Genomic DNA, 72,089 nt, shown 5'->3' on the forward strand with positions numbered 1-72,089 from the left:
CCCTGTACGGTGACATCACTGTGTGTATTATCCCTGTACTGTGACATCGCTGTATGTATTATCCCTGTACTGTGACATCACTGTGTGTATTTTCCCTGTACTGTGACATCTCTGTGTATTATCCCCGTACTGTGACATCGCTGTGTGCATTATCCCTGTACTGTGACATCACTGTGTGTATTATCTCTGTACCGTGACATCACTGTGTGTATTATCCCTGTACTGTGACATCACTGTGTGTATTATCCCTGCACTGTGACATCACTGTGTGTATTATCCCTGTACTGCAACATCACTGTGTGTATTATCCCTGTACTGTGACATCACTGTGTGTATTATCCCCGTACCGTGACATCGCTGTGTGTATTATCCCCGTACCGTGACATCGCTGTGTGTATTATCCCCGTACCGTGACATCGCTGTGTGTATTATCCCCGTACCGTGACATCGCTGTGTGTATTATCCCCGTACTGTGACATCACTGTGTGTATTACCCCTGTACTGTGACATCACTGTGTGTATTATCCTGTACTGTGACATCACTGTGTGTATTATCCCTGTATACTGTGACATCACTGTGTGTATTATCCTGTACTGTGACATCACTGTGTGTATTATCCCTGTACTGTGACATCACTGTGTGTATTATCCCTGTATACTGTGACATCACTGTGTGTATTATCCTGTACTGTGACATCACTGTGTGTATTATCCATGTACTGTGACATCACTGTATTATCCCTGTACTGTGACATCACTGTGTGTATTATCCCTGTACTGTGACATCACTGTGTGTATTATCCCTGTACTGTGACATCACTGTGTGTATTATCCCTGTACTGTGACATCACTGTGTGTATTATCCCTGTACTGTGACATGACTGTGTGTTACTTCTGACCTTATTCCAAATGACCAGCTCAGCTCTGCTACATCTATGAACAATACAATGTTTCTGTCTCTGTTCTGTGACTGTGTAACCAAATATCAACAAAGCAGTTGTCCTTTGCCACCTCCGATCCCATGCTGCCCCCAGGCTCATATCTCTGTGCCAGGATTGATTACTCGTGTCTGATGACATTAGCACAGGCAGCGGCCGCTGACCACACACAGACCAATGGCTTGCGTCTCCTGGTGGCCTTTTCCTCAGTTCTTCTTCTTCCTTAATTAGGAGACAAGACAAGATGAACGTCCGCTCCCCCGATGCTGCTCCGCAGCCAGAATACTGATCACCCTTTGTCCGCCAGTGACCTAATTAGTTAATAAAGTAATTGAATATTAAAAAGGATGTTGCAAGTGATTAAAATGTAAGGGGGCGCTCCGAACATTATTAAATCCATAAATCATGTATCAGCCTGTTCATTTACATACGCCGGCTGCCATGTAATGTTCCCGCTCCTCTCCAATTAGTCTGGAGCACAATGTGTGGAGAGGGGCTGACGAAAAATACATCGCAAGCGGCGGCCGGAGCGCAGGTACAACATCCGCAGCTCCCAACGCAAGAAATGAGGACGATTTGTAGGATTTTAGTCAAAGCGAAGCTTGAAAATTCACTTACCACAGCTCTACTAGGAGGTCCTAAGGAAAGCTGTAATACTCTGTGTACAGAGCTCCCCCTAGTGGTGGCTTTGTGTAACCAGAGTTTATCACCGAGCTGTGGAGAAGCAAGAAATACCAACAAATAAACGTAATCTGCACCCGAGAGTCCGAAATAGCTTTATTCTCCAAAAATATACATCTTATATATAACAACTGGTCCAGTGCAGTTCACCGTGAACCAAAATGTGGAATATGGAAGAAATATGATCATGTAGTATCACTGCTCCACAGTATAAGTCAGCGCCATAGTGCAAATCAAGCAGATGATCGATGGGTGTGAAGGAGGGTGTATGTTGCAAATTACTGTATACCCATAAGCGACCACTAGGGGGAGCTGTAGCACTAGCAGTATACAGAAGGCTCCCTCTAGTGGTGGCTGCAGGAAGCTAGAATATTGACATTCAGTTCTGTGTTAATGCAGGAGGATTTCCATCAATTCTCATTATTGGTTTATCACTATTCAACACCCATATGGCACCCATCGTTCGTGCACCCCTTAAAGCGAATAAGAGCTTTGCTGCAGTACCCAGACACAGCCACTGTACCGTAGACAGAGACTTCTACTTTCAGATTAGTGAGCGCTAAGCCACCGATAGTGGTGGTGCATGGTACTGCAGCTGTGTCCTCAATGATGCAGGCAGTGCACAATACTATGAAGATAGAGTCGCATTCTCATTGAAAAAGGGTTATAGGTCGTACACATAGCTGACTGGCGGGGGGGGGAACCCAAACTTTCAGCAACCTCAGTCTCAGACCCCCCACGGAGATCCCAATTCATTGGAGATTCCTACTGAAGAGCAAATTCACCATCCAGCTGCTGTTCCTATCGTGTTCTAGTAACGAGGTAGATGAAGGGGCAGACACATTTGGCTACAAGGGATGGATATTTAAGTACTGGATACTCCCAAAAATATAATTTTGAGGAGCACACATGACCAGCACCCCCAGGGTGACTACAGGGGGGTGACAAGGAAGTGAAAAGGTGGGGGGGAGGGTTTGCAGCCACATGGGTAGTGATGAGGGGGATGGAGGAGTGACCACAGGAGGAGTGACGGGGGGGGGGGGGGGGGGCACGAAGGGGTGACAGGTGGCGATGCTGTAACTAATCTTCAGGTGTGAATATACCCAAAGTTGGGTTTAGAACATCATTCTGAATACTTATGGGGGGTCCTGGAAGAGGTTTGCACATCCCCAGCTTCATTGTGTCCTGCTATAAATGTATCTTGCAGAGCAGTGGCGCCCCCTCAGGTTACGTTGCGCTATAAGAAATTGCTCCAATCACTCCATTAAATACACCCGGCAAAATGGCTGCCTTTTCGGTCCACATACCCGAACGTCTCGGATAATCCTGGACCCGATAAACGGTGATGTGACTGCGTCCTCCTCAGGAGCCGTATATTTCCACATCTATAAGATGTGACACTAGTGACCTCACTTCTATGGGATCCCCTGACACCCGGGTCATTCGGGGACGTGCACCAATAAGACGCTTTCTCCTCGGATGAACACCTGCTTCATGTGCCGGGTGAACACCTGCTGATAGTCCACCTTCTCCTTCCGCCGCCTCGTCCGCTGTCGGGTTGTCCTGTCTCCCTTCTGTCTGTGGTCCGGCTCACCGGCGCCCTCTCCTGGCTGCTGAGCGGCTTTCCTGGGATCTCTGCTGCTGGACCTCGTCCTGTCCTTGTCCTGACCCGGATCGGGGGGAGGCAGCGCCAGACTCTGTGATGGTTCTGTAGAGGACTGGGCTCCCGACTCCTGGAGTTTCAGCCGATCAAATAACTGGAAAATACGGAATAAAAACTCAATATAAGATTCTTCTACCCCAATAACCTGTCGGAAATGTCAGATTTAACCCCTTGTAGGTTTACACAATGACATTTTTGGCTACATGTAACTTATCGATTAGATTTTTTTTTTGACTCTTGGCTAGAAATTAGAACAAAAAAAAACAAAAAAAACTGTTATTGTCTTTTCACATATCAAATTCTGCCTTGTTTTCTGTGCTGAAAAAAAACAATTTGTCTTTAGTTTTAGGGGAGATATCATTAATCCGACACATAATAGAATTTTTGGGGAGGTTTTCCAGCTTTGTGATAATAATATCACTTTATACATAAAATGTTTCTTTGTCGCCTTTTCGAGACACAACAAATTTTCATTTTCATGCAAGGACTTGTTTTTTGTGGAGCGAGTTGTACTTTTTATTGGTTCTACTTGATGCTACGTATGACCCACAAACGCATGGGGGAGAGCCATGGGATGAAGTGGGAGATCCTGTCCTCAGCCTGCTATGGCTCATAGATGGAAGACTCCATAGTACGATGGTGATAATAGGATACACTGACATCACTAATGACAAAGTGCCGGCCTATCCCAGTGACACCCCCATATATGAGCCCCCCTGTATATATAGTATAAACCTCATTACCCGGGTCAGCGTCAGCTGCGGCTCATTGTAGAAGGCTTTTCCGAGGACGGGCTTCCGGTACGTCTCATCCACATCCACCATTGCCTAATAAGTAATAGGAAATAAGAAGCAGATAATATAATATTATAGATCCCGGGGGGATTCCCGCCGCTCCCCCTGCACTCACCATGTTCCAGCATTTGTCAAAGGCGACAATGAATCCGGAGCAGACCCCGCGCAGACCCTTGAACGTGCGGATGTGGACGTTGACCTTCAGACGTTCCTGTATACAACGATAGAGACGTCCCACTGGGCTGCCCTCATGTACTGCAGAAGAAGACAGGAGGGATTATAGGCCCGGACCCCAAACCTTCATTCACATTGTGTCTCCTGCCATAGTGTGTAAGGTAGACAGAACCGCCAAGGCGGCGCTACACTAGCACTTTAAAATAAGTAGTAATGTGTATGGCACCTATAGAAGGTATGTATCGTGCAAGATCAGACCATAAAGTCCATCCTGGCATCTGTTACCATTAGAGACGAGTGGACCCAAATTTTAGGTTTGGGTCCAGGTGCGTGACCTGGACAAGGCTGGTAGGCCGGGGCGTCATTATGCCGGGTTGGCTGCGAGTTCAGCAAAATAAGGCCCCTATATACTAGCAATGGCTGACCTTGGCCTAGTGAGGAAAGCCCTGGCCAACCACAGCCACTGCTAGTCTGAAGGAGCAGCTGCACGGCTGCCATTAGGGCAATACGTTTGGGTCATGATGGACGTACCCGAACCTGAAGCCCGGGCCCGCTCATCTCTAGTTACCATGGAGTCACATAGGTCTGTAAAGCAGCTGTATACAGAGAACATGAACACCAGGATCTGACCCTGGCACCTCCAACTCCAAGGATGAGGGGCTGCAGATCTGATTTACGACTGGTTATCATTGGGGGACCCTGTTTTTGGACCCTTTACTGCATGTCTGCAGTAAATCCCTGTTCTCCAATTGGTCATACTTATTTAGATTTTTTTATTTTACCTCCTATCCTCAGGATAGGGGGTCCGACTGCTGGGACTCCCACCGATCATGAGAAAAGATTGCAGTGATCCACAGAACAGGTGACCCCTTCTCTTATTGATGGAGCAGTAGGTTGTATGCTCAACGCATTCAATACTATGGGAGCGTCAGAAATTGCAGTGATTGCGATTGTCCTAGATACCGGAGCGCTGTGCTCAGCAATTTTCAATACTCCCATAGTATTGAATAGAGTGACACGATACACAGTCCACCCATTAGTGAGCACGGGACCATCAATCTCACGACTGGTTTGGATCCAAAACAATCACATTGTTATATCTCTATATAATCAAACTTATATTTAACACCCAATGTTAAAGGTTTTCTCCATTATCCCTATCCACGCCATAGGGGGTGACAGACTGATTCCCATTTGAGGACCCCTAATTCTAAGAATGAATGGACCACATAATCTTCTAGGCTTCCCCTTCAAGCAGCTGGGAATGGGACCCCTGTTCCTGCTAATATTGGGGGTCCCAGCAGCATAGTCGTAGTGGATCTCTCCCTTTTTTAGGTGAAATCCTCTGCACCAGAATCATGAGGACAGTCTGTGGCGGCCCCCCAGGGATAACAGGCGGATGAAGTGGGTGCTGTCTGCACCTCCCCTTAAACTGGGCAGCCTGATACTATCACACAGATAATAATAGCCCTCTGCAGGAGGACCACAAGTCCCAGCACAGCTCCAGGACCTGCAGCGCCCCCGGGTGTAGAGGCAGGGACTCACAGGGCATCCGGGTGAGCACGTTTTTGGGGGCCCTCCTGCCTCTCCTCGGGGGTCTCCTCTCCTCAGTCTCGTCCACCGGCAGCATCATTCTTTTCAGCCTCTCCACCCGCTCCGGGTCTGGCGCCGGCTTGCGCCCCTTCTTCTCCTTCTTTCCGGGGGCTCCCTGTGCCCGGCCCCTGGAGCGCCCCCCGCCCCGCAGGAAGCTCTCATACTCGGCGAGGTTGTTGAAGCAGCGCACGTCCGGGAAGGGCAGCGGAGTGGACGGAGAGTAGAGGGCGAGCAGCGGGTCAAACGCCTCCGAGGTGACATCCAGACTGCACGCCGCCGCCACCTCTTCCTGGGCCATGGCACCACGTGACGAGCCGGCCTCCCCGGCCTGGGAATCCCGCCGCCGCTGCTCTGCCATGTGTGTAGTACCGGAAAAGCACCACGAGATGGCGGCAGCGGCGCACTACTGATCTGTGCGCTCTGCTGCTGTGTGTGTAGTACCGGAATAGCACCACCAGATGGCGGCAGCGGCGCACTACTGATCTGTGCGCTCTGCTGCTGTGTGTGTAGTACCGGAATAGCACCACCAGATGGCGACAGCGGCGCACTACTGATCTGTGCGTTGCTCTGCCATGTGTGTAGCAACCACTAGATGGCGGTAGCGTTCCACTGCTCATCCGTAAGATGCTCCGCCAAGTGTGTGTAGTACCGAAATAACACCGCTAGATGGCGGCAGCACTGTACTTTTGAGCTGTGTCGTTTGTATAGTACTACGATAATACCACTAGATGGCGGCTGTGGACCGATGCGATGTCATGTGTGTAATACTGCTATAACACCGATGGCGGCAGTGCTTCAATATAGACGTGTGTGATGCTCTGCCACATGTAAAGTACTTCAAATAGTCCGCTAGATGGCGGCAACGCCCCACTGCTGATCTGTGCGCTGCTCCGCTATGTTTATAGTACTGCCAGAAGTCCACTAGATGGCAGCAGCACAGCAAACTAATTCGGTGCGCTATTTTGCCGTGTGTGTAGTACTGCAATAACTCCACCAGATGGCGCTCCACTACTGATCAGTGCGATGCTCTGCCCCCATTCACATGTGTGCGTCTTACCAACAATAGTTGATTATTGTTATAGCGATAATAATTAAATACTTAAAGTGACTCATGGCCACCCAAACCACCCACCAAATTTTATACTGAGAAGTTCTATCACCCATGAAATCTCTGTACGTCCATTCCTGCTCTCAATACACATGTATACAAGAGCCATTTCAGGACCTTTGAAGGTCCTCAGGATCGATCGGAGGCCCTTGCCATTGGCTGCCATAGTATTCGAAGCCGGGTGCTTTCCGGCACACGCCACATTTAGGCCGCTCATCTCTCACAGCGGCACCAGCGACCGGAGACACAGGATCAGGAGAGGCGATTTTTTTTTTTGCCTTAATAAAATATGGGGAGGGGAGGGGCCTTACTAAAATATGGAGTAGAGGGAGGGCCTTAATAAAATATGGAGCGGAGGGGGGGCCTTAATAAAATATGGAGCAGAGAGAGGGCCTTAATAAAATATGGAGAGGGAGGGCCTTAATAAAATATGGAGCGGAGGGGGGGCCTTACTAAAATATGGAGTAGAGGGAGGGCCTTACTAAAATATGGAGTAGAGGGAGGGCCTTACTAAAATATGGAGTAGAGGGAGGGCCTTAATAAAATATGGAGAGGGAGGGCCTTAATAAAATATGGAGTAGAGGGAGGGCCTTAATAAAATATGGAGGGGAGGGGGGGCCTTAATAAAATATGGAGCAGAGGGGGGGCCTTAATAAAATAGGGAGGGGAGGGAGGGCCTTAATAAAATATGAAGGGGAGGGAGGGCCTTAATAAAATATGGAGGGGAGGGGGGCCTTAATAAAATATGGAGAGGGAGGGCCTTAATAAAATATGGAGGGGAGGGGGGGCCTTAATAAAATAGGGAGGGGAGGGGGGGCCTTAATAAAATAGGGAGGGGAGGGAGGGCCTTAATAAAATATGGAGGGGAGGGGGGGCCTTAATAAAATATGGAGAGGGAGGGCCTTAATAAAATATGGAGGGGAGGGGGGGCCTTAATAAAATATGGAGAGGGAGGGCCTTAATAAAATATGGAGGGGAGGGGGGGGCCTTAATAAAATATGGAGAGGGAGGGCCTTAATAAAATATGGAGGGGAGGGGGGGCCTTAATAAAATATGGAGAGGGAGGGCCTTAATAAAATATGGAGGGGAGGGGGGGCCTTAATAAAATATGGCGGGGAGGGGGGGCCTTAATAAAATAGGGAGGGGAGGGGGGGCCTTAATAAAATATGGAGAGGGAGGGCCTTAATAAAATATGGAGGGGAGGGGGGGCCTTAATAAAATATGGCGGGGAGGGGGGGCCTTAATAAAATAGGGAGGGGAGGGGGGGCCTTAATAAAATATGGCGGGGAGGGGGGGCCTTAATAAAATATGGCGGGGAGGGGGGGCCTTAATAAAATAGGGAGGGGAGGGGGGGCCTTAATAAAATATGGAGAGGGAGGGCCTTAATAAAATATGGAGGGGAGGGGGGGCCTTAATAAAATATGGCGGGGAGGGGGGGGCCTTAATAAAATAGGGAGGGGAGGGGGGGCCTTAATAAAATATGGCGGGGAGGGGGGGCCTTAATAAAATATGGAGAGGGAGGGCCTTAATAAAATATGGAGGGGAGGGGGGGCCTTAATAAAATAGGGAGGGGAGGGGGGGCCTTAATAAAATAGGGAGGGGAGGGAGGGCCTTAATAAAATATGGAGGGGAGGGGGGGCCTTAATAAAATATGGAGAGGGAGGGCCTTAATAAAATATGGAGGGGAGGGGGGGGCCTTAATAAAATATGGAGAGGGAGGGCCTTAATAAAATATGGAGGGGAGGGGGGGCCTTAATAAAATATGGAGAGGGAGGGCCTTAATAAAATATGGAGGGGAGGGGGGGGCCTTAATAAAATATGGAGAGGGAGGGCCTTAATAAAATATGGAGGGGAGGGGGGGCCTTAATAAAATATGGAGAGGGAGGGCCTTAATAAAATATGGAGGGGAGGGGGGGCCTTAATAAAATATGGCGGGGAGGGGGGGCCTTAATAAAATAGGGAGGGGAGGGGGGGCCTTAATAAAATATGGAGAGGGAGGGCCTTAATAAAATATGGAGGGGAGGGGGGGCCTTAATAAAATATGGCGGGGAGGGGGGGCCTTAATAAAATAGGGAGGGGAGGGGGGCCTTAATAAAATATGGCGGGGAGGGGGGGCCTTAATAAAATATGGCGGGGAGGGGGGGCCTTAATAAAATAGGGAGGGGAGGGGGGGCCTTAATAAAATATGGAGAGGGAGGGCCTTAATAAAATATGGAGGGGAGGGGGGGCCTTAATAAAATATGGCGGGGAGGGGGGGCCTTAATAAAATAGGGAGGGGAGGGGGGGCCTTAATAAAATATGGAGGGGAGGGGGGGGCCTTAATAAATTATGGAGGGGAGGGGGATAAAATATGCATGGGGTGGGAATGGCAGTGTGTATGAGGGGAGTCTTAAAATATGGAGGGGGGGTGGCAGTGTGTATGGGGGCCTTATTAAAATCTGGAGGGGGGCAAGGTGTATGACATTGTTTTATCCAGGTGACATTGGTATTTTTAGGGGCGCAGTGCGGGGGATCTGCTTCCCAGAGCTGAACACATCTGCCAGAAAATTCTGCAACCAGATTTTACAACGATTCTGGATGTGACGGAGAAGACAAGTCACCTGTGAGTACTAGATGCTACTTCTTCCTGTGTCAGATCAGTGTGACTAACCTTCCAGTGTGAGACAGCTCCCAGAGTATGCACTGTTATATCTATAGGGGCAGAGAGCCAGGGGTGACGCCAGAGTAGGGTTATTGTCATCAGTTCTTATAAAGTTCTTATACTCAAACACTATTATCACAGAAAGGACGGTGAACACAACATTGTAAATTCATTAAATATCTTTATTCAATTTCCGATCATTTGTTCATGTGTGAATGGCGTCCTGTAAACTGCAGAGAACATATACAAAATAAATCACTTACAGAAAGGAAAACATAAAAAAAGGTAAAAAAAAAACAATATGACATTAAAAATCGCCTCTCCTCCCAGGGGTCCATACCTGGTGGAGGGTCCTTACACTATGGAACATGTCCTACACATCCATAATGACTTCCTATAAAGATCTTCCTTCTATACAAATGTCACCATCTTTATTAAAAACACAGATAACACAATACATTCAGAAAAGAATGTTTGCAACATAAAACCTTTATGAGACTCCATTATTATACTCATCGTAATACACGAGGCCCATAGGACCTCAATAGTGCAAACCGCATAACTGTAGGTGTGAACAGGTCCTAGACATGAAGGCCGCGCTACCAGCACCGTTTCTGGTTGACATCTGGCGGCTGAGAGACCCAGCTCTGTCACATTTTTAACAATAAAATAAACATCAAATTCCTAAAAAATGAACACAAATATCAATAACACCCGACCTCCAGGGTCTAAACCTTGTGCAAAAAAAAAAAAAATACCCGGTAAAAAAACACAAATATTTTTTCATCTTCAGCTACATAAAATATACTGTATATAGGAGACGTACTGTGTATAGGGGTCCCGCATACACAGAGCGATTGTCTTATCCGTTTACATGCATAGTGATACTACAACTCCCAAGATGACATGCTGGGAGTTGTAGTTTCCAGACAGCTAAATGCAGTTTGACTATGGGGCACATTTACTTACCCGGTCCAGTCGCGATCCAGCGGTGCGTTCTCCGACACTGATTCGGGTTCAGCAGGGATTTACGGTCGTGTGCCCGATGTCCACTAGGTGTCGCTGCTGTGCTGAAGTCCGCCGGAATTCACTTCCTCCGTCTCGGTGTAGGTGAGTGCTATTTTTGCGACACAATTTAAAAAAAAAAAAATGCTGCGGTTTTTCCGAATCCGTCAGGTTTTCTGACAGCCACGCCCCCCGATTTCTGTCGCGTGAAAGCTGCGGCGCCAATGCGCCACAATCTGATCACGTGCGGCAAAATCCCAGGGCAATTTGGCGCAAATGGAAAAAATTCGGGAAACCTGACGAAAATGCGCGATTCGGACCCTTAGTAAATGAGCCCCTTAAAGTCTATTTTCTGTACAAGTCCATTAAAAAAGGGTGAAAGTCATGAAGGAAAACACTGGTTTCTTATTCAACAACAGCGCCACCCTTACCCATAGGTTGTATTGGGTACTACTGGTCTATGACCAGAATTAACATTGGGGGAGGAGTTGAAGAAGTCAATAATCGCTCTGTGTAAATCGGGGCTTGGGATATTACTGTACAATAGTGATTTGTAGCTCCTCAGCTGCCATGGCATGCTGGGAGTTGTAGTTGTTCTAGAAGGCACAGTTCTTTATAGGCTCCCCCATACATGATTGGCGCAGTGTGCATGTGTTTTCGGGTGAGAGAAGGGAATAAATCACTGCTAGACACCACTGGTGGGATAATAAAAGATGGAACATATGAAGAGTCATCATGTCCAATCCTTGTCCCCTGTCATACACAGTTACTTATCCAGTCCTGACAAAATTTGTAGTTTACCTAACTTCTATCCACACTGTGTGACGAGACTGCGTATGTAAGCCGAGCATTTACATATAGAACTATTCTACATAAAAAACTATCAATCCTGAGTTACAGCCTGTATTACAGCCCACAGCTGCATTCACCATTCTGCAGGCTTCAGAGCTGAAATCTCCCATCTTCCCCCAGAATTCAGCATACGACAGACATTACCATTATCCAAGCTCTGACAATCTTGTCAACTGCTTTCTATACCAAGAAGTAAGAGTTCTCATTACGGAGACTGACAATTAAGGCCACCGTGTAGGCGTGTGGAGTCTTATAGCCATGGATGCTACACTAGGGGGATTCTGGGAAAATATGCAAAGTTTTCCAGGACGGGATAAGGAAAATCCATGCCTCTTTTAGTACCTTCTATACCAAAAAGCAGAAGTGTGAATGCAGCTCTGGAGCATCAAACATTATATAAAATGATAATGAATAATACCTATATCATGGTAATAATATATGGACATACCCTTTAAGTCAAAAGTCCCCTTTATAGTATTATTACCCAGTGGGTAGATTATGGATACAGAAATTAGCAGATTTCATTGCCTGAGATTATTTTTTACTAATTCCTGGTCTCTATATTCTACTCTAGACAAAGGTTGCCCTATTTTAACCTTCCATGGTCTATTGTTTCCTGTTATCAGCCATTTCAGTTGGGGAACAGTCAGACTGCGGTGTTCTCCTGTGGGATTACGGATAGGAAGACCAGCCCCCATTACTACTATATCTCACATATTTCCAGTTCCGAGATCCTTGAGGATCATTTATACACATACAGTCTGAGTGATGCTGGCAGCTTGTCCTGTAACGCTGCATTACCATACCCCGCCATCTTGCATCGGAGGGCGCCTCTAATCTGTATACTTTGTCTTGTCTCCTATTCATCTCCTCTTCATTCTTTGGCCGCAAGCCTCGTCCGGCTTGGGGGGACCGGTGGAGTCTTTCTAGGGGGCTGTAAAGCCTAAAAATGAGAACAACATTCAGATAAGTCACTTGTGATTTTGATGTTTGCTGATACATTACAATGATCTCTACACTTCTATAAGATCAATTCTGTTTAGTTTAAATGGAAATCTCCCTTCTACACAGATACAGAGCACCAAATCTTCTGCTTACTTTCAAACGGATGGTAAAATTATGTCTAAATGCAGCCACCACCAGGGGGAGCTTGCAGCATCACATATAGATTAGTGAAGTTTTTAGTCACCATTGAGCTCAATATTAGGGAGTTCTTCCAGAAATGACATTCCTCCACTGTACTAACACTGTCTAACCACATGAGCTCCCAGCATTCACCCGAGCAAAAGTTCCATATGCCACAAGTGTGCTACCCATAATACACACTAAAGTTGACTTAGAGGGATGTTTCACTATCTGTCCACATTTTTCAGTGATTCACTAAGGTAGTGCGCCCGATGTCCACCAGGTGTCGCTGCTGGGCTGAAGTCCGTCGGAGTTCACTGGAGTTCACGATCCGTTGCTGGGTGCAGGTAAGCGCATGTCAAGCGACACTTTTTAAAAAAAAAATACGGCGGGTTTTCAAAATCCGTTGTTTTTTCTGACGGCCACGCCCCTCGATTTCAGTCGTGTGCATGCCGGCACCGATACGCCACAATCCGATCGCGTGCACCAGATACCCGGGGCAATTCGGGGAAAATCTGCGAAAAACTGTAATATTCGGGCCCTTAGTAACTTACCCATCCGACAGAGTTCACCGAAAGTGCTTGTCGGATCAATTTGCTGTGATTCACTAAGATCGTTCACCGCTCAGGTCCGCCGGAGTTCACCTTCCTGTTCCCGGTGCATGTAAGTGCATTGTTTTGCGACACAATTTGAAAGTTAAATCCCGTGCCCAGTCCGAATCAGTCCGATCGTCCAACGGCACAACCCCCAATTTGTGAAGCATGGAAGCCAGCGCCGCTGCACCAACAAATGATTGCGTGTGACACAATCCCAGCTAAATACCTGTCCAAGCCATGCAATCCCCAAAAAATGTGCAAAGTCTGACGAAAGTGTGATCCGCGACCCTTAGTAAATGAGCCCCATTGTCTTCCTATAGGTTGTGTCTGGTATTAAAACTCAGTTACACTGACGTAAAAACTGCAAAACCACATACAACCAGTAGACAAGTCTGATCTGGACAACCCCTTTAAATGTTATATAAATCTGCAGTAAACTGATGTTTGATCTATATTACACTAGAATTTTTACCTTAGCGGGCGGCTGAGTAGGAGGTGGTGGTGGTGGTCTGGTTGGTGGGGGGATTCTCATATGATGAGTATTCTTTATAGTTGGACCCTCTGGCTGCTTATGGACTGGATGGTGACCCGGCTGATGCCTTTGTACTTCTGTTCTGTTACCGGTCTGGAAATTGACTGGACTTTTCGGGAACTGCAAAAATACATTATTTTTTATAGCTGATTAGAACATATTCACACTATGGAAGCTCATTCATATTACCATGATACGTGGCATAATATAAACACAATCTTAATGTAGAGATCGTCTCTTTCAGACCAAACATCTTTAGAACCCAGGAACTTACCATTTGGATGTGAGGTTTCGGTCTTGATGTTGAATCAAGTCTTGGTTTCTCCCCACTTTCACTAATAAAATATAAAGATAAAATGAAATATGTAATAATAAATGAAAAATAAAACATAGTCATAGATGTGAGTTTATGTTATGGATTAGGGTTAATGCAGGATAGCCCTAAAGTGGCCTTTTTAATGCTCACAGTGCCATACATTGCATAGTGGTTGTGCTTGGTATTGCAGCTCATCCTCATTCATCCTCATGAAGTGGACTGAGCTGAAACCTTTCCATGTGACCTGGGAGGTGGAAGTAGGGCGCTATAGATTAAGACGAGTAATTGGTGGAGGATGCAGTTGTTGAAGCCCCATTGATCAGATATTGATGACTTATCCTGGGGAAAAGGCATCAACATTTTGGGCATATTCTGATCAGTCTTCTAAACTCCACCATCCACTGTTGATTTCAGTTTCACAAGGAACCCCCTCAGCCCATTATCCTGGAGCTGCTGACAGTCATGATCCAGGACTGACACTTCTATGGCATTCAGCAGGAAAGACTAGTTCGGGATCATCCTATATATGTAGGGATCATCCTGTAATACCATGCCTACCTCTTATGCACTGGTCCCGCTACATGAACGCTGTCCGCAGAACACTGAAGAAGTTTCTTTAAGCACCCGTGTTTGTGGAGGTATACGGACAGCATCACTATAATCCCAGCGAGTAACGACAGAGCAAGGAAGATCCAGAAGACCACAGACTGGGATTCTAGAAAAAAATGTAGTAAAATCAGATGCAGTTATCAGGATACCAGTTAATCCCAATGTAATCAGAAGAAAATTGAAGGCTTGGAGAACTTACCATCTGCAGGCACTGGTCCACTGTCTATGCTGCCGCCATTACCCGTCAGGTTACAATATGGAGGCTTCCATCCAGGGAGACAATGGCAGTTCTGGTTATTATTGCAGATCTGTAGATTATATAGATATAACATACCGTAAATACTCGAGTATAAGCCGACCCAAGTTTAAGCAGAGTACCTAATTTTACCACAAAAAACTGGGAAACCGTATTGACTCGACTATAAGCCTAGGGTGGGAAATGCAGCCACTACTCTCTAATAAAATGTCCAGTAGTTTCCCCCTCATCAATAACAATGTCCACCGCAGAGTGCCCCCCTTAGTCTAATGTCCACCGCAGAGTGCCCCCCTTAGTCTAATGTCCACAGCAGAGTGCCCCCCTTAGTCTAATGTCCACAGCAGAGTGCCCCCCTTAGTCTAATGTCCACAGCAGAGTGCCCCCCTTAGTCTAATGTCCACAGCAGAGTGCCCCCCTTAGTCTAATGTCCACAGCAGAGTGCCCCCCTTAGTCTAATGTCCACAGCAGAGTGCCCCCCTTAGTCTAATGTCCACAGCAGAGTGCCCCCCTTAGTCTAATGTCCACAGCAGAGTGCCCCCCTTAGTCTAATGTCCACAGCAGAGTGCCCCCCTTAGTCTAATGTCCACAGCAGAGTGCCCCCCTTAGTCTAATGTCCACCGCAGAGTGCCCCCCTTAGTCTAATGTCCACAGCAGAGTGCCCCCCTTAGTCTAATGTCCACAGCAGAGTGCCCCCTTAGTTTAATTTCCACAACAGAGTGCCCCCCTTAGTCTTATGTCCACAGCAGAGTGCTCCCCTTAGTCTAATGTCCACAGCAGAGTGCTCCCCTTAGTCTAATGTCCACCGCAGAGTGCCCCCCGTAGTCTAATGTACACAGCAGAGTGCCCCTCTTAGTCCAATGTCCACAGCAGAGTGCTCCCCTTAGTCTAATGTCCACCGCAGAGTGCCCCCCGTAGTCTAATGTACACAGCAGAGTGCCCCCCTTAGTCTAATGTCCACAGCAGAGTGCCCCCTTAGTTTAATTTCCACAACAGAGTGCCCCCCTTAGTCTAATGTCCACAGCAGAGTGCCCCCCTTAGTCTAATGTCCACAGCAGAGTGCCCCCCTTAGTCTAATGTCCACAGCAGAGTGCTCCCCTTAGTCTTATGTGCACAGCAGAGTGCTCCTCCTAGTTTAATGTCCACAGCAGAGTGCTCCACTTAGTCTAATCTCCACAGCAGAATGCCCCCCTTAGTCTAATGTCCACAGCAGAGTGCCCCCCTTAGTCTAATGTCCACAACAGAGTGCCCCATAAAAAAGATTAAGTTATTACTCGCTCTCCGGCACAGTCCCTGGGCGTCCCCGGCACTATCCCCCATGACCGGCGCGGTAAGGAACCAGAGGACGTGCGTGGAAAATAGGATATCGGGGGACGAAGGGTGAGTACTTACTTTCTTTTTTTATATACTCGAGTATAAGCCGAGTGAGGCTTTTTCCACACAGAAATTGTGTTGAAAAGCTTGGCTTATATTTGAGAATATATACGGTAAGTATCAAATATCTAACTCATATTTTAAACGTCTACAACTTCTTTTATTTAAACTATTTTTCAGTTCATTGGGGCACACTGTGCAGTTTGCCTGTGTAGTGTGCAGGGGGCGCCAGATTCAGGATTTGTGGCGCCCGCTCTTCTTGAATCTAGCGCTCCCTGGACTGCCCCGAAAGAGTGCACCACTTTTTCTTGGTGCACCTTTAATATAGGGCGACACCTATGTCCGACTGAGCACAAGAACGCCCTTAATTTGTGTTGCATGAAGACATATGTGGCACAGACATCTCTTAAATACATGCGCAAGCAGTTTGCACCAAAAAGAACAAGCAAAGTCCAACAGAAAACTAGCGCAAGCACTTTGGTTACATGGGCCCCATTGTGCTTTTTGCTTCCTTTTTAATTCATGGGAACACACCTTTAAAGGGAACTGGTCAGGTGGATTTGTGGACAGGTGGTTTGGTGTCCCAAATCGCCCTGTATGTTTTTTAACCATTCGGGGACAAAAAAAACCAACTTTAAACTCATCTCATCCCTCTTTCCCTCCGCGCCAATGTGTTCAGCAAATGAAGCTGGCGTACACCTCGGCTTCACTGCGCAAGAGCTGTAGGTACTGCACATGCGCAATGAAGCTGAGGCATTATTCCGTCTTCACTTGCCGCATGTCGAGATGAGGCGCCAGCACAGGATCTACTGAAGTGAGTCCCATGTACCTCATCGGATTTGCATCTATTTTTTCACTTCACTTTATTTTTTTCACTTTTTTCCATGTACAGACTTAAAAAAGGTTGATTTGGGACCCTAAACCACAGCTCCATAAGCACCTGTAATAGGTTGTCTTTAAAACTTTCCATATTAAAGGGACTGTCTAGGGATACAAAAGCATAGCTACATCTCAAAAAAACTAAAATACAAACTGTAAACTGGCATGGCAGTGTTTTTGAAAGAAGGCAGCCATGTTTTTCCAATTCTGGAAAGAGATTTTAGAATATGAAAGAGATCAGAGCCTCTCACCCCGTTTCCATTGCACTTCTTAGCACACTCATCCACTTGCAAGAATGAAATATTTTTGCACTGTCCCTCAAAGCAAATCTGCAGAAAAAATACAATATTTTAATATTGTATTAATTCGATTCATTATAACAAAATGTCCATTCATTAATTAAGGTACGGAGCTTAGTAATAGAAAAGCACAAATGTAAATTCACAGTTAAAAGTGTTACCTGGATACAACTGTAGCAAACCCTCCGCTGTGAGAAGTAGTAAATAAGTTTTCATATCCATAAATCAATGATCAGTGATGATCAATGCAAGTTCCACGAGGCAAAAACCAACCCCCCATTTACATATTCCAGCAATGATGTGAGACAGAAGTCACAAAACCACTGCCCTCCTAAAATGGATATGGCTTTATATCTATAGAGGTTGGGCGTTCTCACTATGTTTAGAGACATTCAGAACATGTAAAGTAGAGTAATACCCACCTGGTTCACCCCACATTTAGTCCCGGAAAGGACGAGGCCTGGATCCATCATATCTTCTTCTTCGGTTATCCGGTAAACATGTGTCCCCCTGCAGAGAATGCGCCTCCCCTGCACGGTAATGGTGGTGTCTATCGCTACCGCACTATGTTCTATGGGCTTATAGGCAGAGCTTAGGCACTGGATCTTCCCACACTTGGCATTTCTGGAAAGAAAACACATACATTTATCTGATTATAGATATATATCGGCCATCATAGTAAGAGTTTAGTGTTGGGACAACTTTGTTTTCTGCGGCCAATCCCTTATAGGTTTTAGGAGACTGCCGGGGATAGTCTGCTGCTATATTCAGATAGGGGAATAGGACCCTCAGCCTGCCACAGCATTAGTGGATGGAGTGGAGCTTAAAATCACCAGACTACCCCCTGATACATTCAGGCGGATGCAATGTGTAGTCATTGATCGCTATTCATACAGATCATACTATCCATGTCACGTCCATTACTACTTTCCCACTCACTTGGTGTCACATTTCCTGTATTCGCCATTCATGTCTCGCCCGCAGTTTCCATACTGATCTCCGGCTGAATTGATTCTTTCAAAGCAAATATCTGGTGCAATGCTCGCTCCTGTAATAAGAACACATTGTACGTGATGGGAACTGGCAGACGCTTGTACATACAGTATCAATGTGTGATTGAAGTCTATCCACATGGTGATCCAAGAGGCCCATAATGCCCCCTGATGAATGGAGCCACTGCTGTAGTATGTGCCATTCCTTCTCGATGGGATCTGTGCCCCATGCTTCACCTATCAATCCATCCTTTAGGGGAAAAAGAGACCCTGGTTATCATTGTCGTTGGGGGTCCTGGCATGCAGACACCTACTGATCAGCATGTTATCTCCTATAGTATGGGTTAACTTGGGACAACCCAATTCATACAGTTTTTATGGTGACGATAAGCAGAAAGTCACATATTGCTTTAACTATTTAAAATTTGCAGAGGATGAGCCCCTTCCCTCCACTAGGCCATGGCATCTAAGGAGTGAAACAGGCAGGAACGGACATAAGTCAGATCCCAACCATTGCCCTGCTTTCATGTCCATAGCATCTAGTGGATGTACTATTACTTCTTTTTGAAGTTTCAACCCCACAATTGGGAACAGTGCACCCATCTATAGGTAAAGCTTATGTACAAGTCCAGGCCACATCAAGTTCTGGATTAGTTGTTCTGCCTTAATATTTTCTTGGCTGGGTCCACAACATTTGGAGCAAACATAATAGTCATTACTTACAGTGCTGGTTGGATCTCTCAGCACTCTTGGGTTTCTGCTTTGGTCCTCCCTGTTGAGCTTTGTTTACAAATTTGCAAAACATGACCAATGCAGTCAGTCATTGGCCTCAGAAGTGCACTTTTGAGACCAGTGGATTGGCTTTGGTCATCGTTCATTGGCGATGTCATTTCTATACTGCAGCCCAGTAAGCAAAAACCAGAACAATTTTGATTTCTTTTCATGACATGTGAGACTTTTACTTGATAGCATAGTTTTATTTATTACATATTTTTGTCTTCAAAAACTAACCCAATATATGACTGCAAATGTGAAAAAATAGGATTTATCAGATTAAGGCTACATTCACACTGACGTATGGAGGACGTATATACGGCCGACGTACATACGGCCGACATACGTCCTCCATACACGTCAATGGGCGCACGGCGCCCTACGGGAGCGGTACGGTGCAGCACACGTGCGGCACCGTACCGCTCCGTACCCGGAAAAAGATAGGACCTGTCCTATCTTTCTCCGTAGTACGGCGCCGTGCGCCATTAATTCCTATGGAGAGGGGCGGGGGTGAGCAGCGCTCACCTCCTCCTCCTCTCCCCGTACACTGCCGTTGCCCGCTACGGTACGGTACGGGCGGGCAACGGCAGTGTGAATATAGCCTAAAGGGATATTAACACCAAACAAGTTAGGCCCTTTCCACAGGACAGTGCTGATCAGTGGGGGTCTCAGTGATGAGATCACAAGAAGGGGGATCCGAGGTACCTCTGTTGGGCCCCTGGTCGCTCCCCGAGATGAATGGAGCCGACGGCCGCACATGTCTGTTTTGCTCCATTCATCTTTATGGAGTTGACGGAGATTGCCTAAATTGTTTGGTGGGTAGTAAAACTGGACAAACTTTTACCAAAATATGTTATAAATACGTACACTATCATTCCATCACCCTTTCCTAAAGTTCAGCTACAAATCCAGAGGGTGCAAGTACTTGTACGATTCTGCAAACTGCAAGCTGTGGTGATTAAACCTTGTTTTCTCCAAACAGAGACAGTGCCCTCTCGTCTTTTGATTTGATTTAATCTGAAACAACTTACCACCATATTTTTTGTATGGACCATTCATATATTTATATACATTAATCATGTCCCCTCGTAGTCATCTCTTTTCCGGACTAAATAAGTCTACTTGTTTTAATCTTTTCTCATAACAAGACCCTCCATACCCCTTATCATTTTTGTGGCTCTACGTTGAACCCTCTCCATCTCTAGGGCCTCCTCTTTATGGACCGGTGCCCAGAGCTGGACAGCATATTCCAGGTGAGGCCGAACCAGTGCCTTGTACAGTGGTTATATTACATCCCTATCCCGAGAGTCCTGACCGCTTTTGATACATGACAAGATCCTACTAGCTTTAGAGGCAGCTGATTGACATGGATCATGCACGTGTTAATGAGAACTTGCATGTACACAGACATAATCCGAATAAAAGTAAATCCATAACAAGATCCACCATCTACACATAGATTGTAGGTACAGGCTCTGTATACATAAGTGAAAGCAGATGGATCTCCGTGTTTCTACAAGTGTATACTGTATATAAATCTTTTCCACGGCCAGACTCACCATTTCCCCAGAGCTGCCGACACTGTTGTTGATGGGTAAGACATCTCCCGTTGTAACAAAAGGCTTCTCCATTTTGGCAAGACGTCCCGTCCAGCTGGAAGGAGTTAGGAGGACACACAGGAGACTCCCCAGTGCAGAACTCAGGAAGGTCACAGGCTCTGGATGTCTTCCGACATGGGAAGCCAGGTGGCCGCAGCTAATGAGGAATTTTACAAAGAGGGATTATTCTAGAACACCATCAATATATCGCTTTGTTAGCTTTGTCAGATGTGCATGTGGTTCTCCTAATACTTCTAATAGGAGAGATGTCTTACTCTGCATTGATGGCAGCAGGTCCCGTGGGCACATTCAGCCCCTGGCAGCAGCGTGCACGTGGTGGCATTACAGCATGGATTATCACATTGCTACAAAAAGATGGAGTTCACAATTAGGAACAGAGCTGCACTCAATAGGTGATAGCGGAACAGCGCACACAGGTAATGGCTATGAATAGCTGAGTAATAGCACCTATAAGACGTGGCAGGAAAGCGAGTGGTAGAACTTCTGTGGTTGGACCAAGTCAGAAGCAATCTCATCTCTCATAGGAAATTTACTAAAAAAGTAGGAGATAACACTGATTTTAAAGGGGTTTTCCCATGAAGAAAAGTTAGGCCCTATCCACAGACGTGCTGAGACCCCACAGATCACAAAAAAGAGGAGTCCGATGTAGTCCCACGTTCGTCCGTCGGACCCCTTAGTCACAGGCGGCTGCGCATGACCGTTCTGCTCCATTAATCTCTATGGATCTGACGGAGATTGCCTCTCAGACGGAACACTCAGCACTGAGACCCCCACTGATCAGCAAGTTAGGTCCTATCCCATTGATAGGGCCTAACTTTTCTTTGCGGGAAACCACTGGGGAACGGGGAACCACTGTTGTCATATTAAAGATAAGAATCCCACCTTTTCAGTTTCAGGTTTGTGGTTCTATGAGCTACAGAACTAGAGATACAGACAGTCAAAGAAATAGACAGGAACTGGATTGTTATTCACAGCTCACATTCCCTCCTATATCTCCAGTTCTGTATCTCACAGTACCACACTCCTGATGCAACCGCGTTTCAAAACTTCAATATGACTCCAAAAACCCTGGTACCAAGTACTACAGAATCTAATATAGGAGCATTTGAGGTGAAGCTCAGCCTCCAGCCTCTAAAAGTGACTCACCTCAGAAAAAAAGTGACTCTCCTCAGCTCATTTGCATATGACTGTGGAGGTGTTTTTTAAGGTAGACAGGTGAGATTTCACATAAGGGAGTGAATTCTAGAAAGGACATTTCATACGCTACATAAGGGGGCTAATGGTTTAGTGGTGTAAAAGATTGTGACAGGTTCCCTTTAATCACAACTAGTCATAAGTGTGTGCAGATACCACAAGTGTCTCCTCTAACCTCAGGGTCCCCACAATCACACTGCTCTCCCTCCTCTAAGAAGCCATTTCCACAACGTGCTCCTCCATAAAGGGTCTTGGTGTCGGGGGTATTGCTGAGGCACATTCCTCCTCCTGAGCGTAAGAAGCGGTCAAGTTCCCGTCTATTGCAGGCATTAAAAACTTTGGGGAAGGGGTGTCTGAAGGAAACAGAGAAAATAATGTTATCTCATGGGTCACCGGACACACACTTACGTTTTAGGCTTTCCCCCGTTTACTCACCCGGTAGCAGCAGCCATGATGCAGCCGCCATCTTCTGGTTTGGCAGTGCAACAACCGGCAGCATCATGGGTCATTCCGAAATTATGTCCCATTTCATGCGCCATAGTGGCGGCAACTCCAATTGCATTGTCTGAATGATCCTGCCATAATAAAAATGGAAAGATATAGTAAATGTGTAAAAAGCACATGGTGCCCGTACAATACAAAGATAACAAGACGATTCTCACCATATTCACACCTCCAGACTGATAGGAAGAGCACATTGCCTGGAGTGGAGCCAGTCCAATCGTCGTACCGTGGAAAGTGCGCCCCCTATAGGAAGCACAGGGGAGTGTTATGGAGTAGGCACACTATAGCATTAAAGGGGTAATCCCTTTTCAACAAGTAGCTGATACAGTATTGTTATTTTAATGAAAAGTTATACATTTTTTCAATATACTTTCTGTATCAATTCCTAACCTTTTTTTTTCTAGATCTCTGCTTGCTGTCATTCTATAAAAAGCTTCACTGTTAATTTCCAGTGGATAGACTCTGAATAGAAATCTGAACATGGTCACACAGGTGCACAGCTTGTTATAACCCTCAGCTCTGATTACTCTCTATGACAGTAACGAGCCGTGCGCCTGTGTGACATCAAATGATCATGGATATAACGAGCTGTGCACCTGTGTGACATGACCATGGATATAACGGGCTGTGCACCTGTGTGACATCACATGACCAGGGATATAACGAGCCGTGCACCTGTGTGACATCACATGACCAGGGATATAACTAGCTGTGCACCTGTGTGACATCACATGACCAGGGATATAACGAGCCGTGCACCTGTGTGACATCACATGACCAGGGATATAACAAGCCGTGCACCTGTGTGACATCACATGACCAGGGATATAACAAGCCGTGCACCTGTGTGACAACACATGACCAGGGATTTAATGAGCTGTGCACCTGTGTGACCATGGTCAGATTTCTGTCCACTGGAAGTAAACAATGACGCTTTCTATAGAATGACAGCAAGCAGAGATCTAGCAAACCGCGAGGAATTAATACAGAAACTATATTTGAAAATTGTATTATTTTTCATCATACAAACAATAAAATTTATTTGCTGAACCCCTTTAACTATAACGATCAATTTTAGTTTAGAAATGTAAAGGTTCTGACCACCGTCCTGGTCTTACTGCTGCACACAAGTATTTTTTGCTATGCTGCACCCTCCTGTTTCATGACGCCCCCATCATACGTGCCCCACTGCTGGAATTCTCCACATTGTAGTGTCCCGTCCTGGAGGGGGTTACGCTACTTAGTTAGGGATGCCGAAATTATCATGTAACAGAGGCAAAGGTTGTCAATTTCCTCGCTTCAAGCTGAATACCATAAGAGTGCAGCAGGACTGTCTTTCTTATTCGTGTCATTGATCGTGTACTAGGGATATGACACCAACATATTCCAAAGCGAAGTATGCAGAATGCTTTGGGTACCTGATGACCAGGGAGACATAGACCGGTCATGTCCTTACGTTATGAGCTGTGCATTGTCATGCGGTGTCTGTGATAGGAGCTTTCTTCTCCAAGACAGGAAGGCACGTAAGGTGACGTATGGATTTTCGGACACATTGCACTTATCTCCCGTCGTCCAGACCTCTAATCCAACCAGTGCTATGCGGATCTTCAGGGCCCTGTAAAACTAAATTAAGATTCAATCAGGATATGTTATGAGAGATGAAATATATGATTTACATAATGATATAAGTCATCGTGGAAGCTGTAAAAGTAATAATAATTAAAAAATTAGAATATTTGTGTGTATGACTAAGTATTATAATAGTACCTTATCTATATAATTGGTTACTTCCAGCATCTTGCGCTGAGTCCTCTCCAAGTTCATGTCGTGTTTCTGGAACTGAATGTGGAAAGCGCAAATCAATGTAAATCAGATATAGAAACCTCCAAGACATAAGAGTCAATACCAACGCTCATGTACATTGATGCACAAAGCAAGGAAAACCACAAACCATACACAGAACTCAGTGATACCACAGCACCCCCGGTGGCAGGGAGGAATGTCACAAATATTTTCCCATTTGTGTTGAAGGGATTTTATGGGGTTAAAACATTAATGATATGTCCTTAGAAAAGGTCAGCAACATTGTGACACTCCAACCAATCAAGAATTTGGAACTGAAGTGGTTCTATAATGAGTAGAGGCCTGTAATGTTGTGTCCATATGGCAGATGGACCAGTTGCAGCTAAGCCTTGGTAAACACTGACTTGCTGGTTTTTCACTGAAAAATATCTTTTAAAAAATTCTATTCTATTTGCAGGGGCTACCGCTGGGCTAATATATTGTTGCTTTTACCAAGAAAAGACCTAAGAACTCGCCATGATGTGCCAGTGCTGCCCATATCCCCAGTTACGTTCTAGCGCAGAGTCTGGATGTAGATAGCAGGCAATATGATTGTGCAACCAAGTATTTCATATGGCCGAAATTAGCTTATTTACATGAAGCATTGCCAAAAATTAAGCCTCAAACCAGTACACACCCTAAGCAATATGATATTGTATTATATTATTATTGTATTACCGGTATTATACTATATAATATATATAATTGTTATTATATTATATCATTCTAAACAAACCTCAGCGTAGTCGGCCACCAGGTAAAGCTCCACACATCTGTCCCCCTCGGCATCTTCTCTCCTCACCTGCAGGACACACAAGAGGTCTGCTTCCATACTGTAGTAATGATAGGGATTTAAGGATGTACAGGAACAAGCCATGAAAATTTTGATGTCAGGTGACTGATGGCTGATGACGTGTGTATGAGATGAGGGGAGCTAACTAAAAGACCCTGACCCAAAAAGAACAAAAAAAAATATATGATGGTTCTTGCTGCTGGTGCACAATGCGCTGAACCAAATGATTGGTCATATGGATTCAGCATGCCCAATCCTTTTCATTAGAGATAAGCCGCCACCATAAAAGTTAGACTCTCAAATCAGATAATCGTACAACTCAGTCAAGCATGCATGTGTACGGGACCAGCTGAAGGGCATGGCTAGCTTTAGTTTCTATTAAGGCTACATTCACACTGCCGTTGCCCGCCGTACCGTAGCACGGCAGGCAACGGCAGTGCACGGGGAGAGGAGGAGGAGGAGGTGAGCGCAGCTCACCCCCGCCCCTCTCCATAGGAAGATATGGCGCACGGCGCCATACTACGGAGAAAGATAGGACATGTCCTATCTTTTTCCGGGGTACGGAGCGGTACGGTGCCGCACGTGTGCTGCACAGTACCGCTCCTGTTGGGCGCCCATTGGCGGGGACGTATATAGCCTAACACTGGGGGTGATATATCTATTTTCCCCCTTTCCTGGGCTCTTTTTGCATCTCTACTTTGCATCTCTTCTTTTGCGCTTCATTTGTCTCTTGTAGTCTCGGCTCTTTGTGGAATTCAGGGTTTTTTTTGTGACTTTTTAGGCGCAAATTTGAAAAATACTCATACCATTATCTTTCCTAAGCGTGGTCAGGACTGCAGTGTTTTTGCTCAATTATTTTGCGCCTTTGTAAGCACAAAACAATGTTAAATCAGATGCAAACATCTGGAAGCTGGAGGAATACAAAGACAAATTAGGCGCCAACCAGGTTTTACTGCGACACGGCGAACTCCGGCACACTACTTGAAAAGGGCGCAGAAATGTGAATAACCCAAGATAAATCCCCTCTCCATTTTGATAGCAGTCTCCATTAAAGGGGTTGTACCAAGTCTGATTGTTGATCAGTGAGGGTCCGAACCTTGGGTCCTGCATGTTCAAACTGGCACTCCATCAGTTAGTGAAAACGAGACCCTCTTGTGATCGTGTGGTGTCCCACAAGTCATATCCCTACCAATTAGATTGTTATCCCCTATCCTGTGCATAGGGAATAACAGTCACACCTGGTACAACCCCTTTAAGCAGATAAATAAATGAAAGGAGTACAGGGATTTCCATCTATAAAAAGAGGTTCTTAGGCAGCTAAGATATGTTTTAAATTAAACTGTACATGGTAAGAACATCTGATGTCTCCTCACACTGCAGTCTCCAGGTCATGTATAGTGGGGGAAGTGAATGAACTTCACTTAATCCTCATACAGAAATCTATTATTATTTTTCTGTGTATAATAATATAAGGAGCCACCACTTTTACAATATATATCATCGTCCATGTGTAAATATTAGCAGACGCCATAGACTGCAGCGTGCACATCACTCCCAGTCCATAGAGAGCAGATTTCTCCGAGGACATGGAATAACATACGATGGACAGATGTTACATCTCTACAATATACCGGATCAGAGATGTCCTGGACCCCGTACAGTAGGGACGACTCCAAACATCTGTCCTGCTGCAGCAGATGGCGGATAATGAGGGGGATGTGGTGTGTTTGGATCTATCAGCAATGTGTGACATCCAAAGGCCGACAACACTAATGAACGCCAGATAATGGACATCTGCTTCATACATTGATCTCCGGAGAGGGGAACATGAGGAAGGAACTACAGGACCATAACTAGGGGTTTTATGCGTCTTAAATTTTACAATAACATGGCCTCCTGTCCCCGTCACTATTTATGTAATATACTTGGAATTTGGAGGGTTCATGGAAGAGACAATCCAATCTGCTGACCCAATGCAATCCAATGGTAAAGTATGTCAACCCATTTGTTCTAATGGGGGCAGAATGTATTTCGACTTCATCAGGACATTGAAGGGGTATTCACACATTATTTATCCCTTATCCACATTTCTGGGGGTCTGAGAACTGGGACCTTCTAATGATGATGCAAACAGGGGTCTCGAAGTCCACGGTGTGACTGGAGATGTAGCCTATGTGACCCCCATCCCATTTGGGAGTGATTGATATAGTCAGTCCCACTGTACACTACCACTTCATCATACAGGGACCACCATGCCATAAAACCAGGGGGATTCCAGAAGTCAGACCCCAGCAATCAGACACTTGCTAGGAGTTGTCCAAAGTCCCCCTATTTCCCCTATCCCTTGGGATAACATGAGAATGGACCCCCTGCTAATAATAAGTACTGGGGTCCTGTTCACATTAACTGAAAAATGAACCAGATGCTGCTCCATTCAATACTATGGGAGAGTCAGAAATTGCTGAGCACAGCGCTCTGATATTCCTGACACTCTTATTCACTGTGTATGAGAATGGCAGAGATACCCCAGCGCTGTGATCAGTCATTTCCAGCTGTCCCGTAATAATGAATGAATGAAGCAGCAGGACACATGCTCCACCAGGCACTCTACTGATGAGATTGGGACCCTATTCTCATGAATGGCGGGGGTCTATCCTAATTATCGGTGGGGGTTCCAGCAGTACAACCCCCACAGTCAACTATCAAACTTGGGACAACACCCTTCATTGTCATATTATGGAGGTATCCCTTTTACATGTACATATAGAGTTTAATGCAGCATTCCCCACACTCACCCGATGGTGATAAAGGTGATGGTAGGTGGAGTTGTACAAGTGTCGCTCTGCAGAGTCCTTGTGTCCGCATTCCCCTTTTTCTATTTCGAGATACTCAGCTCTGTAGATGAGATGTTTATCGCTGTCCTCCAGCATTGGCTCCAACACATAAGTTATACCATTACTGAGTGTTATCAGTCCCCTGCAGATACAAGATTACATATATACTCAAGCACATATTACACAGAGTCTTGTCTAAGCACAGGTCACAAGTGGGGGCACTGTTGCATTCGTCTCTATGGAAAACGGTTTCTGGTGGTAAAGTGGTACTGCAAGCAAAATTCTTTAATTATATCAGACCTGAGGGAATTGTTAACTTATATGATTTTATGAGATTTTAATGAATGTCGCTCCAAGATGATATATGCATGAAGGAGGCGTTCTAGGCTACTAATTATTCACACCCCCTACATGACATCACCAAGCATTGGAGAGGGAGGTTCGCGAGAGCGTGTATAATTAGCAGCCCGGAGAGCCGGACATCGCGTCCCTGTGCTCCAGCTTGTAATTTATAAGTCTTTTTTTCAGGTGATCCCGACGTGTCAGGACTAGAGAAGACCACTGCCGGGATCAAGGAGAAGAGGAGGACAGGTGAGTATTTGTAGCGGATTTTTTTACTTTTATCGAGTGGTAGATTGACTTTAGGTATTTAGGTGGCCCCCTACTTAAGAACACCCGACTTACAGACGACCCCTAGTTACAGTTCCGACTTACATACAAATTCAACTGAAGAACACACCTACAGAACCTATCTTGTACGTAACCAGGGGACTGCCTGTATATTATATTAGTACATGTACAATGTTATAACCATCACTGATTTCCCTCTTCACCTTATTCCTGAGCAGGTGCTGACTGTAACACTGGAGCCCTTCTGTCCACGAACTGATCCATGGTAATAGCAGTGGTCCTGAAAAACAATGGAATATTATTTTTTTTTACTTTCCAGATTAATAACAGACGTTGACACAAAATCATATTAACAGAAAAAAAAATACAGAAAAGTCATTTTATGGGGAATACAAGAATTTACTAAAGTAGACATTTCAGGAGGAGGGAAAGATCCCTTTAAAGGGGGCAAATATATATATATTTTTTTGCATCATTTTTTTTAATGATCATGTTATTTGTGAATGGTGCCAATATTCCTTGTCCATCTATATACATAACAAAATACCCTCCATCCCTCCACCACAACCCTGTCATTCCCTACCCCCATAAATCATCGTGGTGACTATATTAAGATATTAGCGCACGTCTACAACTCCATAATTGCTGCTATATCCATATCAATGCGGAGATCCCTTTAATAAGGGAAACAATCAATTATATTATAAATAATACAATGGACAGAAGAGTCTTTCATTCCTATAGATGGGTCCTCATTTCCGCCTCTGCGTATCCCAATCCTCTGCGCCCTGGGTATCTGAGCTTGATGATCTCATCTTAGAAGATTTAACCCCTTCCTGCCAGCGCTGACCTCTCTATGTGGCTGATATAATATAAGTGCAGGCGGATTACAAAGACATAATTGTACTAATCCGAGATTTCCCAGAGGCTTATCACTACTCGGAGTGACATGAAACGACTGTCAGTATTTTTTGCTTTTTTGTTTGTCAATTACGGGGCAGATAAGAGAAGATGAAAGTGTTTACTTCCTACAAGACGTCTCAGCAGATGATGATCGGGTGTTGGATGTCTTTCTTATCCTGTGAATGTCCCCTATATGAGCCTATAGTCTCTTCCTAGGAAGGCAATTCATTAGAGGATATCCATTACGAGTCAATACATATCTCCCACCTGACACTGTATTCGGTAAATTGCGGCAGGGTTCACATTAATAATGTGTTACCAGTAACAATTAACCTGTTAGATGCCAAAATGCTTCCTCCGTTCAATAATTCAAGACTAAGCGGGGTCCTGAGTATTTGTGTGTGGAAATGGATTGTAAATGGATATTCTGTAGTATCCAAGATTTAAAGGCACCCTGATACCAGATTTTACCCCTTTAAACATCACCCCATTAGCAGCCCCCCCTTATTAAGGTGAATTCAAGAATTCCCTCATATGTGAAATCTTGCCCATTTACCAGTCTTGCAAGTTTAGCAGAGAAGAGTCAAATTTTTCCCAAAATTAGTCAACTGCAGGGGGAGTGTAAAATCAGACGCCCTGATCTTTGGTTCTATAGTACCGAGAAACATGCTTTTAATTTCATATAGTTAAAGAGCTTGGGGCACATTTACTTACCCGTCCCATTGCGTCCGCCGATCCAGAATGTCCGCCAAGGATTCGGAGCTGCCGCGATTCACTTACAGCATGCGCCCGATTTCTTGAATGTGTCGCTTCCCCCGCTCAGGTCCTCCGGAGTTCACCATCTTCTTCCCGGCGCATGTGAGTGCTGATCTTGCGACACAAGTTGAATTTTAAATTCCGCGGTTTGTCCAAATTAGTCTGGTTGTCCGCCGGCCACGCCCCCCCCCACACACATTTGTGTCGCATGGAAGCAGGCATTGATGCGCCAAAATCCGATCGCGTGCGTCAAAAACCCCTGTGCAATTCAGGGTAAATCGGAAATATTCGGGAAACCCGACGGAAATGCGTCCGACAGACCCTTAGTAAATGTGTCCCCTTGTCTTTAAGATTACATAGACTTGTGGCTCTGTTGGGGGGTGACCCCATAATGTACATCTCACTTTCCAGGACCCTGGCAGGTGGGATGTGGGGGAAGTAGGGTATTTAGGTAGTGTTAGTCTATACATACACTAATGCGGTATAGCTTTGCACTGATTACACTCCCATTAGTAATGACTGCCATAACATCTGTACATGTCTGTACTGGCTACATCTGTCCTTCTCTAACCTCAGCTTCCCTCATGTGACGGCGGCCATCTCTATATCCTATAAATAAATATGTGGCCCCGCTGTAAGTGCTCCGGGCCTGCAGTGCAATGACTTTCCACTCCTGACCTACTTAGTGATATCATTCACCACAGAAGTGTGTCAGGAAACAGAGAAAGGGATCACGGGTCAAACCGAAATGGAAACAGGGTTTATGTGAGGTAGGAAATGGATAAACAAATGCAGAAATACAGTATGGACTGAGGAGACACAGGACGTCCTGTGAGGGGGGAATAGACGGCCATGTTTGTGATGAAGACCAGAAGGAGAGCTGCTGCTGTGGGTGGTGATGATGAATGATCCATAACCCAAATAATTGCTCTCACAGGAGGAGAATCCGGGTCGAGCGGGGTGAACAGACACGAGGATGTAAACACAGGCATTACCAGGACACGTGGACGCGAGGCAGTAAATGGCTATCCTCATAATGTCTGTGTTCATATACTATTAGCACTTAACATCTGGAATTAATCTACATTAAAGCCTCCTAATACTTATCTTGTACAGATCCAGAATTAGCTGCATTAACAATTATACGAGACTCAGAGCTGAAATCCCCCAACATTCCTTGATAATTCAATGAGCTTTTATTTCGTGATTTGCATTCTGTGAAAAGCCATAGGATAGGGGATAACAATCTGATCGTGATGGTGCATCTCCTGGGACCCCCAGTGATCACATAAAAGCGGGGCCTGTTCTCACTAATTGATGGAGCACGTTCTTGCTGCTCCATTCAATACTGCGGGATTGGCCGAGCACAGAGCTCCAGCATCTACACACTATGGAATACTATTGCATGGAGTGGCAGGACACATGCTCCACCTATTGCTTTATTCAAGCAGTAGGGGCGGGACTCAAATTTTTGTGATCGGTGGGGATCCTTTCTCGTGATGGGGAAAAAAACCACTACTGATCAGAATTTTATGCCTACCACATCAAAATATTTATGTAATTCATTTTAAATTAATTCAATTTTTTTTACTTTTCTCTAGCATCCTCTCTTACTCTAGGGTGCAAACGATGCAACTCCATAACACATTCTCCGTTGCTCAATATACAGAAGCCGCTGCTAAGAAAACTCAGGCTTATGATCTCCTAATATGTTGTTACAATGGGAAAATCCATTCTGAATTTATCTTGGATGAAATGAATGGAAACAAGGATAATAAGGGATAACAAACAGTTTTTTGGCCATTTTCATTTCTATAGGAAACAGGAAAATGAACCACCCAGATTCACATACAGGAAGCGGAATTGTGAGTTATCTGGGTTGACAGATGATAAGGGGACGTCAAAAAGTTAGTAATTTATTGTCATGTATATGATCAACAATTTGAGACGGATGAGGAATAGAAATATCAAAACTGTTCCTCTATGCCAAAATGCAATGAAAAAAACCATCAAAAACTTTAAATCCATTGTGAACATAACGGCTATTCTTTTATCAAATAATCCATCTCATTCAATGTTATAAAGCGTTTTTTATTAGAAATATTGCAGGCTATGGTGCAAGTCTATGCCAGACCGGACCTGGCATAGAACTGTCCTGCCGGCATAGCGCAACAAGGAGCCCAGAGCTGGTGGCTGGAGAATAGTTGCTCTAATGTCTCCCATACACTGCATACAGAAAGTAGAGGAGTTTCTTATCTATAACTCTCTCTCTCTTAGGTCCATAAAACACTATATAGAAGCAGTGATGTGAGTAAAGCACATGGGGTAAGATAAAAACTTAATATTTAGCTCCAGTAGCCTCTGTCTCTGCCTGTGTTTCTCACTGCTCTCCTCCACTCTCCATAGACCTATATGTGATCTGATTCCTCTGTGATCATCAATCAAGATGGTCTCAGCAGAGTAAAAGTCATTTTAGAGGGGGAAAGGAAGAAACGGGCCTGAGAAATGGAAAATAAAGACAAAATTTATTGCAACCTTTCTTACATTTACGAGAACTACTGATTTATGCAAAGTTTGATGAAAATATATTGATCAATTAACCAGGGACGAAACTACATTGGTAGCAGCCATAGCAGCTGTTATGGGGCCCACAGAGTCAGGGGGGCCTGACATCCGACCTGACACACTGAAGAATGGAGGATGTGCTCCATTATATACATATTATGCTGCACATTGTACACCATAATATGTATGCAACAGTGCACATCTTTTACAGTACACAGCATAAATCGGCAGCTCAGGTAAGAAATGTTGGTGGAGAGGTAAATGTATATATTTGTATGTGCAAGTGTATAAATGTACAGTATATATAAAGTGCTTAAATGTGTGCGCATGAGTGTATCAATGGATGTATGTGTGTATAAATGTGTGAGTATACAAATATGTATATTTTGTGAGGGGGTCGGGGGGCCCCATTCTGCTATGGCGCCTGCCTCTCCTAGTTACGCCACTGCACGTAACCTTCATTCTCATCCTATATATATAAACAATATCCAGTATAGCATATATCCTCATATAGGATATTCTCATCCTATTGATATACAATATCCAGGATAGGCCCACCATACTGCCACTGGTAATGGGGATTTCTCTCATTCTAGAGAATATACAGGAAACAGAGGCAGGAACCGCATCTATCCTCTGGATATGGCATAAGTGTCCAAGATGAGAATATCCTTTTAACAGAATCTGACTATAAGTCCATGTTCCAATTAGATCCCAAATTTTGTGTCTAAATCCTGACAGTATCTTCCTGAAATCCTGTCGATACCCATATCAGGAAATAATTTACAAAGCAGTGTAATATAGGGAAGGCTCCTACCGTCATGTTGGGGTGAAGCACAATAGGAATGTCATTGGAGCTGTAATGGATCTGTCTGTAATTCGTATGGATAAGTTGCCTAGGAATGGAAAAAAAAAAGTTAATGCCATAGTAGACTTGACACAGTAATGAAACACTGGCTGTCACATCAGATATGGAAAAGATGGCTGCATTTTTCAGAAACAGCGCCACCACTGTCCCACAGGATGAAGCTCGTATTGCATCTCAGCTACTCTTTCTATAAAGGTGTATAATGGTCCCATCACCTGTATATCATACAACTGGAATAGTTCAGAACAAGTTACTAAAATGAAGGTGACCCAATGGGGTCCCCGTGGTTGGCACTAAACCACTGTCGGACTGGCCCACCAGAGAATCAGAGGATCCGGCTGTGTACCCAAATACCTGTAGAGATACAGCAGAAGACAGCTTATGTTGAAGGCTACTAGGGTCTATTTCACAAAGTATGATGAAAGATGGGCCCCCTTGGGTGGGAACCCGATAACCATCCTCTATCCTATGGGCAGTCATAAATATAATTAGTTGCACCATCCCTTGTCAAGTTTTTTAATAATTCTATGCAGAATATTTGGTTACTCCATTTTTTTTTGTTTTTTCTGTAATAGCTAGAGTAAAGAAAAACAAAAGAGATGCTGTATTTTGCTGACTAAAAAAAGATAAAAATATAAATTGTGATACATAAAGACACCTGATCGTTTGCTCTAATGGAAAGGCTTGACCTTGTAAACTCTCGGTGAGGAATGTGTTAAAAGTGGCTCCAAGGAAGTATCGGTGACTGTAATAAATCTTGTCTGGGGGATGGTTGGTCACAAAAACCGCAGGCGGCAGTAAGCCAGAGCACCGAAGATGGAGTCATGGTGTAAGGTATCAAAACATAATAAATTAATAGAGGTCAAAGGCTTTTACTAGAATAGAGGATGACCTGTCAGGGTATAGAAGGTGCAGGCTCACTTTGTGCAATAAATATTTATGGCTGCCATGAGGGAAATTCATTATCCGAGGCTTGGATATAACTAGGGGATTTAGTATGTCCAATCCTTTAGAATTTGGGCCTCACACCCATAGACCGACTTTTTGGTTCCACCACCTAAACTACATTACCCTCTCCCTACCATGGCACCCACTTTATCCAGCATCCGTGACACTGAGAAACACAAGAAGCATTTTCCATGGTAGCCGCGTCTCCGGAGAAATACAGAAGGCAGATGACTCTCAGGAGACTCCGCAAAGCTGTTCATACTATCAGCTCATTCACAATAACAGATTTAATTTCACCTCATGCAAAGATTTCAGGAAAAATCTCTTTAAAGGGCTGCCCAGGTCTTAGGCTAACGGGGTCAAATACCAGTAGCAATCACTGTGTGTGGGTGCAATAATCAGGACTCTCCCTTTCAATCACTATGGGGGACAGTTACCAGTGCTTCTAATGACAGTTTTCAGAAATTGCGATTATTCTTGCGACTATGCCATCATCACACCATCAGGACTCTCACTGTCAATCACTGTGTGTGGGCGGAGTCATCAGGACTGTGTATCCTGGAAAGCCCCTTCAAATCATCCTATACACATGACAGCAATATCATCTAATAAGATTCTGTTCCTTCTACAATAGATATACTGGTTTGGTTTTAATCCCGAATCATGTCACTAGGCTTCCTGAAAGTCGTGCTTGATATTAAAGGGGTTGTCTGTGTGTTAAAAAGAAAAAATAGCTGGCCTGGGGGGAGGTGGAAAAAATCTGAAACTTACTTACTCTCTTACTTACCCTCTCTGGCGCTGCTGTTGTCCTGTGCCACAACCCGTTTATTTACACAGGCAGGCACGCTCCGCCCCAACAACTTCCGCCGTGTGGCACATCTACCAGTCCCCTGCCACCACGACTGACACACATTGAAATTAATGCTGTAGAAGGCAAGACAGCAGTGGAAGAGTGGACGTGCGTGGCCCGTGGAAGTTGCCAGAGCGGAGCATGCCCGCCTCGGTAAACAAACATGGGCAGCAGCAAGAGACAACAGGAGTGCTGGAGAGGGTAAGTATAATTTTTTTTTCCACACCCCCCCCCCCCCCCCCCCGGCCTGCTATTTCTTTTTTTAACACCCAAAAAAGCACTTCAAGGGGGCTGCCTTACATGGTAGCTAAAGAGGCATTGTTTTTCTTCTCCCATCCTGGAAAACTAATATGCATATTCCCCCTACTTTCATAGACATGATGCCTCTGCAGAAGACGTTTCTAATGAACTGTCTAGATCAATTAATGCGTTTAGTCCTCGCTATACTCAGTTAGTATGGCGCAGTGACAGATCGCCCTTAAAGCTGATGCATTATATCCTTATACTGTAATTAAGTCCAACATAAGTTCTGCAGGTTGTTGAATAATCAGTTTTCTTTGTGTCGATTCGCTTACTCATTCATTTCTTTCCTTTTCTTCCTTCCAGACTCGTGTCTCGGAAGGCTGAGAAAGATAATGTCATTATGGATTGTCATAAAGCAGACCTTGACGTCCTCTTCCTCCCCTCCGAGAGATGGGGGATGGGGAAAGCCGTACAGGTTTCATTAAGCTAAAAGCATGATGGATGTCAGAGGGGAATATTCTGGCTGAGAGCCCTCTCTGCTCAGGCTCCAGGATCTATCACACAATGAGATCAGTCTGAGACGGGTCACTGTGCGATACTGCGTGTGATGTCACTGTGATGATCTCATCGGTTGCACCAGACAAGGGCACAGTGATGTCTTCTAAGGTCACTTCTTACAGCCAGGGCGATAGGGTTTGCTTTTAGTTAGACGGGAGTGAGATGGGTGGATTTTTGTGAATGACAATGTATTCCCGCTGCATCTGCCATCAATGGTCGGTGTATGTGCCAAGAGAGCTCCCGGATGTATTTATAGTGGCCAATATACGCCATTAAAGTGTTCTTTTGGCAAGCATCACACTCACACATTGGACTACAGAATTTCATAAAGAATAGGGGATAAGAATGTGATCGATGGGGGTCACTCCACCACTGAGATTATAAGTACAGACCCCCCCACTGATCACAAAAAACAGTGGTCCCATTTTTCTAATTGTTCAAGCATTCTGCCACGCCATTCTATAATATGGGCATGACCATAATCACTGTGCCTTAGTACTGAATGAAAACTACAAGATAAATAAGGGTTCTGCTTTTTAAATTATTGGGTCAGTTTTATTTGGGAGACATTAGGGTGACGCAGTGTCTGTAATGAGACGACTGATGGACATTAAAATCCCCCTTGTCGCATCATCTCTTTAATGGTAAGTGGCCATCCTAGGAAGGAGTCCTCTATTATCCAGAGAGGCTAATTTAAGGGTGTCTCTTGCTATGGAGTTCTGTGGGTGCCATGTTACACTAATGAGTACTGTGAATGCCGTTAGTAAAGCTGAACTCTGCATCTTGGGGAGCTGCTAAGACATAGGTGTTCTTGATGGGACAAAACCTATAATGAGTCAAAAAGAAAATTCCAACATCCTCTCAGCATTTTTGGCAGCACCAAATAATTATGGACTGAGTTCCCAACGTGCCGCAATCAAATGGCAGAGAATAACGTGTCATGACATGAAGCAGAAGAGAGAATAACCAGATGCAGGTATCAGAAAATTGTGCGAAATGTTAGAATTATTAAAGGGGTTGACCACTTTACCTCATGTTTTTAGTCAAGTGCGTGTAAGTGTGGGGGGCAGGGTATTAGGTAATTTACTAATATACATTTATTAATTTTACCTCATCAGCCAGACATTCCTGACCATAAAATGGCCGCAGGTGGAGGGTCACGTGACGTCTAACTTTCCAAGAGCAATGGACAGATAGAGATCACATGACCCTCCATCTATGGACATTTTATGATCAGGAATGTCTGGCTGATGAGGTAAAAGAGAGGAGGCTTCACTTTACATATCAAAAAAGCAGAGCAGAACTTTTCATAGATTTATATTGGTAAATTACCTTCTGCCCTCCCACCCCACGCTAACACACACATTACAAAAAACATGAGGTAAAATTGCCAGCCCCTTTAAATAGTTTCTCCTTTTAATTTGGCATTTGCTCTTTTGTTGTCTTTTGACCACATACCAACCTTGTTGAATGACCGCCACAGAGATCAATTTTTAGGGCCGAGAAAACTCGGCCAATTCTATCTGGCAAGAAATAAGGACAATTTGGCAGCAAGAGGAGTGTAAATTTTAGTAAAGCGAAGGAACATTTGGAAGAAATCACAGTCACCCGTGATAATATAGACACAAGAGCTGATCTGGAATGTTTTATGTTTGGATGTATCGCTCCCCGATACTGGAAGCCGGAGGCAGGAAGTTATATGTGGCCTAGATAGATAATATGAGTCACCGAGGCTCACATCTGAGATTTTGCTGTTTCTCTATTCCCTACAAATTGCCCCTTTGTTGCTTTCAATAAATTGATCTGAGATTTGCTTTAAAAGACTGAGTGCGTTGTTTCACCCCTGTGACAGGAGACAGGAAGCTTTTAGGATCTGAACACATCTATATCAGCCATTGACAGCCACTGACACTTAAAGGCACAGCATTGTGAAAAATGACTTGTGACCGGGCTTTTGGATGAGTAATGTATCATGCAGTGTACAGGCAGTCCCCGGGTTACATACAAGATAGAGTCCGGAGGTTTGTTCTTAAGTTGAATTTGTATGCAAGTCGAAACTGTATATTTTATAATTGTAGATCCAGACAAAAAAATTTTTGGCCCCAGTGACAATTGGAGTTTAAACATTTTTTGCTGTAATGGGACCAAGGATTATCAATAAAGCTTCATTACAGACACTTTACAGCTGATCATTACAATCTGGGACTATAGTGAAGCATTCAGAAAGCTTCACCAGAGGTCAGAGGGGTCCGTCTGTAACTATGGGTTGTCTGTAAGTCGGGTGTCCTTAAGTAGGGGACTGCCTGTATATCCACTAAGACTACTGCGCTTCACTCATCTCAGCCCGCGCCATAGATATGAGCAGAGCAGCAGGGCACATATTTCAGCAGCTGGTCTGTTTATTTGGGGCTACAATGGACCCCTGTACTAGTGATCCATGAGGGTCCTTCCATTGGGATAGAGAATGACTTTATATTACTGGAATACCACTGGAAACTGACTTGTTACAACAGATACTATTTCTGCAGACCCCAGTCCATGCATTAAAAGAATGACCAATAATTAGAATGAATACAGGCAGTCCCCGTGTTACGTACAAGATAGGTTCCTTGGGTTTGAACTTAAGATGAATTTGTATGTAAGTCGGAACTTTATATTTTATAATTGTAGCTACAGTGACAACTGGATTTTCAAACATTTTTGCTGTAATGGGACCAATGATTATCAATAAAGCTTCATTACAGGTACCTTACAGCTGATCATTGCAGCCTGGGACTACAGTAACCTCCAGAGGTCAAAGTGGCCAGAGGGGTCCGTCTGTAACTAGGGATCGTCTGTAAGTCAGGTGTCCTTAAGTAGGGGACCGCCTGTACTATGTAATCAGTTATCCCCTTCAGCCCCCACCAGAGAAAGAGGTTGCCTTCTTCCAAAACAGCACCACACCTGTAAATGAGTGTATACATGCCTGTGCAATCCCTTTAAATTTCCTCCTACATAAAAAGTATAATGTAGGTAACAAAGGTCCATACTCACTCGTTTTTCTGAAGAGTTAGAATCACCTCCCTTCCTTCAATCATCACCATCACTTCTGCATATTTTGGATACTAAAAAAAAAAAAAGGAAAAGTTGCTAAATTTTCTTCACACAGAATTAGAAAAATATGACTGCATTCTTCCAGAAACAGTGCTACCTCTGTCAATGAGTTGTGTCCTGTGATGTAACGCTGCTCCATAAAAACAAATGGAGCTAAACAATATGATCACAACCATGTAAAATCCCATGTAAAATCTATGCTCATGTTTCTTCAGACCTGGCTGTATTTCTGTACTTGGGCCAATATTGATGCTGTATTTTTGTTGAGAGTCTGGTTCTGGTGCTGTATTTATGGTACGAGCTTATTCTGGTGTTGTGTTTCTGTATGATGCTTGTTTTGGGTGCTGTATCTCAGTACTGAGCTTGGATCTGGGGCTGTATTTATGTACAGAGTCTTGATCTGTTGTTTTATTTACAAACTGAGCTTGGTTGTGGTGCTGTATAATTTTCCACTGAGCTTGGTTCTGATTCCGTATATATGTAGTAAGCCTGGTTCGTATTTTGTATCTATGTAGTAAGTTTGGTTCATGTGCTGAATTTACATACTGGGCTTGGTTCTGGTGCTGCATTTATATACTGGGTTTTTAACTTATTTCCGTATCTACCTCTGTCAATGCTTCAATGAAGCTGGAATAACACCCCGGCTTCATAGTGCACATTGCGTACCTACAGAGCTTGGGCAGTAAAGTTAGGGTGTGCTACTCCGGCTTCATAGTGCATGCTGCATACATATAGGGCTTGGACAGTGAAGACAGGGTGTACTCCTTTGGCTGCATAGTAAATGCTGCGCACATACAGTGCTTGTGCAGTGAAGCCATGGTGTAATACTCCAGCTTCATTTACCACACTGTGTACCTACAGCACTTGTGTAGTGAAGCCAGTGTGTACTACTCCGGCTTCATAGTACATGCTACGTACATACAGCGCTTGTGCAGTGAAGCCATGGTGTACTACTCCGGCTTCAAAGTGCACACTGTGCACCTACAGCGCTTGTACAGTGAAGCCATGGTGTACTACTCCGGCTTCATAGGGCTTCACTAGCAGCATCAAGAGCCCTGGACTGAGGTTAGTATAAACTTTTTTTTTTAATGAAGCCTCGAGCAGTAATCATACAGCGTATTTTGGAATACTAAACCACCAGTCCATAAAGACCTGTGGGTGGTTTAGTGTCCCAAATCCACCTGACAGGTTCCCTTTAAGTTTACATCAAGATATATTTGTTGAAAGCCACCACTTTCATGTCACAGTGCTGTGCATGATGATATTAAAGGGAAATCTTCAACTTATATCCATCAGCTTGTCTTTTTCATTACTAGTACTGAGCCCATATATACAGGATAGGAGTAGCAGTACTGTGACCTGGTCCTGGTATAATTTGATAACTATATACTTATATAAAATTCTTCTCTTGTGATGGCAGATAATACATATATTATGGAGTTGGTGGTTTGTGGGCTGAGGTGTTACATCCTGGAAACCCGTTACTTAAAGTTACTGAAACTTGTTCCCCACCCCTGAAACAACTCGTTTACCTTGTTGTTGGCTTTATCTCCTATAGCACTAGGCGTCAGCCACCGCGGGGTTATCACATCAGAATGAAACTGATGACTTATTCCTGGAATTAAAAGTATGAAATCAGATTAAGTAAAAGGAAAAGGACAGCGCCCACCACCATATATCCTGTCTACGCGAATGCATCGTGGTACTAGCAGTCACAGGTGGAGAGGACGGGTCACGTCTAGCATAACCCATAAAATAATCAATGTTTGTTCTGTCACTCTGTTATTCCTCCTGAAAATGTATGAATATACGGGCCAATTGGGATTAGGCATCTTTTATGACAAATAGCTGTGTCCAAACAATCTGACTTTATCCCTGGTGATTGGCAGGATAGAGACCCTTCAATGAGTAAGACACCCCCAAAGTCCCACAGACATTAATGGAGAACAGAGGGTTCGTCCTTCACACCAATCACTTCTATGGGACTCCTGGGATCGCTTATAGGACAGCTGATCCTGAAAGTCCTATTAAGCATAGGGCAGCTGAGAGGGACTTGTGGTCCTCTGCTCTGCCAGTCACTGAAGGTCCTAGCAGTTGGATGCCCATTATCCCTATGCTGCTGTAGACAGATGTTGGAGGAAACACATTTCCTCAGCAAACCATCGGAGGAAAATGGATATCCCAACGTGTGACCTCTAACATGACACAGGAAGAATATTTCCCTTTGACCTGAGGAAAGGTCTGGAGATAGCACATGTTTGTCATAGTCAGACACTAGAATGGCCTTATATCTGTCGTGTTGGAATGGATGTCGATAGAACTGGCAGCCATTCTGTACAGTAAAGAAGAGGTCATTTTAAAATCTTAGAAATTAATAAATATATTTTTATATATCTGTCAATAAATCATCCATAAAGATTTTAGGATATTTATAAAACTGTCCCCGGTTGCCCATAGCAGCCTCCATGTCATATTCTGCTCCTTGTCTTGTCTTGTTGTGTTGTGATTGGTTGCACTGACCAGTTTTGGTAATTTTGCCCATAATTTGGATGTTGTCTTCTTACCCCTAGCTCATCTAGAGTCAATTTGACAGCGCTTCCAGTTTATTTACATGTCTGGTTCTTTAAGTACCTCCTACTTAAAGGGAATGTCCATCTTAAAGATTACTATTATCATTGATCAAATATAACACCAAATTCGCCACTTAGCACCCGGTCACAAACCATAGCCTTGTTTTGCAATGTATTTGGTCCAGACCTTTACAAGGGCTTATTTTCTGTGTAACAAATTGAACTTCCCCATTGCCGTATTTGGTTTTCCCCACTGTGTACTGGGAAGCAGGAAAAATTGCAAATGTAGTGTATGTGATAAATTCTTTTGCGCCATTTTCTGGTACGCTCTCTTTTTACGCCTTTCACTTTGCGTTCCAAATGACACCTGCCCATATTGTTTGGATATGAGCGATTATGGGGAAAATAAATTTATAAATGTTTTAATAAGTTTTGAGAAATTAAAGGACATCTACCATCACAGTTACTGAGGGTAGACAGCCCAAACTTATTGGGGCAGATTTACTTACCCAGTCTATTCGCGATCCAGTGGCGCGTTCTCTGTGAAGGATTCGGGTCTTCCAGCGATTCACTAAGGTAGTTCCCTCGATGTCCACCAGGTGTCGCTGCTGCGGTGAATTCCGTCAGAGTGCACTGAAGTTCACCAAGCCAGGCCGGGTGCAGGTAAGAGTGTGTCCAGCGACACATTTTTTTAAAAAATACAGCGTTTTTTCCGTCGCGTGCATGTCGGCACCGATGTGCCACAATCTGATCGCATGCGCCAAAATCCCGGGGCAATTCAGGGAAAACCGGCGCAAATCTGTAAAATTCGGGTAAAAACGCGATTCGGGCCCTTAGTAAATGACCCCCATTGTGCTTAGCCCAGTAATGAAACGACCAGATTCTTCTAAAAAAGACTTTATAAAGATATGGAAATGAGCCGGAGGTGCTCTGATCTACGGCACCGGGTCTCCTCTTGGCTCCGCTGATACTCTATGCATGCCCCCACTCGCTTAATTTTAGTCTGGTCCCACCTGCAGACAGCATGTGACGCCACGATCAGTGGGCAGGACCAGGCTGAGAGGGTTGAGCATATGTTGAGTTGAAATATATTATCAGACGGCAGAACCAAGAGGTGCCGAGTGTCGTAAAAAGTTTTTTTTTGACAGGGCTGTGGAGTCAGAATAAAATGGACCAACTCCGACTGCATAAATATATAATAAAAATTGTCACAATTAGTTCACTGCTCTATCTGCTGAATATTGTTATCAGAATTTGGGGAAATTGTGGAATGTCCTATAAATGTTTATTCTAATCTTAATCTCAGGGTGTAAGCTTTTAGTTGAGATGAATGTGGATGCACTTTTTCCTCCTCCCCTACACTTCTGCGCTTATCTTACAACCGCTAGAGTGATCAGGAAAACTGGATGAAGGCAGGATTGTCCTGTGTGTGTTTCATGTTTTAGTTTGCTTCTCCTCATGTTTGTAGATGTTAGCTGCTCTGATGGACTCCATACAATATACATAGAATATGAGAAATTGTTTTCTAACATCTCAAATTCAGAAATACAGAAAACGCACACGAGAAAAAACTATAGGTATAGAAGCCAAGCCTTCATGTCATCTGCTTCACTATGCAGCATTATTATGGGAAACAGTTTTGTTGAAAACTGTTTTTTTTTCCTTAGTGTTTTGTATACTTTTACATACAATTATTATAGTTGGTATTTCAATAAATATTTTTATATTGTACTTTAATAAATTGGTTATTGTATCAAAATGGTGATAGAAGCCTTATTATCACTGTAAAAATTCATGGTGACATGGAACATTACACATAGATCCAGGCACAGTGACCATGGTAATCTTCTTTGTTAATATTTGTTATCATGGCCTTCTTCCTTCTAAAATCAACTTTTAAAATGATGCTAATGGACCCAAAGGACTCTAGCGTTGTTTCCAGAGCTCCTCCTTGCTGTAGCTTTACAGGCTATTACAATGAGCAGGGCAGATCTCCCCCTGTACTTCATGCTGCTGCGAGATTACACAGGCAGAAGGAGACAGCAGAGGGAGGGTGACAGCCTGTGAATTTGCAGCACTGTGGGGCTTTGGCAACGCCCCAGAGCCATTCTGGATCATTAGCAAAATATTAAAAGTTGACTTTAGAAGGAAGGAGGCCATGGTTAAAAAAAAATGTATGAAGATTCCCACAGCCACTATGCCTTGTTTAATGACTAAGTCGATTTTTCCTTTAAATTTCCCCATGTATGTGGAAGTTGGAGTTGGGGAAATTGAGGAGTTGGAGGTGTGGCTTACCGACTCCACAGCCCTGTTTTTTAGAAAAACCCGGCCATTCCATTGTATAAGAAAAAAGGGGGCCTTGTCTTTGAAAAACCACGAACAGTAAATCTTTAAAACCTTTTCAGAAAAAAATTTTTTAATTAATTATTTTAACTTTTTTTCACACCCTCTAGGGTACTTTATCTCTAAATTGACTGATCGATCCTAACATATACTGATATACTATAGTATAGCAGTACAGGCGGTCCCCTACTTAAGAACACCTGACTTACATACGACCCCTAGTTACAAACAGACCTCTGGATTTTTGTAATTTTCTGTACTTTAGGCCTAGGTTACAATAAACAGCTATAACAGTTATCACAGGTGCCTGTAATTAAGATTTCTTGTTAGTCCTGGTTCCTATGACAATCCAACATTTTTAAAATCCAATTGTCACAGAGACCAAAAAAATTTTGACTGGGGTTACAATAATAAAGTATACGGTTCCGACTTACATACAAACTCAACTTAAGAACAAACCTACAGAACCTATCCTGTATGTAACCCGGGGACTATGGGATATGGGAATTTTGCACATGACTCGCTACAATGTGCCATAGTCCCTCTCTGATGACGTCACAGCCAAGGTGGTGGTGCCGGCATGTAGAAGCTGGTGCCGGCACGCAACAGCCATCGGCGCTGGTGTTAACGATGGCCGTTTGCTGCCAGTCAGCCCATGAACCGTCTCCATACACCCCTTGCCGCGTGCCATAATATTATCCTCTACTCCTCATAAATGTGTTATTTAGCGCTATAATATAATATAATATAACATGTCCAGGGCACTGACATAACATTTATGTGCGATAAGCGATTCGTCCTCTGTCACTGATATGCCGTGGTCACTATGGAGCGCCACATCTGAGGAGTTAACCGTAAACTATCTTCACATCAATATATCGTTTCTATAAGAGAACACTTTGGTTCCACATTCCATATATAATTTTATTGTGTTTCTTGATCAACCTGACAGAGATTTACACTTTTAACTTAAATGTGATGTGTCACACAGGGATATTTCCCAGACATAAGGTCCAGTCACGATTATGGCTGCCTTCCCAGTATGTGACTGGTGTGCCGGCGGTGATAAAATCTACCAAACAGATCTTTAAAAACCACCTCATGATGATGATCAGAGAATAGCAGTAAGTGACAGGTCCAGTCTGTGCCAAGAATGCACCCACCCTCACCGCCAGCATCTATAAATTCCCCAACACTCGTCTATATATAGTAGGTTATATATACTGCACCAGAAGGGCCCACATAAACATGACACATCCAACGTATGCTGCACAGCCTGAAGATACACAGACAAGTATACAGCAGATGTCTCACGGACGAAGACAACCTCTATATACAGAGTAAATTAAATACAACCCCCTATATAAATACCCTAAGCAGCAATCTCATATACATAACATTACAATCAGTATGGCTGCTATAACCCAGCTTTACTACAACCCTGACAATAATATATGACTACCATGCTGAAATGAATGGAAGAAAGTTTCTCAGGGCAGAGTGAAATTCAGGAGTCTAAAAAAGCTGGGTATTGCCAAAGAAATAATGATAAATGCATAGATGGAGAGATACAAGATAGATTCAAAGAAATGGCAGCACACCAAGAGTTGTGATGAAAATACTTGAACTTTTATTCCGCCATCTTGATAGCAACGTTTCGGATCTGTTATGTGAGCCGAAAAGTGCATTGTCCGACGATAATGGACTGTGCCGTGATTCACTAAGATTGTGCGCCGTGGTACATGTAAGTGCTTGGGCTTGCAACAATTTGAATGTTAAATCCCGCTCTCAGTCCAAATCACTCTGACGGCCCGCCGCCCCCTCCTCCCCCAATTTGTGTCGCACAAAAATCGATTGCGTGCGCCAAAATCCTGGCGCAGACACTTGCTAAATACCTGTCCAAGCCCTGCAATCACTAAAAATGGCGCACAGTCCAACAGCATGCGACCCTTGGTAAATGAGACCCATAGAGTAAGAAGAAAAATAATGAATAAAGAAGGAAAGTAAAAGACATCTGAAATAGAAAGATAGATAGAGCCACATTTACTAAACCCTTGCATTTTGCACAAACTGCTTGCACATGTATTCGAAGGGAACCTGTCATCAGCAATTGGCCTAACAAACCACTACCAGTATATTGTTAAGCAATGCAACACCTTCTAGTTTTTGTTTCTTTCATGGCCCAGTGGGAAGGCATCATGAAAAAAATAAAAATAAAAATATATATATATATATATATATACAGTACAGACCAAAAGTTTGGACACACCTGTTCAAAGAGTTTTCTGTATTTTCATGACTGTAAAAATTGTAGATTCACACTGAAGGCATCAAACTTTTGAATTAACACATGTGTAATCATATACTTAAAGGGGTATTCTTGTCTGGGCATTCACATTCAGTTTCATTAATCTGCCATTTATAAACATTTCTTCAATTAGGTATTATTACATTTTTATTTTTACCCATTTGAAGATAATTTCTTCAAAGAAACAAAAGGTTTTTGTGTATGAAATGTCCGGGAGTTACTACAGGTCCCACAGCCGTCCTGTGCTAATGAATCCTGAATCCAGGAGGTCAGACAGGGCTCGATAGCGCATGTCTGGCCACCGCTGCCAAAATATGAGGTGGTCGTATCCAAAGAAGCCATCTCGTTTCTAACGGACAACATGGCTACATTTATGAGAAATTATCTTCACACAGAAACATTTGTTTTAAATGTTTACATATGGCAAATTAATTAAATTAAATGTGGATGCCCAGTTGGGAATACTCCTGTAAGAAATTAGTGTGAAACAACTGAACATATGTATATTTTCTAGGTTCTTCAAAGTAGCCACCTTTTGCTTTGATTACTGCTTTGCACACTCGTGGCATTCTCTTGATGAGGTTCAAGAGGTAGTCACCTGAAATGGTCTTCCAACAGTCTTGAAGGAGTTCCCAGAGATGCTTAGCACTTGTTGGCCGTTTTGCTTTCACTCTGCGGTCCAGCTCACCTCAAACCATCTTTGGGTTCAGGTCTGGTGACTGTGGAGGTCAGGTCATCTGGCGTAGAACCACATCACTCTCCTTCTTGGTCTTATAGCCCTTATACAGCCTGGAGCTGTGAATGATGGTCCAACTAAACGCAAACCAGATGGAATAGTATGCCGCTGCAAGATGCTGCGGTAACCAGGCTGCTTCGGTATAAATGCCCAACAGTGTCATAAGTAAAGCCCCCCACACCATCTCACCGCCTCCTCCATGCTTCATGGCTGGAACCAGGCATAAAGAGTCCATTCCTTCACCTTTCCTGGTTGGAAACAAAGATCTCAAATTTGGATTCATCAAATTAAAGCCCAGATTTCCACTGATCTACTGTTCATTCCTTGTGTTCTTTAGCACAAACAAGTCTCTTGTGCTTGTTGCCGCAGTGGTTACCTAGAAGCTATTTTACCATGCTGCACACAGTCAAGTTGTTGTAGAGATGTGTCTGCTGCTAGACCTCTGTGTGGCGGTGATCCTGTGATTTCTGAGGCTGGTGACTCGGATGAACTTATCCTCCGCAGCAGAGGTGACACTTGGTCTTCTTTTCCTGAGGCTGATGACTCGGATGAACCTATCCTCCGCAGCAGAGATGACTCTTGTCCTTCCTTTCCTAGGGCTGGTGACTCGGATGAACTTCTTCTCCGCAGCAGAGGTGACTCTTGGTCTTCCTTTCCTGGGGCAGTCCTAATGTCAGCCAGTTTCTTTGTAGCGCTTTATGGTTTCTGCAGCTGCACTTGGTGACACTCAAATTTTTCCCAATTTTTCGCACTGACTGACCTTCATTTCTCAAAGTAAAGATGGCCACTCGTTTTTCTTTACTTAGAATTTATATTATGGCTAAAATAGAGCAGCTAAGGGTGATGGCACACGTGGCGTTTTTGGCCCGTTTTTAAGCAGTCCCTCAAAAAACGCATGTGTTTAAAAACTCATGCGTTTTTGGAAGACGCATCCGTTTTTGACAGGTTTGACCAACTATCTTAATTTAAACTGGTCAAAAACGCATGCGTTTTTTGACGGACTGTTTAAAAATGGGCCAAAAACGTGTTCAAAACACCACGTGTGCCATTATAATATCACCCTAACAGTCTATTCAGTAGGACAATCAGCTGTGTATCCACCTGACATCTGCCCAACACAACTCATGCTCCCAACCCCATATATTAGGCAAGAAATCCACTTATTACACCTGACAGGGCGACCTGTGATGTGAGAACCTTTTCTGGTGACTACCTCTTGAAGCTCATCAAGAGAAGCCAAGAGTGTGCAGAGCAGTAATGAAAGCATAAGGAACCTAGAATATAAGACATATTTTTAGTTGTTTCACACTTTTATGTTAAGTATATAATTCCACACATGTTAATTTATAGTTTTGATGCCTTCAGTGTACAATCTACAATTTTTCTAATCATAAAAATACAGAAAACTTTTTGAATGAGAAGGTGAGTCCAAACTTTTGGTCTGTAATGTGTATATATGTATATATATACACCTCCTGTGTGCAGTATATATATACACCTCCTGTGTGCAGTATATATATACACCTCCCGTGTGCAGTATATATATACACCTCCTGTGTGCAGTATATATATACACCTCCTGTGTGCAGTATATATATACACCTCCTGTGTGCAGTATATATATACACCTCCTGTGTGCAGTATATATATACACCTCCTGTGTGCAGTATATATATACACCTCCTGTGTGCAGTATATATATACACCTCCTGTGTGCAGTATATATATACACCTTCTGTGTGCAGTATATATATACACCTTCTGTGTGCAGTATATATATATATACCTTCTGTGTGCAGTATATATATATATACCTTCTGTGTGCAGTATATATATACCTCCTGTGTGCAATATATATATATATATATATATATATATATATATATATATACCTCCTGTGTGCAGTATATATATACCTCCTGTGTGCAATATATATATATACCTTCTGTGTGCAGTATATATATACCTCCTGTGTGCAATATATATATATATATACCTCCTGTGTGCAGTATATATATATATACCTCCTGTGTGCAGTATATATATATATACCTCCTGTGTGCAGTATATATATATATACCTCCTGTGTGCAGTATATATATATATATACCTCCTGTGTGCAGTATATATATATATATATATACCTCCTGTGTGCAGTATATATATACACCTCCTGTGTGCAGTATATATATACACCTCCTGTGTGCAGTATATATATACACCTCCTGTGTGCAGTATATATATACACCTCCTGTGTGCAGTATATATATACACCTCCTGTGTGCAGTATATATATACACCTCCTGTGTGCAGTATATATATACACCTCCTGTGTGCAGTATATATATACACCTCCTGTGTGCAGTATATATATACACCTCCTGTGTGCAGTATATATATACCTCCTGTGTGCAATATATATATATACCTTCTGTGTGCAGTATATATATACCTCCTGTGTGCAATATATATATATATATACCTCCTGTGTGCAGTATATATATATATACCTCCTGTGTGCAGTATATATATATATACCTCCTGTGTGCAGTATATATATATATACCTCCTGTGTGCAGTATATATATATATATACCTCCTGTGTGCAGTATATATATATATATATATACCTCCTGTGTGCAGTATATATATACACCTCCTGTGTGCAGTATATATATACACCTCCTGTGTGCAGTATATATATACACCTCCTGTGTGCAGTATATATATACACCTCCTGTGTGCAGTATATATATACACCTCCTGTGTGCAGTATATATATACACCTCCTGTGTGCAGTATATATATACACCTCCTGTGTGCAGTATATATATACACCTCCTGTGTGCAGTATATATATACACCTCCTGTGTGCAGTATATATATACACCTTCTGTGTGCAGTATATATATACACCTTCTGTGTGCAGTATATATATACACCTTCTGTGTGCAGTATATATATATATACCTTCTGTGTGCAGTATATATATACCTCCTGTGTGCAATATATATATATATATATATATATATATATATATATATATATATATATATATATATATATACCTCCTGTGTGCAGTATATATATACCTCCTGTGTGCAATATATATATATACCTTCTGTGTGCAGTATATATATACCTCCTGTGTGCAATATATATATATATATACCTCCTGTGTGCAGTATATATATATATACCTCCTGTGTGCAGTATATATATATATACCTCCTGTGTGCAGTATATATATATATACCTCCTGTGTGCAGTATATATATATATATACCTCCTGTGTGCAGTATATATATATATATATATACCTCCTGTGTGCAGTATATATATATATATATATACCTCCTGTGTGCAGTATATATATATATACCTCCTGTGTGCAGTATATATATATATACCTCCTGTGTGCAGTATATATATATATATATATATATATATATATACCTCCTGTGTGCAGTATATATATATATATACCTCCTGTGTGCAGTATATATATATATATATACCTCCTGTGTGCAGTATATATATATATATATATATATACCTCCTGTGTGCAATATATATATATATACCTCCTGTGTGCAGTGTATATATATATACCTCCTGTGTGCAATATATATATATATATATATATACCTCCTGTGTGCAGTGTATATATATATACCTCCTGTGTGCAATATATATATATATATATACCTCCTGTGTGCAGTGTATATATATATACCTCCTGTGTGCAATATATATATATATATACCTCCTGTGTGCAGTGTATATATATATACCTCCTGTGTGCAGTATATATATATATATACCTCCTGTGTGCAGTGTATATATATATACCTCCTGTGTGCAGTGTATATATATATACCTCCTGTGTGCAGTGTATATATATATACCTCCTGTGTGCAGTGTATATATATATATATATATATATATATATATATATATATATATATATATACCTCCTGTGTGCGGTGTATATATATATACCTCCTGTGTGCAGTATATATATATATATATATATACCTCCTGTGTGCGGTGTATATATATACCTCCTGTGTGCAACATATATATATATATATACCTCCTGTGTGTAGTGTATATATACCTCCTGTGTGTGGTGTATATATACCTCCTGTGTGCGGTGTATATATACCTCCTGTGTGCAGTATATATATATACCTCCTGTGTGCGGTGTATATATACCTCCTGTGTGCAGTATATATACATATACCTCCTGTGTGCAGTGTATATACCTCCCATGTGTGCAGTGTGTATATATATATATACCTCCTGTGTGCGGTGTATATATACCTCCTGTGTGCAGTATATATATACACCTCCTGTGTGCGGTGTATATATACCTCCTGTGTGCGGTGTATATATACCTCCTGTGTGCAGTATATATATACACCTCCTGTGTTCAGTATATATATACCTCCCGTGTGCGGTGTATATACACATGACATGTGGTGCTGTCACTCGCCTGCCGCAGGTGTCCCCAGCATCATCACCATGCAGATCCCCATCCAGACTCGGGCGCCCCCGGGCCGGGCGGCTCCGTCCTCCATCCGCGGGATCCCCGGCTTCTCCCCGAGTCCTCATGCAGCCGCAGAGCATGTCCCAGTACAGCGGTGCCGGTACCGCCCAGTGCTGGACCCTCCCACACAGGAGACCCGGGAGTGATGCCGCCCGCCTCTGTCTACACACGGGGAGGACCCTCACCACAGGGGAGGCACTACAACCCCCAGCATGCTCTGCTCCGCTCCATCATATTACAAGATATGTTCTAGAGATCATGGAGGAAGAGTCACAGATTTTTTTTAACTTGTCTTATAAAATAAAATAATAGATTTATATCATATAAATATGGGAGCAATGTATGATTAGACAAGTATTGTCTGGCGGAGTATGAGACTGGGGCTATGTGGAGGAAAGCCCCATAAAGGGTATCCCTTATCTACCCCAGTTAAAATCCCATTTATGAGGTTCAACAAGTCCAATTGGGTGTGTTATCACATAACGGGACACATATTGAAATTCAGCTCCATTAAAGGGGTTTTCCACCCTGATGTTATTGTATATGGGAGGCGAGGCTGCAGTACCTTTGAACGGCCACTATAGAGAAGGTGGAGACATCAGCTTTTTGCTCCGTACACTGTATAGTAGTGAATGGCCATCAGCAGGTACCGATTGGTAGAATAGCCCTAAAATGTACAGTTTTTAGTCGCACCTTGAGGTCAATGGGAGGCAGAACATTTTGGAGAAGATTTCAAAGTAATAGATGTGCAATAGAGAACAATGTCAGGACCCCCAAAACAATCAGCTATGGCTGCTATACCCCTTTAAATTGTAAAGTTTTGTAACTTTTTACATTCAAATCTAAGAAGAAGGAGAAGACGATGGCATTTACTGATCTACCATATGGATATTATTATTACTGGGGTCTGATCACTGTTATGGCCATAATAATAAATAATATAATAATTACATGAATAAATTGCTGGTCCATCAGGAACATCAGGGATCCCCTAACATAAACTTGCGGTCACTGGGGGTCCCAAAAATTGCACACAAAGGAATTGGAAGCTTATACACTATCATATGTACACTATGTATGAATGCTGGACTGTCACCCAGAAGCCCAAACTGTAACCTAATGCTGGACCCCATAAATACAGGCAATCTAGTTTGTAGGATTGAAGGGTCTTGTGGCTGCGGCCAGTAAAAGAGGGGGGTCTCTACATTGGCAGATCAATTATATAGTATAATAAATACTGGATTTTGGATTGTTGGATGATGTCAAATTTGTCTCCCTACTATAGTGCCACCATGTGGTAGACTGCAGGTATAGTCAGGTCAGCACTTCTAGCTGTCACTTTGTCTTGGTGTGTTTTACGCCTTTTTACGCCTTTGGGTAAGATCAAAAAAGTTCTTTTTTTGCTCATTAATGTGCACTCATCCGAACAGAAAAAAAATAACAGAAATGTAGATATTTTTGCTAATTTATTAAACAAGTAAAGCTGAAATATTACATGGTGATAAGTATTCGGCCCCTTTGCTCAGTGTTGAGTAGAAGCTTTGGAGCTGGTGCAGCCAGGAGTCTTCTTGGGAAGATCCTACAAGTTTCTCTCCCCTGGATTTGGGGATCCTCTGCCTCTTCCTTGCAGATCCTCTTTAGTTCCCTCAGGTTGGATGGTGAACGTTAGTGGAAGCCATTTTTAAGTCTCTCCAGGGATGCATAATTGGGTTTAGGGCCGGGCTCTGGCTGCTGTGTTATTTTAGTTGTGTGTTTAAAGTTAATGGGGCACATTTACTTACCCTTCCCGTTGCGATCCCCGAGGTGCGTTGTCCAACGAGGATTCGGAGCTGTCGCGATTCACTAAGATCGTGCGTCCAATTTCAAACATGTTTCGCTTCCCCGCTGAGATCCTCTTCCCGATGCATGTTTAGTGCATGGTTTGCGACACAATTTTGAATGTTAAATCCCACGCTTAGTCCAAATCAGTTGGGTTGTCCGACGGCCACGCCCCCTGATTTGTGATGAAAGTCGCCGTAATTGCGCCATAATCCGATTGCGTGCACCAAAAACCCCACTTAAATGCGGCGTAAAACAGAAAAAGGCGGGAAACCTGACGAAAACGCGGTCCGCAAACCCTTAGGCCCCTTCCACACTAGCGTTTTTCACGCTAGTTCTGCGCATGCTTTTGACGCGCAGAACTTGCATTGCACTCTGTCCCATTGTTTCCAATGGGCCTTTCCTCATTTGCGTTGTTTTGCACGCGCGTGCTTGCGTTTGTTTTGACGCGCGGCAAAATCGCCGCATGCTCTACTTTTGCGTTTCACGCGAGTTTTTCCCGCCCCATTCAAGTCTATGGAGACGCATCAAAAATGCATTGCACTTTCAAGCATTGCAAGTGCAATGCGAGTGCAATGCGTTTTAAACGGATGGGTTGCTAGGTGACATGAATAATTCCCCTGCTCGAGATCGAGCATTTAATTAAAAAAACACAGTGAAGAACAGTGAAGAATAGAATAAAAACAGTGAACACAGTGAACACAGGATCATTTAAGTGAAAAACACAGTGAAGAATAGATTACAGATGTTCGGCACATCTGCTTACTTGTCGGGAGATACGCACGGAACGGTGCGAACAAAATAGCATGTGAAGAACAATATATATGTGTGTGAAGAACACATTGCAGATGTTTCCATATATCTGCAATGTGTTCTTCACACATATATATTGTTCTTCACATGCTATTTTGTTCGCACCACTCCGCGCGTATCTCCCGACAAGTAAGCAGATGTGCCGAACATCTGTAATCTATTCTTCACTGTGTTTTTCACTTGAATGATCCTGTGTTCACTGTTTTTATTCTATTCTTCACTGTTCTTCACATCTGCTAACTTGTCGGTAGATAATATACGTGCGCGGAACAGTGAAGAATAGATTGTAGATGTTTGCATACATCTGCTAACTTATCAGAAGACATTCTTTCTCAATTAAATAAAACATTTTATTCCCGAACCATGGTCCCTTTGAAAAAGTCCCATTGACTTAAAAAAACGTGCGTGAAATACCATAGAAACGCCGATCAGATCGGGCCGAGGCCCGCCCCGGTGGGTGCGGCTTTGTCTGCGTTTGCAAACCGGACATGCGTTTTTTTACGATTTGAAAATGCACTAAGGGTGATGTCACACATGGCGTTTTTGGTCTGTTTTTAAACATCCGTTTTCAGTCCGTTTTTGGCAGTTTACCATGCATTTGGCTGCTTAAAACCTGTTTATCTATTAAGATAATTGGGAAAAACGGACCAAAAACGCCATGTATGGGACCACCCTAATGTAGAAACACTTCCAGGATAGAGCTGGTCTAAACCGTTCCGACCTGGCAGAGATCACACTCATATATCTACTAAGAGGTCGGAGACAGTCTTAATAAATTACCCCCATAGTGTGTCTGCCGCCTAAGGTAAGGCCATGTTCACAAGATGCAATAAATTTGGGTTTCAAGTGCATTTCAAGTGCATTTTGAATATCTCCTACACAAACATTATGGGGGTCATTTACTAAGGGCCCGATTCGCGTTTTCCCGAAGTGTTACCCGAATATTTCCGATTTGCACCGATTTTTCCTGAATTGCCCCGAGATTTTGCCGCACGCGATCCAATTGTGGCTCATCGGCGCCGGCATGCACGCGCCGGAAATCGGGGGCGTGGCAGAACAAAAACCCGACGGATTCGGAAAAACCGCCGCATTAAAAAAAAAGTGGAGGAACTGCCTTAGTGAATCGCCGGAAGACCCGAATCCACCGCAAAGAACGCGCTGCTGGATCACGAATGGACCGGGTAAGTAAATCTGCCCCTATGTGTTTAGGCCTAAACACTTGTGTCTGGCAAGTAGCAGCATGTGTTTTGCCGCTTAAAAAAAAAAACACTTCTTGCTCCAAAGTCGCTTGAAATGGATTATTAACGCAATTCAAGAATAACTTGGGAACACAGACTTGGGGCTTATTCCCACAACCGTAATGGGGGCCATGATGTGCCAGACTTCCCATTGTGGAAGTCTCATTCAACTCTGTCTGCCTCCAAATTGTGCAGATAGAGTAGAAACCCAGGCAGGTGCAGGTAGCAGAGCCCCCTGGTGGACCATGCCACCCCTGCATGTCACAGTGCCACCTGTTGGTATATTATAGGTGAATTCTACTAACAGCATCTCTGACGCTGCAAAATATGCACTAATAATAAGAGGGTTAAAGAAAGGCTTTATTTAATTTTAAATTTTAATTAGTTTTATACTTTTGGTGTCTGTACATTTGTTCTATGAGACAGCTGTAGACTCATTAAAGGTACACACACCTGTCCGCAGCAGCAAGTGTTGTCACAGGCTTCTACCCGGACCCCCACACGGAGCCCAAGGAATGCAAGGATTTATCCGGGATCTTTCTAAGCCATTTTATAACACTGACAAGTCAAAACACGTCTGTGCCAGGCTGAGGGGCAGCTGCAGCGCTGGAATTATAATACTATAGGAAGAAATAAGGAGCGTATGGGGCTGGGCAAAGGATTGCGGGAGGGGGTTACAGTGGTTGTCCACACCAACAAAATGTCATTGTTTAATTTTGTTATATGCATAGCAGTCAGACCCCACTTTCATGAAAATAAAACACTTATAATTGTTTAAGGATAACACACAGTGATGTCACAGTACAGGGATAATACACACAGTGATGTCACAGTACAGGGATAATACACACAGTGATGTCACAGTACAGGGATAATACACACAGTGATGTCACAGTACAGAGATAATACACACAGTGATATCACAGTACAGGGATAATACACACAGTGATGTCACAGTACAGGGATAATACACACAGTGATGTCACAGTACAGGGATAATACACACAGTGATGTTACAGTACAGAGATAATACACACAGTGATGTCACAGTACAGGGATAATACACAATTATGTCACAGTATAGAGATAATACACACAGTGATGTCACAGTACAGAGATAATACACACAGTGATGTCACAGTACAGGGATAATACACACAGTGATGTCACAGTACAGGGATAATACACACAGTGATGTCACAGTACAGGGATAATACACACAGTGGTGTCACAATACAGGGGTATAGGGGGGAGATTTAATAGGGCATGTACGCCTGAAAACTTTTCTATCCCTCTATGCCAGGTGGCCAGGGAGGCAGAGGTGCTGAGCAGTACAGTGAGCTGGGAGGGGGTGCTGCTGCCCCGCAACTGCCCACTGCCTATAGCTGGTACTTATTGAAGGGCAGGCTATGGCACAAATCTAAACTAGGTCAAACTTGGCATAGAAGTTCCCTGGTGGCGAAGCACCTCGCTCCGCTTCCGGACGTCTGGGGGGTGGAGACGGCATCCTAAGGAGGTGCACTTTAATGTGTCCCATAGAGTTATGTCATGGCACAGAGATAACGCACACAAAAGTTCATGTACCTTTGACAGCATAGAAAAAAACTAAGGTTTCTAACTCAAACTAACTCATTCAGACAGGATTTGACTTTTTGGAGGTCCAGGGTCTGCATGCTGCAATCTGTTACTCGCAGTCCAAACATCTGCCAAAAAAACAGACATGACAGTAGACCCAAAGAAACCAATGGTATCCGCCAAAAATACAGATGTCCAAAACACCTGTCTAAACGAGCCCTAATAGGAAGTTACCATAGTGGAAGTAACTACGCATGCGTTTTTGGACGGACTACTTAAAAACGGGCCAAAAACGCGTTCAAAACACCATGTGTGCCATCAGCCTAAGAAAGAGGAAACGTCTAAAATTGAAGACTCTTATAAAGTACTAATTGAATACTCTTATAAAAGTTGACCAATTCCATAAGTTCTTAATATTTTTTTCCGTTCATGAAATACAGGAATAAATCTTGGCCGGTCCAATACAGTGAGGTATACAGTGCCTCCATGTGCCCTACATTGCCTCCATGTGCCCTGCATTACCTCAATGTGCCCTGCATTGTCTCCGCGTGCCCTGCATTGTCTCCGCGTGCTTTGCATTGCCTCCAGGTGCCCTGCATTGTCTCCATGTGCCCTGCATTGTCTCCGCGTGCTTTGCATTGCCTCCAGGTGCCCTGCATTGCCTCCGTGTGCCCTTCATTGCCTCCATGTGCCCTGCATTGCCTTCAAGTGCCCTTCATTGCCTCCATGTGCCCTGCATTGCCTCTGCATACCCTGCATTGCCTCCATGTGCGCTGCATTGCCTCAGTGTGCCCTGCATTGCCTTAGTGTGCCCTGCATTGCCTCCGTGTACCCTGCATTGCCTCCATGTGCGCTGCATTGCCTCCGTGTACCCTGCATTGCCTCCATGTGCGCTGCATTGCCTCCATGTACCCTGCATTGTCTCCGCGTGCTTTGCATTGCCTCCAGGTGCCCTGCATTGCCTCCGTGTGCCCTTCATTGCCTCCATGTGCCCTGCATTGCCTTCAAGTGCCCTTCATTGCCTCCATGTGCCCTGCATTGCCTCTGCATACCCTGCATTGCCTCCATGTGCGCTGCATTGCCTCAGTGTGCCCTGCATTGCTTTAGTGTGCCCTGCATTGCCTCCGTGTACCCTGCATTGCCTCCATGTGCGCTGCATTGCCTCAGTGTGCCCTGCATTGTCTCCGTGTACCCTGCATTGCCTCCATGTGCCCTGCATTGCCTCCATGTGTCTTGCTTTGCCTCCGTGTGCCCTGCATTGCCTCCATGTACCCTGCATTGCCTCCACATACCCTGCATTGCCTCCGCGTAACCTGCATTGCCTCCACATACCCTGCATTGCCTCCGCGTACCCTGCATTGCCTCCATGTGCCTTGCATTGCCTACGTGTGCCCTGCATTGCCTCCGTGTGCTCTGCATTGCCTCCGTGTGCCCTGCATTGCCTCCATGTACCCTGCATTGCCTCCACGTACCCTGCATTGCCTCAGTGTGCCCTGCATTGCCTCCATGTGCCCTGCATTGCCTATAGATACCCTGCATTGCCTCCACATGCCCTGCATTGCCTCCGTGTTCCCTGCATTGCCTATAGATACCCTGCATTGCCTCCACATACCCTGCATTGCCTCCATGTGCCCTGCATTGCCTCTGCATACCCTGCATTGCCTCCGTGTGCCCTACATTGCCTCCATGTGCCCTGCATTGTAATGGGGTCTCCATTGGCTTGTAGTGGGACGTACTTCACCAATAATATGAAAATAACCTGTAATGTAAATCCTGTAATGATTCCTCTTATGATTTATGGGAGTTCGCCTTCCTGGCATCAAGTGATGAGCAACGAAAAAAATTCATCTCATCAAAAGCATTTGTGCCGCACACTATTTCTAGTCCTCTGGGGTGAACCGCTGACAGCTGCTCCCAACAGGAAACAGGCACAGCTGCTGGGTGCTAAGTATAGGGGATTCCTCCAGAGGGGTCATGTGTCACTGCCAGCAAACAATAACATCAACAGGGGGCACCACTGAGCCTCAGCAATGTAGGTAATATCAATATCATTTCCAGGAGTTTTCATTTATATTGCACAGAACCATAAATTTGGTAGTGTCTGTGCCTGGTACTGCAGCTCATAAAAGGGGAATCCTATTCCAAGCTGCAATACCAGGGGCAGCCACCACAAAATATATAGGAGGGTCTTGTAAACAGCAAAATGGATAAGGCCCCTTTTTGTTGCGAGAGATATTGGGATTTGGATACCTATTAATCAAATATCAGTCCCAAGCATTTGAAATCTAATATCATTTTAAAGGGGTTGTTCCAAGTTGGGTGCATCAGAGGTGACCCCCACCAATCACAAAAAACAGGGTCCCATTGACTAATGGCTGGAGCTTCAGGTCGAGCATCCTTACTGCCGCTCTATTCAATACTACGGGAATATCGGAAAGTTCTGAACACAATGGGGCAGATTTACTTACCCGGTCCTGTTGCGATCCAGCAGCCCGTTCTTTGCTTAGGATTCGGGTCTTCTGGCGATTCACTAAGGTAGTGTGCCCGATATCCACCAGGTGTCGCTGCTGCGCTGAAGTTCGTCAGAGTGCACTGAAGTTCACCGTCCTATCCTGGGTGCAGGTAAGCGCGTGTCAAGCGACACTTTTTTTTTTTTGAATGCAGTGGATTTTCTGAATCCGTCGGGTTTTCTTACGGCCACGCCCCCAATTTCCGTAGCGTGCATGCCGGCGCGGATGCGCCACAATCCGATCGCGTGCGCCAAAATCCCTGGGCAATTCAGGGAAAATCGGCGCAAATCGGAAATATTTGGGTAACCCGTCGGAAAAACACAATTCGGGCCCTTAGTAAATGACGCCAGTGTTCCGGTATCTCCGGCACTCCCATAGGCGTAGTAGTAAACGTGCTTGACCTGCTGCACTAACAATTACTGAAAACGGGACCTCTGTTCTCATGATTGTTGGGGGTCAAAGCGGGCGTATAGTTTATTACCTTTCCTGTGGGGTCTTGGTACAACCCCTTGGTACATGCACACAATGCATGCTATGCCAGGCGTGTGTATGCTCACCCCTCTCTCCATAGTGGGTACGGGAAAGGGTAGACGGCACGGTGATACGTGTGCCACGCGCCATAGCCTTCTCTGGGGATGGATATTTAGCCGCATAATATCCGTCTGTGTGCATGAGGCCTATGTTCGCTGCCAAATAGATTGTAATTGCTGTGGAATGAAGAGATCCAGACATAAAATATGTAAATTAAAAAAATCTTTACAATTTTTTTTTTTTAAACTTCTTTAAAGTTCCCGTAGAAGATTAATTTCAGGCTCATCCTCGATGTCCGTCACATTAACATCTTCATTTTCTTCGCCAGACACCATATGGCTGAAATCCACTGGCTCTATAGACGATAAATCCCCATCGGATTCTGTATGGAACGGGTTTCCTTCCATGTTGGGGCAGCCGCAGGAGTCGTCACTTTCCTGACAAGGGTAGTCTCTGTTCAAAGCTGAAAGCATGGGCTCCCTCTGGTGGCTCTGGTCCTGATAACACCTCTGGTAATTTGCGCTGTAAGGCCATATGCTGTGAGCATAAGTGCTAGGAGACAGGACAAGATTCATTATAAAGAACCTGAACACTGAGGCCCTCAGCAATCAGAAAAACAGCAGGAACAGTACCTAAAAGAGTCCAGGGATAATAAACACAGGGATGTCACAATACAGGGATAATACACACAGGGATGTCACAGTACTGGGATAATACACACAGTGATGTCACAGTACAGGGATAATACACATAGTGATGTCACAGTACAGAGATAATACACAAAGTGATGTCACAGTACAGGATAATACACATAGTGATGTCACAGTACAGAGATAATACACACAGTGATGTCACAGTACAGGGATAATACACACAGTGATGTCACAGTACAGGGATAATACACATAGTGATGTCACAGTACAGAGATAATACACAAAGTGATGTCACAGTACAGGATAATACACACAGTGATGTCACAGTACAGGGATAATACACACAGTGATGTCACAGTACAGGAATAATACACACAGTGATGTCACAGTACAGGATAATACACACAGTGATGTCACAGTACAGGGATAATACACATAGTGATGTCACAGTACAGGATAATACACACAGTGGTGTCACATTACAGGGATAATACACACAGTGATGTCACAGTACTGGGATAATACACACAGTGATGTCACAGTACAGGGATAATACACACAGTGATGTCACAGTACAGAGATAATACACACAGTGATGTCACGGTACAGGGATAATACACACAGTGATGTCACAGTACAGGGATAATACACATAGTGATGTCACAGTACAGAGATAATACACAAAGTGATGTCACAGTACAGGATAATACACACAGTGATGTCACAGTACAGAGATAATACACACAGGGATGTCACAATACAGGGATAATACACACAGGGATGTCACAGTACAGGGATAATACACACAGTGATGTCACAGTACAGGGATAATACACACAGGGATGTCACAATACAGGGATAATACAAACAGGGATGTCACAGTACAGGGATAATACACACAGTGATGTCACAGTACAGGGATAATACACACAGTGATGTCACAGTACAGGAATAATACACACAGTGATGTCACAGTACAGGATAATACACACAGTGATGTCACAGTACAGGGATAATACACATAGTGATGTCACAGTACAGGATAATACACACAGTGGTGTCACATTACAGGGATAATACACACAGTGATGTCACAGTACTGGGATAATACACACAGTGATGTCACAGTACAGGGATAATACACACAGTGATGTCACAGTACAGAGATAATACACACAGTGATGTCATGGTACAGGGATAATACACACAGTGATGTCACAGTACAGGGATAATACACATAGTGATGTCACAGTACAGAGATAATACACAAAGTGATGTCACAGTACAGGATAATACACACAGTGATGTCACAGTACAGAGATAATACACACAGGGATGTCACAATACAGGGATAATACACACAGGGATGTCACAGTACAGGGATAATACACACAGTGATGTCACAGTACAGGGATAATACACACAGGGATGTCACAATACAGGGATAATACAAACAGGGATGTCACAGTACAGGGATAATACACACAGTGATGTCACAGCACAGGGATAATACACACAGTGATGTCACAGTACAGAGATAATACACAAAGTGATGTCACAGTACAGGATAATACACACAGTGATGTCACAGTACAGAGATAATACACACAGTGATGTCACAGTACAGAGATAATACACACAGTGATGTCACAGTACAGGGATAATACACACAGTGATGTCACAGTACAGGGATAATACACACAGGGATGTCACAATACAGGGATAATACACACAGTGATGTCACAGTACAGAGATAATACACACAGTGATGTCACAGAACAGGGATAATACACAAAGTGATGTCACAGTACAGAGATAATACACACAGTGATGTCACAATACAGGGATAATACACACAGGGATGTCACAATACAGGGATAATACACACAGTAATGTCACAGTACAGAGATAATACACACAGTGATGTCACAGAACAGGGATAATACACAAAGTGATGTCACAGTTCAGGGATAATACACACAGTGATGTCACAGTACAGGGATAATACACACAGCGATGCGAGCAGGGCCCTCACTCCTATTGTTCCATATGACTGTTTGTACTCTGTAATATAATACAATATTTGTACATGTCCCCTATGTTTTGTAAAGCGCTACAGACTATGATGGCGCTATATAAATAAAGATTATTATTATGTTAGTATGTGACTATATATATATATATATATATATATATATATATATATATATATATATATGATGTCACAGTATGTCACCCCTATTCACTTTTAGGGGGTGGGTCTTCAATACTACAATCTCAGTTCCATATAAATAAATCACTGGTCGACCATCTGCATTATAGTTTCATAGTTTCTTTTATAGTTTCATAGTTTCTACGGTTGAAAAAAGACACTTGTCCATCAAGTTCAACCAAGGAAGGGAAGGGATTTGATGAGGAAGGGATTTAGGGGAAACAATTCTATATAACATAACCATCAATGGTATTTAGGTGTAAAAAGGCATCTAGACCCTTCTTGAAGCTCTCTACTGTCCCTGCTGTGACCAGCGCCTGAGGCAGGCTATTCCACAGATTGACCGTTCTCATAGTAAAAAAGCCCTGTCGCCTCCGGTGATTAAACCGTGATTTCTCCAAACGGAGACAGTGCCCCCTCGTCTTTTGATTTGATCTAATCTGAAACAACTTACCACCATATTTTTTGTATGGACCATTCATATATTTAAATAAATTAATCATGTCCCCTCGTAGTCGTCTCTTTTCCAGACTAAATAAATCTACTTGTTTTAATCTTTCCTCATAACTAAGACCCTCCATGCCCCTTATCATTTTTGTGGCTCTACGTTGAACCCTCTCCAGCTCCAGGGCATCCTTTTTATGGACCGGTGCCCAGAACTGGACAGCATATTCCAGGTGTGGCCGAACCAGTGCCTTGTATAGTGGTAATATTACATCCCTATCACGAGAGTCCATACCACTTTTGATACATGACAAGATCCTACTGGCTTTAGAGGCAGCTGATTGACATTGCATGCTGTTATTCAATTTATGATCTACTAGTACCCCCAGGTCCTTCTCAACAAGGGACTCACCCAGATTTACTCCCCCAAGGACATATTTTGCCTTTGGATTATTGGCCCCCAGGTGCATAACATTACATTTATCCACATTAAACCTCATTTGCCAAGTGGATGACCAAACATTCAGTTTGTCCAAGTCACCCTGCAGCCTATGAACATCCTCCATAGACTGTATTACACTACACAGTTTGGTGTCATCTGCAAAAATAGACACAGTGCTATTAATTCCTACCTCTATATCATTAATAAATATATTAAATAGTAGAGGGCCAAGCACAGAACCCTGAGGTACACCACTCATAACTGGTGACCATTCCGAGTAGGAATCATTGACCACAACTCTCTGGATACGATCCTTCAGCCAGTTTTCAATCCAATTGCAAATGATTTCTGCCAAACCAATAGCCCTAATTTTACCCATCAGGCGTCTATGAGGGACAGTGTCAAATGCCTTTGCAAAGTCCAAGAACACAATATCCACAGCTGCTCCTCCATCCAGGCACCTGCTCACCTCTTCATAAAAGCAGATAAGGTTAGTTTGACAACTTCTATTCTTAGTAAACCCATGCTGGCTGTCACTTATTATACTATTTGATGTCACATACTCCAGTATATAGTCTTTTACTAACCCTTCCAATACTTTCCCCACAATGGAAGTTAAGCTTACAGGCCTGTAATTGCCAGGCGAAGTTCTAGAGCCCTTTTTATATGTTGGCACCACATTTGCCTTGCGCCAGTCACTTGGCACCACACCAGACATTACAGAATCCCTGAAGATTTTAGCCAGCGGTACAGCAATAACAGAACTGAGTTCTTTAAGAACTCTGGGGTGTAACCCATCTGGTCCAGGAGCTTTGTACACATTGATTTTATTGAGCTTAGATTGGATAATGTCTACATTCAGCCAGTCTACTATATTACAGGGTGAATGACCCGCACTGGCACCACCCAAGTCAGAAGTTCTCTCTTCTATTGTATAAACAGAGCTAAAAAACCTATTAAGTATCTCCGCCTTCTCCTGGTCTCCAGTCACCGATGCCCCATTTTCAGAATAAAGGGGTCCAACCTGTTGTGACCCATTTTTTTTTGCATTGATATACCTAAAAAATTTCTTGGGATTTGTTTTGCTATCTTTAGCTACCTGTCTTTCATTTTGTATTTTGGCTGATTTGATTTCTTTTTTACAGATTTTGGTAAGTTTTTTGTAAGTATTGAAAGCCTCAGGTGACCCGTCAGATTTATATTTTTTAAATGCCCTCTTTTTCTCATTAATTGCCCTTTTAACTGTAGCTGTAAGCCACGCGGGGTGTAATCTAGCCCGTCTATACTTGTTACCTATTGGAATAAATTTAGAAGTATAAAAACCCAGGATAGATTTGAATTTCTCCCATTTAACATTAGTATCACCATGTGACAGTATCTGATCCCAGTCTATATCCTGTATTGCAGCCCTGAATTTTTGGAAATTAGCCCTCTTAAAATTCAAAGTTTTCGATTTTCCCACCTGTTTCTGCTTTTTAAAGTTTAAGAGGAAAATAATTATATTATGATCGCTGTTCCCAAGGGGTTCCCGGATCCTGACATTTTGGACAATCTCCTCATTGTTAGAAATCACAAGGTCCAACAATGCGTCACCTCTTGTGGGATCTTCTACAAGCTGCAACATAAAATTATCCTGCAGAAAGTTGATAAAATGTCTCCCCTTCATAGATGAAGACGAGCCCTGACCCCAATTTATATTTGGAAAGTTAAAGTCTCCCATAATCACTACGGTCCCCTCCTGTGCAGCCCGCTCCATCTGTTTATATAGGTGACCCTCTATTTCCTCAGAGATGTTAGGGGGTCTATAAATTACACCAAAAATAATTTTCTCAAAGCTCTCTTGGCTTTGAATTTCAACCCACAAAGTTTCAGCCTCCTCACACTCTGAGACCACTGACTCATTCACAATCGCTTTTAAGTCTCTTCTGACATACAGACATACACCACCTCCCCTCCTATTTGCCCTGTCTTTCCGAAAGAGTGTAAAACCTTGAATATTAACAACCCAATCATGCGATGCATCGAGCCATGTCTCTACTACACCAACAACATCTAACTGTTCCTCTAATATCAGAGCCTCAAGCTCGCCCATTTTGCCTGAGATACTTCTGGCATTTGTGAACATACAATTTAATTTTCCACAGTTATTTATCTGATTTAAAGTAATTTTACTGGCACATATATCCTCACCACTGTTCTGCAACTTGTGGATCTCCTTATCCACTGCCTTAGGCCCCCATACACCGCCCACATCACCACCCACCAACATAACCTGCCCCCTCTCTGACCTGTCTACCCCTTCAGTGTCTTCCTTTTCCTCCTCCCCCGAACCTAGTTTAAATACTCCGCCACCCCTGCTAGGATCTTCTCCCCCAGCACAGCAGCCCCCCTTCCACTTAGGTGCAAGTTATCTGCAGAAAACAGCTTGTACCCCAGTGAAAAGTCAGCCCAATGCTCTAGGAACCCAAATCCCTCTGCTCTACACCAGGATCTGAGCCATGCATTTAACTCCCTGAGCTCCCGCTGTCTGCTCTGTGTAGCGCATGGCACAGGTAGAATTCCGGAGAATACTACCTTGGAGGTCCTTTCCTTAAGCTTTGAACCTAGTTCTTTAAAATTATTCTTCAGGCTCCTCCACCTACCATCTATTCTGTCATTGGTACCAACATGGACCACGACAGCTGGGTCATCCCCAGCCCCTCCCAGTAATTTATCCACCCTTTCCACCACATGCCGAACCCTGGCACCAGGGAGACAGCAAACCATTCGGTTGAGGCGGTCTTGGCGACAAATTATTCTATCCGTCTTCCTGATTATAGAGTCCCCTACAACCACTAGCTGCCTTGGCTTACCTGCACTCCCATCCACCCTACTACTAGCTGGTCTGCTCCCCCGGGTGTGAGGGAGAGCAGGATCCGCTAGGGCTGCCATTTCTGACACTGACGTCCTTACATCATTGCACAATTTTGCAATTTTGCTTGGATGTTCAGAGTCAGAGTTGGCCTTCCTTTTCTTTGACCCCTTCCTACCCCCTCTAGTTACAGTAACCTACCCCCTCTAGTTACAGTTACAGCATTTCTGTCCATTATGCCATTTCCAAGATGTTTTCAACTTAATCCATATGCTAATGGTATGCTAATTGGTGCACCCTCAGTGTGTCCTCAGCACCCGTAGCAATGTTTTTTTTGCCTAAATCACTTCCCTCTTCTCCCAGTGCTTCCCTGCAGTTCTTACAAGACAAATCTCCTGCTTATCTCATGGATAGGGTAGTGGTCCGGGTAGGAATAGCAGTGCTCTGGGCGCTGAGAAACACCCTAGATGCACCAACTGCCTCATTAGCATACAGATTTAAATGGGAATTTCTCAGATACTGGATGGAAATAATATTGATATTTTTTAAATCACAGTACACTCCTCTACAACATGCTGCCAGCAGATTATCACGCTGGGCGGAGGTAGTGGACTCGCTTTAAAGGACACCTGTCATCAGGTCTGTGTCACTAGTCCTGTCACTACTACCTGTTGGAGCAGCTCACAAGGATCCATCACAGCCTTTATCTAGTTATTTCATACATTATTCATTGTAAAATCATCTATTTTTTATCATGTAAATGAGGCTGGTCACATGGTCAGAGGCAGTGATGTCACCCCTGTTACCCCTCCCCTCTCCTCCCCCTGCTCATGTCTGTGTGTAATGTATAGTAAAGCAGTGCTAGTGTGTGTGCTGCATCTGCTGACATGCTGCATCCTCCTAATATACAGGTGAGAGACACAGACATCAGCTACACATGAATCTGACATGTTCTGCTGTAACATGGCTGCCTGGAGCTGCTGTATCTCTCCTATACACACACACACAGGCTGCAGGGGGTGTGGCCACCAGCACCAGGAAGCACATTATTATACAGCCTCACATCATTATACAGGCTGTCAGTCAAGCACTGGGGGTGTGGCTGTGCCTCCCACTCATGAACAGAGTAGACAGCTTGAATATGCTAATGCTTCATTGGACATTTCACAGGTCATTTGCATACAGCTTTAGGACCTCATTGCTTAGGTTTACAGGCATGTAGAGGGACAATGAAGGGATAGAGGCAATGCTCTCTAATGGCAGTTTATGAAAATATATTTAGTTTAGGGGGGTTATTTTGCATGACGGGTTCTCTTTAAAATATTTGCCACAACTATTTGCCAGAACCCCTCGATGAATGAGAAGCTCAAGGTCTTGTTAATCCGCAGACAAATGACTTCTTATTTCACTGCCTTTACAATTGCTAAAAAAAGAGTCAACGTCTTGCCTAAGAGACCTTAAATCACCCTGGCTGACCCGGCTTCTTCCTCAGCTGAAGTTTTTCCTTCTCACTTCAAAGTTTTTGATGATACAATCAGAAATTTGCTCCAGATCATCATATGACTACTCCCCCACCATCCGTCAAGCACAGATCCTGCTGCTCAGCTGGTATTATCTCAGACGACACATCTGTGTACTTATACATGAATGTGGTTTATGACTGTAGGCTGTCCAGTTTTTGGTCTCGATTTGATGATGACATCTTAGTCATCTCTAAGGCCATCTATTCACCTGGAAAATGCAGACGTTTCTATGACTGATGCTCCCAACTTTCCTGGATGGATTCAGCGGGACAGTCTTGGTTTTTGGGCACTGTCCCGTCATCCGGGGTGGTTGGAAGAATGTCCTTTGGTGTCCTGCAATGTCTCGCCTCCTGGTCCCAGCCCCGACACATTAGGTGAAGAGCCGAGAATACAAGGTAGGATGGAGGTCAACGCCAACAATATGATGGAGGAGGAAGGCCAAAGGCCACAATATGAGGGCGTAGGGAGGTCACAATATGAGGGAGGCCACAATATGAAGGAGGACGGAGGCCACAATACGAGGGAGGAGGGAAGCCAAGATATGAGGGAGGACAGAGGCCACAATATGAAAGGAATTGAGGGCAGGGGGACACAATAGGAAGCGGAGGAAAAGAGGGGCCACGATATGAGAAGGGGGATAGAGTACAGAAAGTATTATATATACAAGTGAAGGGGAGATAAATAAACGTAAAATGAGAATAAAATGAAAGAAAGGATATTATATGTAGCTGGGTTGCATTAGAGGGTTTTAACTGGGTCCTTTGGGGGAGTTGGCCATTGGAATGATGTATTATACTATATGGGGGTATAAGCTCAATATTATACAGTGTTAGTCCCTCTTTCTCTAGCCCAAAAATTGGGAGGTAGTGTGAGTAATTTGGAATGGGGCACAGCAGTCTTTCTAGTTACACACCTGGTCACACAATTCAACCTTAACAATTTCCATCACAATTTGTGATCCTTGTTATAGTTGCACAACATTTACAAGACTTCAATTGAAAGAATCACCTACATTACTACCTGTAGGGAGTCTACCACCTCTCTACAACAGGCTGGCAATAGGTTACAATGCTTGGCGGTAACTCCCTTTAAAGGAAACCTACCACTTAAAAGTGGTAGGTTTTATACACATATACATGGCACCAGCTCAGGATGAGCTGGTGCCAGAGCATATTTTTGTTAGGGGAACAAAGCCCCTATCACAGATTTATAAGTTATATTAATTTATAACTCGGCGCACCGCACTTGGGCACAGCGCACCATGCGGGCACCCGTGCGTGCGCCGGATTGTAAAGTGCTGGAGAGCCGGTGACGTCAGGGACTGATGACCCTTTAACGGACTGATACATTAAGGAGTTTATTCCCCTCCATCAGCTAATCCTCCCATCTCCTTTATACACATGCATGCCTAGTTCTTCATGCAGCATCCTACAAATGGGGGGAGCTGTATCATCAAGTTTCTGAGGTGAAACTGTTCTAGTTGCCTACAAAAACCAATCAGAGCTCAGCTTTAATTTTATAAACGGCTGTGGGAAAATGAAAGCTGAGCTCTGAATGGTTGCCATGGGCAACTAGAACCGCTCTGCTCTAAGAGACTTATGATCTCCCCCATGGTGATGATCCTGCTTACCTGGATGGAAAAAATGGTGATCCGTAAAGGTAAAGAGGCTGTTGGTAAGCATACTGTGCCGGGTATCCGAAGTAACCAGAGCACAAGGGAGGACATGGCAGAATACCAGAGGGTGGCATAAGCACAGGGATTCTGTTGTAATCACCGGGGTAGTACAGCTCTGGCATGGACGGCCTCTCTAGAGATTCAGCCGATGGAAGCTCCGAAGACTGGATTGAACTGAACGTGGATGGAGACTGATGTCCCTGCAGGAATTGTTCTGGGTCTGGCGTCTCGGGATGTGACGCTGCGGTCCCTGGGGGGATCACTGTGTTGGGTTGCACATAGCAGTCAGTAGTGGGTAGCAATGTGGCGCCTTCTTCCCCTTGAAAAAGAAGAAAGATTTACTAACAAATTCTGAAGACTATCTACGGTAATTACCTACAATCCCAAACCATAAATACCTATGAAACACAACTTAGCCCAACTGCTCACAGCTACAATCCCAAACCATAAATACCTATTAAAGAATGTACCGTAAACTTGCACAATGTAATTGTACAAAACCTTTCTTAAAGGAAACCTACCATCAGGGTGACAGGTTTATGGACAGCCCGATGCTTTTTTTTTATTAAAACTTTAAGTCCCCTAGATATATAAAAAGCTGCTTTCATATGAGAATTTTCTTCGGAGGCTACTGGGGGGTGGAGTAGCCGCGCCATTCAGGGGGAGCTATGGCTACTCCACGCCCCAGTATCCTCTTTCGATACCTCCTAAAGGTACACGATGTAGCTGCGTGCACTGTCAACGAAAGTGGAGCATGCGCAATTAGCTCAGGCTCTGGAGACGAGGTTGTGTAGCTGGAGCTGCCGTGCATGCGCAGGACTCCTGATTCATAGTAGACGCCCTGAAGACTGCCCTTAGGAGGTGTCGGATGAGGCTACAGGGGCGTGGAGTAGCCGTAGCTCCCGCTCCACAATGCGGCTACTCAACGCCCCAGTATACTCCATAAAAAATTTAGATACAAAATAAACTGGCCCAGAGTACAAAGACTTACCTCTACCCACCAAAATGCATCCCATACTCATTACCCGCCCAACTAAGGGACAGTTCCCATCTGCTTTTTGCAGTTTCTGCTTTAAAAAAAAAAAAAAACGGATTGTAATCTAAACATATGTCTGGAAGGATACATCAATAGCAAAGTATCCGTTTTTTTTAATGGATACCTTGCTTTCCGTTAGCGTCAGTTAGTATCTGTCAAGGAGATATTAATCGTGAATGTATAAGATTGGTTTAGCTATAGGGTAATTACAAACTTTGTTTAAATATTTGGCATCTATTGAAGCGTCCAGGCAGCTTTTATGACATCCTGGAGCTTTAGCAGCCTGATAACCTCTGACCTGAAGACTGGTCTCCCTACCCTCCCTCTTCTCCATCAGGATTTGGAAACAAAAGACTGTTTAAATATTCCTGGACTCTCCCCCCTCATTAAAACTTTGCCCAATCCTGAATGACCCTGTGGACTAATTAATGAATGGGAGGTTCTGAAACCTGAACCAAACTGAGAAGATATAAAATAATATGAAATCCAAGAATTGGTGTTCACATTTTGGGGGCTGCTTGACAAGCTGAGTGTGTTCCTTATTTCTCCCACCCCCAGGGAATCAGGATTTACTTTAACTGTTTCTGTTATTTTTCTCCCTTTTTATTTTATAACTGTTTTGCCATGTTGTGTGTCATTTTATTTTGTAATTCTTTTGTTTTTAATATTTTTTTTAGCTTTTCTCTTTAATTTTGGTCCCTGTATGCTCTGCGAACTCATAGCCTTGTGAAGTGTGGTTAGCTGTGTTACTGCTAAAGTACTGAGTGTGCATGTCTAGTGGTGTGACAAGCTGACTGCTTGAGTAGCAAAAGTTGATGTATAGTGGGATACTTATTGGTCCCAGTATAAATGCAATAAGTG

At 43.8% G+C, this 72,089-nt stretch overlaps 3 protein-coding genes and 1 long non-coding RNA gene across 4 annotated transcripts in view; 1 reads left to right on the top strand and 3 right to left on the bottom strand.

The window, feature by feature from the left end:
* Positions 1-2,677: 2,677 nt before the first annotated feature.
* On the bottom strand, positions 2,678-6,250 carry LSM11 (LSM11, U7 small nuclear RNA associated). Its single transcript, XM_072150590.1, has 4 exons — positions 5,796-6,250; positions 4,192-4,331; positions 4,026-4,109; positions 2,678-3,376 (listed from the first exon to the last, which is right to left on the bottom strand). Exons 1-4 carry the CDS (start codon positions 6,199-6,201, stop codon positions 3,059-3,061), a joined length of 948 nt encoding a protein of 315 aa, XP_072006691.1. The 5' UTR covers positions 6,202-6,250; the 3' UTR covers positions 2,678-3,058.
* Positions 6,251-9,788: 3,538 nt separating this feature from the next.
* On the bottom strand, positions 9,789-52,074 carry ADAM19 (ADAM metallopeptidase domain 19). Its single transcript, XM_072145489.1, has 22 exons — positions 51,854-52,074; positions 40,931-41,013; positions 39,339-39,409; positions 33,656-33,734; positions 28,818-28,894; positions 27,946-28,126; positions 25,094-25,159; positions 24,283-24,354; positions 23,972-24,138; positions 22,674-22,758; positions 22,447-22,586; positions 22,187-22,364; positions 21,072-21,161; positions 20,758-20,953; positions 18,372-18,480; positions 17,855-18,056; positions 17,385-17,462; positions 14,827-14,935; positions 14,577-14,733; positions 13,977-14,037; positions 13,643-13,822; positions 9,789-12,392 (listed from the first exon to the last, which is right to left on the bottom strand). The coding sequence occupies exons 1-22, from the start codon at positions 51,936-51,938 to the stop codon at positions 12,324-12,326; spliced, it is 2,535 nt and encodes an 844-aa protein (XP_072001590.1). The 5' UTR covers positions 51,939-52,074; the 3' UTR covers positions 9,789-12,323.
* LOC140128891 (uncharacterized) lies at positions 31,977-32,764 on the top strand. Its single transcript, XR_011855171.1, has 3 exons — positions 31,977-32,138; positions 32,551-32,598; positions 32,680-32,764. It is a non-coding gene; the product is annotated as an uncharacterized lncRNA (long non-coding RNA).
* An 8,527-nt stretch (positions 52,075-60,601) lies between the features above and the next one.
* Positions 60,602-72,089, bottom strand: part of SOX30 (SRY-box transcription factor 30) — a 14,810-nt gene continuing 3,322 nt past the window's right edge. The window contains exons 4-5 of the mRNA XM_072145491.1: positions 70,148-70,511; positions 60,602-60,944 (exon numbers count right to left, since the gene is read on the bottom strand). Of these exons, the coding sequence (XP_072001592.1) occupies positions 60,644-60,944; positions 70,148-70,511 (665 nt within the window). The 3' untranslated portion in view covers positions 60,602-60,643. The remainder of the gene's footprint in view (positions 60,945-70,147; positions 70,512-72,089) is intronic.

Source organism: Engystomops pustulosus, chromosome 4 (genome assembly GCF_040894005.1).
Source record: "Engystomops pustulosus chromosome 4, aEngPut4.maternal, whole genome shotgun sequence".
NCBI lineage: Eukaryota > Metazoa > Chordata > Amphibia > Anura > Leptodactylidae > Engystomops > Engystomops pustulosus.

Bases quoted from the DNA above. Each gene is read 5' to 3' on its own strand.
- LSM11 (XM_072150590.1), bottom strand. From the start codon at position 6,201: ATGGCAGAGCAGCGGCGGCGGGATTCCCAGGCCGGGGAGGCCGGCTCG. The intron at 4,110-4,191 runs GTGAGTGCAGGG...ATTACTTATTAG, and splicing joins TTGACAAATGCTGGAACATG to GCAATGGTGGATGTGGATGA. The intron at 3,377-4,025 runs GTAATGAGGTTT...CGTATTTTCCAG, and splicing joins CGCAGCTGACGCTGACCCGG to TTATTTGATCGGCTGAAACT.
- ADAM19 (XM_072145489.1), bottom strand. From the start codon at position 51,938: ATGGAGGACGGAGCCGCCCGGCCCGGGGGCGCCCGAGTCTGGATGGGG. The intron at 20,954-21,071 runs GTAAGACATCTC...ATTCCTCATTAG, and splicing joins CCTGCTGCCATCAATGCAGA to CTGCGGCCACCTGGCTTCCC. The intron at 14,936-17,384 runs GTGAGAGGCTCT...TATAATCTACAG, and splicing joins AGAAGTGCAATGGAAACGGG to ATCTGCAATAATAACCAGAA.